Genomic DNA, 63022 nt, shown 5'->3' with positions numbered 1-63022 from the left:
TTGTTTTCAAAATCCAAAATCAAAACTAAGATTGAAACAAAATGTATTTTTTCTAATTAATCTTGTGAAAGTTTTTGACTTATTTCTCAATTTCAATAGCTTTTTTGGGTTTTAGATTTTGGATCTTAGACTAAGAGGTCTAGTTTTCTTGATCTTATATCTGAAAATGGGATATTTGCTAGGATATTTTGATGTTCCAGTCGGTATGTATAGATAATAATATAATCATAGAATAAGTAATAATATATGTCTTTAATAATAAGCACTTATCTATATGTCTTTAATAATAAGCAAAATAAATTAGAAGAGAATAAGATGAAAACAAAAGAAATAAAAGAGAAGGAGACGAGAGAAAAAGAAATAAAAGAGGAGTTGGCAAGAAGAGAATATAAAAAGGAGTAGATGAGAGTAAAAAATAAAGAGGAGGAGTTGAAAGAAAAAGAAATTCAAGAAATATATATAAAAAAAAAGGAGAAAAAAAAAGTAACCACCAAAATAGTGAAGAAAAATATAATAATAAAGATGATGTTTATTATGGATATATTATTGTTTTATCTATTGAGCAATATGAGAAAAAACTTTTAATGGGATAATCGATCAATAATGAGTGCATGATTCTACATCAACCAGAAAACTAATAAAAGAATAATATTTGATTATGTTTCTATTGGAAGGAATTTTACTCACACGACACGGGGTTGAAATTGTTCTGTATTTTTCTTTGTAATTTATATCTTTCAATTAAATATAATAATTAAATTATTCATATTATGATAATTAAATACAATATTAGTAGGTATTAAAGAGTATTTATTGGAAATTAATTTGAAATATGAAGAGTATCCTCTAATTCAGATGTATTTTCTTATATTATAAATATATATTTTTATAGAGGATGAATTAGATAAGACTCTCTAAATCTTAAATTAATTATTGATTAGTATTTTTTTAACACTTATTAATATCACATTTAATTCATATTATATAAATAATTTTTTTATTCAATCAAGCTAAAAATTACAAAAAGAAAAACTCAGAAAACCCCTCAAAATTATATCATCTCCCTAGTTCTTGTGGAGCATGGCTGTTACTCATTTTATTTGTTTTCTCTTCATTTCATATGACGTACATTTGACTTACCTTCCTTGGCGAGTGTCAACTATATGGTGGTAAATGTTCCGTTATCAATGCACTCGCGAATGCTCAATTAATTTAATTATTTGTGTTATCTCATAATTCATACTATGCTTTGCAACATGTTTGGTGACTTCGTTTTCTTTAAAAATTTTCCTAATAATGTGTTGGAAAAAATATTTAAAGAGTAATTACCTTTTATAAAAAAAAAATATAGTAAAATGTGTTTTTTAAAACAACAGGAAAGAAACTAACATTCTAAATTTTTGTAAAAATATTTAGAATAAAAATTAAACAAATAACGAACTGCCAAAAAAATAATCATCAATTAAGATAAGTTAAAAAATCGTTAATATTAATATGTTTTAATTATTAAAAATTTCATATTAAAATATTTTTTTTTTTGTATTTTGGTAGTGATTAATATACTTTTGTCTAAATAGGTAAATCAAAATTCAATAAATTGAAATTACTTTATAAAAAAAAGTATAAAAAAACAACAATTTAAAATAAAATAAATTTAAAAATATTAAATTCAAATATTTTTAAAATTAAATTGCCCCTCAAAACTTAAGAATCAAATGTTATTAATAAATACTTATTGGAAGTGTCTCGGTTTTGTATAATTTATACGGAAAGACATAAGTTATTACATAATTTAGCACTATAATTTCGGTTAACATCTCTATAAATAATGACATGGAATAATAATAAAAAAAAAAACTCTTATCTTTCGATACAATACAGTCATATGAAATTTATTTCATATCCTTAATTGATTAAAGACAAATTTAATTTAATCTCATACAAAAACGATATTTTTTTTAAAATAAATCTATTTTTTAAAACTTTAAAAATAACTAAACATATTCACATTTGATCGCCATAACTATCATCGCATTGAATATAAAAATAGTAATTTATCATTATCAACATGCCTTCACTACCACAATCAATATCACCATCAGGAGCCTCACACTCATACTCCATTATGATTTATGGATATCTACACAACATAAACACTTAAGGTGGTGTTATTTTGACACCACCAAATAAAATACATTCACATGACACAATTTTTAACTAAAATTCTAACATACATTATTATATTAATTAAAGTAGAAGTAAGAGAAAAAATGTGAGTATCAAACAATCTTTTTTCAAACACTTAATTAACACATATTGTTGTTTTTGTCGTATCATTAATAATATTAGTACTTTTTCGTCACAGTACGAAGAGAATGTTGGTGAAATATATATTCTTTATATTGCTTTGCCAGCCTAATACGCGAACAGACAACCTTCAAAAATTACAGTGCATGGCCAAAATGAAGTAAATGCATGGAGGGAACAGTACCTTACTAAAAATAGAAAAAGAAAATCCATTCTGAACAATAATTAAACACCAATGAAAATATATGAAAAGTTCCATCTTTTATTCCATTACATTTTGGAAGTGCTCCCTTCAGTTCATGGCTTCCTCTGCTCAGATCCTAGAAAAAGACGTGCAGGGCTGTATCAGTTCATGTCTAAAACAAAATCAAAACATCACAGAGACTAAAGAATGCTTGATATATATAACATGCAGAGGTATACAGAGAAGAGAAATATTTTACCATAATATTAATGGGGAATTATTTGTGTGGTGGAGGAGGGGAAGGGTATTTGTATGGCTTAGGAGGTGGCGGAGGAGAGTGGTAAACTGGGTGAGGGGAAGGTGGCTTATTGTGCGGTGGAGGTGGAGGAGATGGATATTTGTACGGCTTCTTGTGTGGTGGTGGCGGTGGCGGTGGAGAGTGGTAAACTGGGTAAGGCTTCTTCGGCACCGGAGGAGGGGGAGAAGGGTATTTGTAGGGTTTCTTTTTGGGTGGTGGTGGTGGTGGTGGAGGAGTGGACTTGTATGGTTTATTTGGCGGTGGAGGAGAGTGGTGGAGTGGATGAGGAGGTGGTGGGTGGTGGTGCACTATTTGAGATGGTGGTGGTGGATTGGGATGGTGATAGGGTTTCTTGTGAGGTGGTGGTGGAGACACATACTGGTTTCCTGAAATTTGAAATGGGAGACTGAAAAATATTATGGCCAATGCAAGAATGAGAGAAGCAGAAGCCATTAGAAACCCTATTTTCCTTTTGGTTTTGGTTATAGGGTTATGTTGAGAACCCCATTTTATAGCTCTAAGCATCTTCCTAAACTTTAATTGTTTTCCTTTAAACACAGTACATGCATGCATGAATTACCATTTTGTTATTGGTTTTTTAGGAGCAAGTGTCCCAAAGCGTTTTGGAACGGTTGCGACCCTAAGTGTTTTTGGAACGTTGGATTTTGATTTCATAGGCTGCGTGCTAATTAAGAATGAAACCACGTTTATTTTTCTCTACTTCCCAAAACTTATATAGCATCGTATGTTTAATTAACCTTGATTCCAAGTTTATAGCGTTGACAAATTTCATTCCCGAATTTATTTATTTTATATTTTCTTTTACTTTTTTTCATGCCTAATTTTAATTTTTTTACGTCTGGCCGTCTGGTTTAAACGAAACCAAACCATTTACATTGTATTCGGATGTAAAGATTTATTGTTAAGAGGAAATAAGGAGGCATGATTTGAGGGTCATTTGAAGGTCACAGACATGTTAGTTGGAGATGAGAGAAAGAAAGAAATCGTCAGATTGTTTGATTTTCTCATCTCTCATCTCATGAGCATATTTGAGGGTAATTAATAATAAAATATCTATCCTTAACTTATTTATACTTAATGGTAAAATACCATTTAATTATCATTAAGTGTTATAATCGCTACAATGTTTTTATTATCTTTGCAATTATATATAAATTAATAACCCCAATTATCACTAATAATCTTGCATAATTATTATTTTTTTATCAACAAGAACAAATATATTAATAAGAGTAATAGAGTTGTTTCAACTCAAATACAATAAACAAAGAAGGAAGAATAAGAAAAAAAATCAATAACAAATCTAAACAATACATATTTCTCTCCCATAATTGTTGCCCACCAAATTGTAAGAAAAAAACATAACCAAAAAAGATGACTTGGACATGAACTTGATCTATCACTCTTGTTGTTCAGTTTGAATCCTACAAAGAATCGTAAACAAAAAATCACATACTAGTATAGATTCCCTAATCAGAAAAAAAAAAAGTCATCTCAACAAAACTATTCCTGCATAACTATGATAATGATGTAAAAATAAGACTTTTAAAATTACACTAACAACAGTAATTAATGTCCAAAATTTTTATAATTTTTATAATTTTTTTAATAGGTAAATATACTATTTTTATTATTATTATTTTCAATTTAGTCATTTAAATCTTTTTAATATTGTAGATTATATTCAACATCAAGGACAATGTGACAATTTTGTTTTTATTTTAATTGAACTTAATTTTTAATTTATTTTATCAATCAAATCACTCACAAATTTTCATAAATTTTATTTTTAAATCTATTCATTTTTACCTCCAAATTCCTTAAAAATAACAACACAAATTTCATCCTCTAATTCATTCAAATTTATCACCTAAATATCTCATATCAGTTATGATAAGATAATTTTTTAGAATAAAATTGTTTCTCACATTCGATAGAGAAAAGTTGAGCATGTAAACAAGATTCATAAAATTATTTTAAAATTTTTAAGTTAAAAGTTACATTATTTTTTGTGAATTAATTAAACTCTTGTTTTATTATTGTAGAATATTTTGTGTGAATATTTTCGAAATAATCATAGTTTCTTTATGTTCTTAGCATTCTACATGTTATTGATTGCGTTGCAGTATACATTATTTATCAAGTGAGTTTGTAGTTCTGTTTTGTAGTTCTTACATTAAAAATGAATAGAATTTGTAAGATATCAAATAACTGTCTGGCATTGTTTCTTCCTAGGGAAAGTTTTAAGAGAACTTGTAAGCGTTTTCAAATCCGTTTTACACAACAAATGCGTTGACCAGTTAGATTTCAGACATTGCAAAATAAATGTTACATGTTTACATATAGGCCATTTATAGATAAGTTATTCAATTTTAATTTTTATAGTTGGTTGTGATTTTATTTTAATTTTAGAGTCCAATAAGTGTCCTCGCATTTGATATCAAACATTGAATAAATTTTCATTTGCAGATTTCAATTTTACTTTTAGACCTATGACACAAAAGTACATACATTACAACATTATTTCTAATTAAAAATGTTTAGGAAATTGAAATGTCTCAATCTGTGTAGAGATTGAACTCTATATAATTTAATACTGGGATAAGAAATATGATATCGTCGTAAGTGTAATTGTTTGCCATATATATAGATATTATACTTTCACAGTACATAAAATAATCATTTAATAGTTAATTATATTAATACTTATTATATATTTTATTTTTAAAATGAAATTATTAAAGTATTATAATATTATTAAAACAAAATTATGAAATTGATCTCTATTTAGTAAAAATATGAATATATATATATATATATATATATATATATATATATATATAATATTTATTTGGATGTAAAGAAACTGACCTTTACTCATCCGAGAAATTTGGGGATGAACTTTTGGAAGCTCTGAAGTGCCGAACCATTCTGATACCGGCAAGAAAGGTACCGAAAACATTCAAATTAAGTACAAATCGTCGAGAATAGTAATTGTAAGTCAAAAGTCTCATAATTGATAAAATAGACAAAATTAAACACTAAAGTTCATAATATTATTATTTTATTTTAAGATTTTAGAATTAAAGTGATGTATAGACTCAACACTAATATCATAGCTGATGATTCCGAGTAACTGAGGCATAACCACAACTAAAAGAAAAATATATCATAAAGAAAAGGGACTCATGCATGTGAAAAAAGATGGTTGTAAATAGTCCAAGTGTGAATTAAAAGTCTCATGTTTAATAAAATAAACAAAGTTAAATACTATATAAAAATAAAAATCCATAACATCATTGTTTCAATAACAGAATAAATTTGTAAATCTTTTATTTTTTACACGATGTAAGATCTCCTGAATTCAAAAGAAAAAGAAAACTCCATAATTACATTCACAACATAAAAGTTGTTGTTGGGTCACAAATTAAATGTGTTAGAACTTCATGATTTTATACAATTACTACTTTATAGATAGTAAAAGTTAAACTAAAGTGACTAGAAGTTAAACTATTATTATGCAGAGAATATATATGTGTTGAGTAAAAAAAGTTATAAGAAATTCGTTAAGAGTGTGCCAGAAAGAAAAAAAAAACACACTTTCACAAAGTGAGAATGCTAAACATATTTTAACAGTTATACAAGAAAGTGACAATGGAGCGGAGAAAAGTTTCACTATATTTGTTTTTACTTAAAAAAAAAAAAAACTAGTTTAATGGGTATAAAAATTGCCTTATTTTCATCTTATTATGTAAAAGATTTATTGGCATAAGTCTAAATATTTATTCAATGATTTTTTCTCAAATAGAAAATTTAAAACCAAAAAATAATATTATAAAAAAACTTAAACGTAAAAAGAACACGATATAGCGCTAATTGAGGATAAAAAATTAAATAAAATATCAAATAAAATAAGGACTTCTGAATAATTTAAAACTATGAAAATGATATCATCCATATCATTTCAATAAAAAAACAAATTCAAATAGTACCAATTGCATAAAAGATTTATTTGTCATCAAGTGATTTCACCAATCACATGGAATGCTTTATTTTTTTTTTTTACTGAAAAAATATCTCATTGACTTATAGAGATAATAATATTAACAATATTTCAAAAGATAGCAATAAACTTAACAATGATAAAGTTAATTAATTAAATATCGGAAATGGAATTGTCCTTATTATTCGTTTGTGTATGCTAGTAGCCTATACCTATGCTTAATTGTTATAATATGTGATTATTTATGTATTTTGGATTTATATCTATGTCCTCTTATACGAAGGCTAAACCTAGGTAGGCATCAACTTGAGTTCTTAGTTGTTAACGGTCGTATATTCTAATGCATGAATGAATAAAACTTGCCTCAATCCCACAATTACACAAAACAAATAAAATAATAACACAAATCATTTAAAAGCAACTTAATGGTTTAAATCCGGATCCATTTTTCTAATTTGAATAAAAAAAAGTAAGAAAATACCCTTTTTATTTAATTTACATGCGTCAAGGTGGAGCATAATTTCAGAGAAATCAAAATTTATCAGTCTTATTTGAATATATTAACTTATAATATTTGTTTATATTAATTTAATATTATATATTTGGTATAAATAGTTCATTTAATATAATAAATATTAACATATTTCATTTTTAGTATAATAAAAATAATTACAATTTTTGTATAATAATTTTAGTTCTGTTAATTTTATTTGAAATCCATTAATGATAAACTTAATTGAACTTATAATTAGTTTTTAGTATTTCTACATGTGTTTATTAAAGAAAAAAATTAACTTAGCCCTTTCATATTATAGTGTGAAGAATTAAAATTGGTTTGGGTAAAAGAAAGTTGGGAAATGCTGAAGATTTGTTCCCCTCTTTGAAAACGAGATTAATTAATATAAGTGAAAGTGGCATAGCAGATCCTGATGGATCTGAAGTGGAAAATGAGTTTATAAGAGAGAGATTGGTGTCTTGGAAGGCATCTCAAAAAAGCATGTCGGTTGATTTTAACAAGTTTCTCAAAGGATGTCGGTTTTGACATTAAAATAAGTATGATTTGTAGAATCAAATCTGCAATTGGTCATTTGCATGTGAGACAAATTGGGCACCCTTTCATCATCACCACCCGTTATCAATATTCTTCACAAAAAATATTGGAGTAGGTGGTCACCAATCTAATGCATTCTCTTTCTTTCCTTTGATTTTTTTTTTGTTTGACTCTTTTCGAAATAAAAAATAAATTATGAATTTGAGATCAGTCATTTCTTTAAAATATACCAGTTTTTTTAGTGAATATAAAGGTATAATTTTAAATATCAAAAAAAAAAAATTAGTGTAGGTACAAGATGAAATCAATATTTTCATAGTTCAGATGACCAGACACATCTCAACCAAGTTCAGAACCTTCAAATATAAGAGGATCGATACAACATTAATCGTTAAGCAACGTTGAAGGTATTACAAAAGTTACGATAATTTATGAAAAGAATCTAAATGTTATTAAAAAGAATAAAGAAGATAAAGAATATAATGAAGATTAGCGAATAGGTAAAAAGTATCTTAAAACTATTTACTATCATTTAATATTATCATATTTTCATGGAATTAATACATTTTCATTTTCAAACTTAAAAAATAAATGGTTAACTTTTTTTTTTTTAACTCAATGATAATAATCATTTAAGCTTCAACGTATCAAATTATATCAACAAGTCAAACATTAGTTGAAAATACTTGTATTTAGAACAATTTAAATAATAAAATTAAAATAATTATATCTACTATTTTTTAAATTTAAATATAAAAATTAATTATCTACTGAGCACTGTACTCTAGATCTGACCTACCCACCTTAAACGAAAAGCTAAAGAAGTTTTTGGAAGTGATGATTGGATTAATTAAGCCAAACTAAGTGATTGTTTGTATAAAATTATTGTCATAGTCCTTATATTTGGTGGTGCTGTGCCGACACAAGTTCTTGAAAACTTGAATTGTGGTGTCCCAAAGATGGGTCAAATTAAGACCGTGCATCTTAAAATAAACCTTTATTTGTAGAAAAAAAAATTAATCATTTCTAAACTATGTTTATAAAAAATTTTGATTACAACACTAATATATATGGGAGTGGAGATTATCATAGAGGACAATGGTTTTATTGAGAGAGAAGTCAAGATTTTGCATTGGAACAAGATCTAGAAAATACTATACAATGGGAATGGCTGTGAAGGGAAAATGAATAGCAAAAGTATAGTAACGTCTGGCTACAAGGAACTATACAATGTGACTATAGGATAAGATTTAAAGACATATGACATGTCATGAAAACTAAAACTACTTCCATACAATAATTTGTTTAGAAAGTGATGCAAAATATGATAGCTTCAAAGAATAATTTGTATCGTAGAGGAGTAGATATAAAAAGTAGAACATTGTACTCCATAAAATAAGTGAAGAAATAGTAGTTCATATATTCTTTGAGTGTAAAGTAGTACGAAAAGTGTGAAATGTGTAAGACCCTAGGTAATGGCGTTTTAAAAGTGATAGTGGTTTAAAAATAGTGAGACTCGATTATTTTAATATTAAAAAGGTTTTAGTATAAATAGAATTGTTATAAACGAGTTTCATTATTTTAAAACACACCATCTCTTTAGAAACCATTTTTCTAGAGTCCTCTGACTTCTCTCTAGAGGTTCTGTCTCTCTGGTCATCTGATTGAAGAACCGAGACCGTAGGATTGATCCTCTCGGCAAACTCTTCAAATTGGACCGATCAGTTTCTCCATTCGCGTAAGTTGAGTTTCCGCTATCTTTTTTAGTCTTTTTCTGTTTTCTGTTGCATGCAAGCCCTCTTCCGCTTGCATGCGACGTTTTAATCATCAGTATGAGTCTCTGTTGATCAATGATCATAACGGTATGTCCTGATCGTTCTTGTGATGTTTTTATATGTAGATAGAGCATCCTGTGGAGTTAGAGGTGTTGACGTTTTTAAGGCGTTGACGTTTATAAAGCTGTCTAAACATGATAACAGGTAAGGGAAGCTAACAACTCTTCTTAATTTGAATAGAAAATTCGTAGATAAGCTTGAATTATGTGTTTGATAGATGAATTAGTGTTTGAATTGCATGATTTGGTGAATAATTTTGTGCTTGCTGCATGTGGGAACAGGTTCGTGACCTGGTATTTTCGCCTAGGCGAGTGACGCTCGCCTGAGCGAAAACACCAGGAGACGCACTTCTGTTCCTGCGCGAAGTCTCGCCTAGGCGAGCTGGGGTCGCCTGAGCGAGAGACGATCTCGCCTAGGCGAACCAGCCTAGCCTGAGCGAGAGTTCGCCCAAGTTTTCTCTTTTTGCCACTGTTAGTGTCTCGTCTGAGCGAGATGACCTATCGCCTAGGCTAGACTTTTTAGCCTGAGCGAGAGCTACTGTAGTAGTAGTGCTCTAATTCTGTTTTCTTTGGTGGAAATGTATGTTTTTATGTATCCTTGTGCAACTTAGGCCCTGTATGGTTCAAATGCTACCATTGATGTATCGTATGATTAAATTGGATGAATACAAATTATGAGAAGATGTGGTTGAATTAGGATTTCAAGGGAAATTCTAAGAGGAATGTTTTAGCGTATGTAAGGACATAAGGACTCCGTATGGGTTGGTATCCTGAAACTCCAATAATCATTCAAGCTCATATAGAGCAGAATGGATTATGTCGTGAGGAGTAGCAGGAGGTCCTAGTCTTTGGACTTGATCAAGTCTTAGACGCGAAGGGGACTTACCCTGTGAGCGGTCGGGTGATAACTCCTTGTGTCCAACTCTGCAGAGTTTGGGAACCGTCACAGGTGCAAGCCACCCAGAGATCCAATGTCGCTTACATAATCCGGATATCGAGTCTAGAGTAATATATCTGCATTGTGGTTGTGGTGGTCTATGTGATTCTAGTGAAAATGACAAAGATTGCATGATTTCTGTTTATAATTGAACTGTATGATTCTTTTAATCAGATTAGCTTACCCTTGCTTGTTGTGTGTCTGTCTCGTGTTGTATGTTTTCCCTTTTGCGATGATCACCTATTCGATGGGAGTAGATGTGGTTGCAGTGTCAAAGGCACTTCTGGAGGATGAAGAGCCATCGTGTTAGTGTTGAAGAGGAGGTTTCCAGTGGGAGCTTTAGCAGTGGTCAGTAGTACAAAGTTTATTAGTTTAGTTTAAGTGTATAAGTGATATATTTTTATAGTCATACCTTTTGTAAGACTGTATTAATATATTGTGTACACTAGATTATCTATTTTGGAACTATAATGAAACTCCCTATTTTTATTAGTTTTAAGCTGCTAAAATTGGGATGTTACAAAATGTATTAAATGAGTTGAAATTAGTATTGTACAACACTTCATACCCATATAACATTTCCAACAGTTTGGATTACGACTTTTGGAAAATGAAGAAAATATGATTTGAAAAAATGTTTGGGTAGCCTTTTTGAAATATATGGAAACAGAGAAACAATTTCATTTTTAGGTCAAATAATGTAGATGTAGAGGAGAAATTTTATTTGGCTTGGTTAAATGCTTGAACTTGTATAATAAACAAATATATGCAAGTACATATTCTAAATAGTGTTTATGTCGAATCCAATAGTCATATGGTGATCTAGAGGGAAGAATTTTTATTTGTGATCAATATATGCAAATACAAATACAAACAAAAATAGAAAAAATAACCTTATAAGTCATACTAAATGGTCTAAACAATACATGACATCTCTTATAATGCATGTAGAAGACACAAACCAAATGTCATGTTTTGTAAAATATTGTTTTGTCACAACTGAAATGTGATAGTAGGAACAAAAAGTGTCAAAAGATATTGAATGGATATTTGTTTGTAAGACTATAAAGAAAACGTACTTATTCAATTTCTACCTTACATGTGTTAAACAATCTATATATTTAAATTTTTAATTTTATTTTTGTTTGTAAAAGGGCCGGGAGGACCAAACTGTTCCTTTTATTCGATCAATTCTTTATTATTGGTAAAAAAGTCTTATGATTATTTAATTTGTTATCATATTTTTATCTTATTATATTTTCACATCAAGTTATATCATATATTCTTCTATTAAATTATACTGTTTACAAAACAAATTTTTAAAATTTAAAGCAAATATAATTTACATGCATTATTTTCTCTAAACCCATTAGGACGTTTTCAAAAACAAATAAATTAACAAAAGTTGATATTACAAATGAAATAATTCTCGATCAAATTTTTCTAACATAGTCAATGTCTTTTAACCCTTGCTTTAGCCATTTCAATATTAAGTGATTTTTAAGAGAATTTAAATTTATATAACACGATGAAAACTACCAAAATTACTCTTTGCAAGTTCTCATCCAACTGTATGTTTGGGCATTTTTTTTCCTGCACCCCAATAATATCTAGCTGCACCCCTGTACCTTTTATGAAATGACCCTTTTAAGTTTCATAAAGTGACTTCCACAAAATATGAAATTCATTTCATAATGAATTTTTTGAACCACATATAAACCTTCGAGAACATGTTTTCAGGAATTGGAATTTCAAAACATGTTAAAAAAATTCTTTTCAAAAAGAACTTTCTTAAATTTTATTTTCGGAATACATTTCTTAAACATACGAGATACATTTTGAAACAAGTTTTCTATAATAGAATTTCTAAAACAATTTCTTCAAAATGATACTTATAATATATTAAAAAATAGAATTTAAGTTTAATTTAACTTTATTAAATTAATTTATATATAAGATTTATATATATTTATATAATATAAATTTATTTTATATATAATTAATATAAGATTTTTAACACACTTTATTTTACGGAGATATGTATATTTTAAAAGAGATTTTGTATGATTCAATAAAAGATAATAAATAACTTCGATAAATAATAAATCTTGTTATAATAAATTTTAAATTTATCTAATATATTTTAATAAATAAACTTAAAATATAACTTAAAATTTTTATAAAATCTATTTATAAAATAATATTTGTATTTAAAAAAAATAAGAGTCATAGTATAATATTTTTTTTTTCAAAATTAAGGTTTTGTTATTGGATTCGAATGCATTGCTTGTAATATTGTAAAATTGTAGGTATGTTATTATCAATTGCATTTGGATGGAGTTTGCTACAAATAAGGTGAACATGTACCCTTACAAATAAGTTCATGCTTGTATTTGCCCACATCCTCCTTTTATTATATTTTTCCAAAGTCTTGTTTTTTTCCTCACATTATTTCAGGCAATGTGACAACACAAGAAACACATTCATTCCCCAATAGGTAAAAAAATGGCCACAAAACATCTTTATCTGACTTTTTTTTAAAATAAAAGTGATGTCTCTGTACCTTAAGTGATGTGATAGATAATGATTATAGAAAAGAAAGAGATGGAGAAAGGTGCAAGGTGAATGTAAAATTAGAATATGAAAAACAGAGGGTTAAACTTGATAAGGAAAAGGGTGAATTATTTAGAGCATGGTTTTTCTGAATATTCACTCTCTTTGATTTTACTTGTGTTACACAGAAACAACTTTCATTTTGACAAACTTTTTTTTTTTTATGCAAGACTTTTGTAAGTAATTCACATCTTGATAACTTTTTATCGCTCTACCCGTTTTAACGCTATGTTTAATTTTGAGAAAAAAAAAATAGAAAGATGAAAATAAAGGACAGATAAATTGAGTAAAGAGAAATTAGTTGAAAATAAAATAGAATAATACTTTTTGGTTGAATAAAATACAATTCTTTTAAATGGTGTAATTGGATTGGTTTAATAAGAGATTCACCCCTTACAAATTGAAGTTGGAAAAATGAGTCTAATGGGTTTATCAGATTAAGAAAAACCAAAAGTGCAAACTCAAATCACCCATATCTAAACGGGCTAAAAAAATACCTAACGTAGCCTACAAGTCCCCAATAAGATATTTGGGTCCAATTTAATTGAAAACAAAAATTTTTAAAAATAATTACAAATTAGAAAAATTATATATTTACTTACTTTTTAGAATTTAAATAAAAAATAAATTACTTTCAATTTTTAATTTGACATACAAATTCTACGCTAGGTATTTGTTGTAATAAAGTAATGTTTTTTTATTTAAAAAAAATATAATTATTGATTTTAAAATGGACTGGTATGATATAAGTTCATTTAGAACACAAACTAAAGAAATGTACATGTCAAATTTGACTCACTTAAATTAATATTTTTTTAGTTAGATTCAAATTTTACGAATTATTTAAACGAATCTATTAGGTGACCTTTTTTTTTTCCAACTCTTATTTTGTCAACTTTAAATACAACCAAAAGTAGAGATAAAATAATATTCTTTCTGTTTTTTATAATTTTTTTCCTGTCTTACAAATTTTTTTTCCATTCACTTACTTTGTGCACATTAACACTTTTACGACTTTAACGACGGTTAATTAGGGATTGCGAGTAAAAAAAAAAAACTTCATAAGACTTTTGCGATAAATTTACATTTTTAACCATGATTACGAATGAATTTTTCATAGTTTAGTGTTTTTAACTATAATTGCATCAATAACCATCGTTGTATGTACTTAAAAGGATAATTATTAGTATAAATGTCATTCTTTAAATTTGTGCTTTAGTATTATTCTTCACTTTCTATCATGCATGTCACACATATCTCTTGCATTGCTTGCACCACCCCACTTTCACAGGTCGTGCCTACGTTGTCAAGGCCATTATCATTGCCATTAACAGTTGCTAAGTCAATTTTCTTGTCTCACCTCTCTTCATATCATTGTTATGATTTACTAATTTATATTGAGTTTTTATTGAAAAGTCTTTTTGATAAGGATCAATTGACATTGAAAATCAGTTATTTAAATCATCAAACACCTTCGAAATAAAATTATGTTAGAAATTACTATAATAAACTATACATACACTCTAAATTTCATTAATAATTTGTTATTATATGAAAATTTATAAAAAATAAAAAATAAAATAATGGAATACAAAACATGGGAACCACTTCAAAATCATGGTAAAAATTGTACTTCATGAAAGATAAGCAAACATTGAAGTAAAACATTAAACTACTTATATTGATCTCTATAAATCAAAGCTAAATTAGCTAATTTATTGACACAATGATTTCCTTCAGAACAAATATGAGAAACTTTGAGCTACATAGGCTTACAAAAATGCAAGCATTGATATCATCTCCCTCTAAGACTCTTCTAAAGAACTACTCGTTGATCAAATAAATCATGACACACTAAAGAATAATCACTCTCCAACCAAAGTCTTTAAAAGCCCTCACTCAAAACATACATGCTCTAATGCATAAATGACTCTCATAAATTCAGCATAAATAAAATAGTTTATAAAAATAGCTAAAAAACTATTCATATATTCACCGAACTTCCTCTAAAAGTACCGGTACATGAAGCCAAATCATGACAACTCCTAGTTGCACCATCAATATTCACCTTAAATCGATTGACAAATAGAACTTGCTATATTACTCCATAAATGAAACCACCGTATATTTCCTAGTTTGAATATTGAAAAATTTCAGCACAAAAAAATAAGAGTCAATATTACTCACATGTTTTAGATTTCTTTTGAGTCATACGTACTAACTCCATAATTTGAAAAATACGAAAGGAATTACATTTGGATCTTGAAATCTATTATGAGTTCTTATCCTCCAAATCATCCAAATAATTTCAATAGTGAAAGTCACTTTAATCTCTTTAAACAAAAGACTACAAGGAAACTTCATAAACTGAACAATAAAATTCAAAGAAGAAAATTGCAAATGTTGAAAAGTTTCCTTTGATCATGCCCACAACTGTATAGCAATAGAAGAAATGAGAGAAAAATATTTAACATTATTACCACACAAATAACATATAAAACATAAAATCACTATTTTTTTAACCTTCAGATCAATAGATAAACGATCATACAATAACTTTCAAATAAAAAAAATTTTAACTCGTGACATATCATCCAACTAAATCAAATTTTTTTAATCCACACATTTTATGCCAAAAGAGCACAACTTTCTTGCAACTTTTTTTGAGAAAACATCACTGATATAATGCAGAATCCAATAAGGTCCATTCTTATCCTCATTAACTATTAAAGAAGAAAAATCATATAAATTTAAAAGTGACTGACAAAATAAAAGAAAAGTTATAATGAATATTAATAAACATATTTATTTTCATTTAAAGAATTTGATGGATACAATAATGATACTTATAAGTGTTATTTAATATTTTTTATTTTGTATACATATTTTATTTAATACTGTATTATTTTAAACATAATGATATTATATATTTTAATAAATATTAGATTTATCCCTTTATAACAAAATTCATTTTATTTTCCCTCTTTCCTAACAAAATAATTAAGTATATTTCTTTTTTTTCTTTTCAGCAGTATTTTCTTAGAATACATTATGAATATTTTAAAAATATAACTTCTTAGTTTCCATTTGTTATAATATAACGACTTATCATGTTTTTTATTTTTTGTCATGTTTCCTTTATTATCATGATTAAAGCACTCTCGATAAATATATCATATATCTTCTGATTTTAATTCTATCAATAGAGATATCATATATTTTATTTTTCATTATTATTATCAAATATTATGTATTATGATGGTATATTAGATTTTATTATTCCCCTTATATAATAAGAGCTTGTAATTTATATATTGGAAAGTTTCTAATAAATTAATATGAAAACTCTTATTGAGTTATTTTTCATTAAACACCTCTTGGATATTTTCTTTCTTATGATTTATTCATATCTAACCACAGCAGAACTCAATATATCTTAACTCCTTTTTTAGGTGTTTTTAGATATAAAACCGAAGAAATAAAACATCTTTGCAAAAAATCGGCTTGCATATTTAATGAAAACATTAAAATTTACTTTTTAAGTTTAAAATTTGTAATCTATGGCACAATATTAACAATATCAACAAGACGGATATTTTCTATGACATGATTCTCCAAATTTTTTAATATTTATACAAATGAATGTATAATTAATATATTTTTTTATTAAATATTTTATTTTCATCCATTTGGATCAATTTGACAAGTGCAAATGTCTCTTCAATGTGGTGAACTTGGATTAGATAAAAAATGCATTAATTATAACTTTAGTGTCTTTTTTTGTAAGTAGGTTGACTTCTTTAAAGAGATAAGTCTGACTTCATTTTCACAAGACACAAATAAGATAATTCTTAATTGAAAATTATAAAAAATATGCTAAAATTTACATAAATTATGTTGTGATCGATATTTTTATATTTTATATATATTATTAAATAAGATTCCATTTTTTATATTTATATAAATTAATATATAATTTAATTTTTTTTAATTTTAATATATTTTATATATTTGACATTCTTAAATTTTTTTATATATATAAAATTTTAACACTTCTAAAATATTTGTTAAATATCTGTCGCTAACAAGATCAAAATAATTTCTAATTTAGATCGTTTCTCAAAAAAAAATTCTCCAATATATAACTAATATAATATTATATTGACAGGTATATTGGTGCATATATGTTATAAAATCCCACTGTCAAAATGTGATACCTGGGGCAACTCCAATGCATACCCTGTTACTTTTTGTTTTTGAAAAAGGGAAAAAATTCATGCTTACATCAATTCACGTGCAAATGGACAAGCAAATAGATAACTTTGATATGCAAGTCAGAGTCTTTTGTTCATGAATGATTGAGTTAATCACAATGGGGACAGAGAAAACTATTCCAATCTACTTTGTATGATTCACTGCATATGATAACATGAATATAGATTGCATGTTCTTTTTTCCTTCTCATTCAAAACCAATATTTTTATTATGTAAAATGTTAACAGAAGTAGTAATAATCTTTTGAACATCCAATGAACACATTTAACACCTGAGCTTGTACGAAAAAACAAAATCCTTATGAAAAATCTCATATTACACATACCAAACATATTTATGAGATTTTGAAAAGTTAGATCTGATAACAACGAGTTGAACAATAAGGAATTGGTTTGGTGTGAAAGAAATATCCGAAAAAAGAAAAATGGTAGAGAGTATATATATAAAGACGAAATGAGATGAGTGGGTTTGATAGTCACGGACGAGTGATTCCCATATGAGAAGGCAAATGACATGAGGTGCGACAAAAGTGTCACAATATCTTTACTAATAATTACGATAACGAACATTTGCAGAGACTATACTGTCTCTGTTGGATGCTCAGCACTGTGTATATGCACACCCACCACACATTCATTCATTCATTTACTTAACGCCATTAAAATCTTTCACCAAATCAACAATGACGTGAGACCTAACCCTAATTCTCAGCAACCACGGCATTGCCCTACAGTGCATGCTAACATGCAAACACATCACAGAGAGAGTTTCAAAAGTGGTCAACATGGTCAGGAATATTTCAAAATGATAAGCTAAAAAGGCTCATCTTTAAGCAGAGGAATGTCAACAAAAGCACATAAAAAATGTGAACGCCGTTTATCAAGTTCTATATAGTAATAACCATTTTTCTAATTTATAGTTTATGTTATAATTAAATGATTGATTAATGTTAAATCAATATTTTCAATTAGAGAAAGTAGTTTGGCGTCTGATAAATAATATTTTATGTGTAAAAATTCATGATTATATTTTTTATTTGTGTGCTGCCATGCACGTTTATACTACTCTTGGTATCTTGGTCTTATAATAACACTTTCTTGAAAAGTAAGGAATTAATTAGGTATATGTGATCCCAAATTCCTACTGCTTTATTTTAAGTTTTCTGTAGCTTTAGTGGGTATTAATTATATATGTTAATTATAGCTAGAAAACAATGATGAAATTGAAAGGAAACCAGGCTTTGTCGTTTCCATTGGAATATATCGAATACGTGAAGATTCTCAGCATCCTCGTCTGTTGAGCTTTGTGCACAACCTGGCTGGCTTTACCGTATTTTCTTTTCTGTCTCAAATTCAACTTTTCATGAAATTCAATGAAACAGTGAATTTATTCAGATGTCTATCACTGTCAAAGAGAGAGTACTGAAGAAAAACATAAGAGTTACAATTTATAGAATCGAAATCATAGTTAATATACCAATTAGACTTCTTTTTGATAACAAAATAATCTCAAAGCAGTTTTAAATAAGTCCATACATACATAACAGGCATTTTCTTTAATGTTTTTTTTTTTTTTTTTCATTCTGCCTAATATTTTCCTTATTACAACGTTGACTTTCCAAAATGATGATTTGGCTGTGCTGACTTGAGGTCAAGGTCCAAAGAACTCGGTACCCATGACACGTTGTTGTTGTTGTAGTTGTTCTCTCTGTGAAAATCCACCATTCATATTTCTCACCATTCCTCCAACACCCAAAAAGTCTAAGGTCAACTTATCAGAACCTCCAAAGTTTACACTAAGATTCTGGGGCAACTTATTGTTGGACTCGTCCACGTTGTGGAACCCACAAAGGTTGTTTTCGTTCCCTTGCATGTTCCTAAACAAGGGCGTGTTTCCATTGGCAATAGAGTTCATCAACCCTTGAAGATTATTGTGGTGGTGGTGACCATTTTCAGCTTTGGAACTACACATTCCTCTAAGTAAAGAAGAAGCGCTGGTGGTTGTGGTTGAACCCATTTGAGACGCTTTTTGAAGCAACACAGTGGCAGACATATGAGGGGACGATACGTTTTCCAATGAATCACCGAAGAGCGAGGAAAAACCTGAACCAACATGGTCACTTACTGCAGGGTTGTTACTAACATAGAGTGGTGGTGGTGGTGGTGTTGTTCCGTGGTCACTGCCACTTATGTTGTTGAATTGATCAGAGATAATGGTGGTAGTGCTGTTGCTACTAGGGAAGAAGCTGAGGTTGAAGAGATTGGAATCAGGAGCAGCAACTGATGAAGAATCGGAGTTGTTGGTGTTGCCATGAAGATCAGTGAGCTGCATTAGGCCATGGAGTTGTTTGTTTGAGAATATTGGTCCTTGCTGCGATTGGTGTTCTTCAAACAATGTTTGATTGGTGCTGTCATTCATGAAGAAAGCTGAAGAAGGCATTGATTGTGGTGAGTGTCCAAATGAAGACTGGTTTAGAGGTGGAATCAAGTGCTCAAACTTCACAGCTGCACCAACACTTCCAAGGCGCAAGATGTTGTTAGTGGTTGTTTGGTTCTGATTTTGAACTTGGGAAAGTTGAGTACCCACTTGGGATAGGGTTAAACTAGTGTGATTTGTGCCAAACAAATGAGTCCCGAAAGGGTTTAAGCTACTGGGGAATCTTGCACTCTCTTGTGCTAGAGCATCGCAGAACGCCCTATGAGTGATGAAACTGTCACGCCTGCATCAAAAACATACTGCAACAAATCAAATTATACGTAAATTAACTACATCTTTATTACGTCGAGTTGGATTCAAATTATATATGTTATATGTGTGTTCCTGTGAGTGAGTATAGAATATAATAATCAAAATGTTCCTAATCAGCTCAATAAAAAGCGAGTATGCCACCACATCAACACATAAAATTCTTAAACAGAAAACCATATATTTACTTTAAGAACGTATATGGGTAACCTAACACCGTCCAACCTAAAGAATTTTGGAACTGCTGGAGTTCAAGATATATATCCATTATTTAACAAACCAAATCCAAAGGTAGTCAAATATAAAAATAAATAAAGTAAAAGCATAATAGGAATCATATATTTTCTTGTTATTGGAACTGCAAATTTTGAAAAGAAAACTACAATGGAAACAGAGGGCCCAGGGGAGCATTATACCAAAGAAATCCAAATCGAAGTGCCACTTTAAGGTCTCTCTCCTTGAACAATAAAAGAGAATTATTTTCAGGTTTTGATGAAAGTCAATTATCATAAGACCGAACATGGGGCCAGATCAATAAATGCAAACAACCTCAATGCTTGTCTATTTTCTACGATGAGAATTCGTTTGAAAACAGTCGTACAATACAAAAATTGCCGATAGAAGTGGCGAATTAATGCGGAGAATATGTTTAGCAATTGCATAAATAAATAATGGGGTGGCAGTGGTGACAATTATTCAGCTCGGACCCATTGCAAGAAGATAAGTGTATTTATATTTGAACCGAGCCAAGCCGAAAGAGAACAAAAGGCAGCATCTCCAACTCATGTGAGAACAAACCCAGTATCACTGTGCCTGTTGCCTTTGCAAAGTTGTTTAACTACACGTGAATGGGAATAAGGGTGAGGGCACTGTTCCCGAGGAACAAAGTTGAACTTGCTTGTTTTTTCTTCTCAAAGCATGTCAATTTTGGTACCCCATTTCAACAGGGTACTCACGTGCGACCACTCTTCTGCCATGCCTCCACTAACACCCAGACACAACCTAACAGGGAAATCAATGGAGAAACCTCTTCTTCACATTTAACTTCTCTTTGGACCCTTTACTCAAGCTACATATCCTTACAATTTTTCTTGACGGTGTAACTTTCTCATTATTATCAAATAAGCTAAATTATTTAGTTTGCATTTAGACATGCTTATGATAAAAATGCATCAAGCTTCAAAGCTTTTACTAGTGCGAAAAATTCAAAATTAGCTAACATGTCTGAGAAACCCTAATTTTTGATGGTGTGTGTATGGTATACACACATTAGATGAAGAATGTATAAAGTGGAGGAGAAAGTGAGATGAAAATGGGTTGTTACCTAGAGAAGAGAGTGCCACAGTCACATCTGTACTCTCTAGTGCCACAAGTCTTAGAATGTGCTTTCCAATCAGATTGAACAGCATATTTCTTTGAGCACTTTTCACACTTCCACTTCTTCTCACCATGCTTGCGAGAGTAGTGCTTCTTGATCCCAGTGAGGTCTCCCAAAGCCCTTGAAGGATCATGATGGACACAGGTGGGCTCGGGACAAAGATAAACCTTTCTTTTTTGCTCTTTTGTACTCTTCTGCTTTAGCTTCCAAGGAAGGTTGTGTCCTCTTCTGTGAAGCTGTAGGTTTTGCTCCCTTTGGAATCCTTTATTGCACACCTCACATATAAACCTGTTTGTTGCCATTAGGGTCTTGGGAGATAGTTCTATCACCTCTGCGTCTGGATCTTTTACCCCCCATGAAAATGACAAACAACAAATTATTAAAAAACCCTTTTGCTTCAATCACTTGCTCAAATTCAATACGCACAACAAACAGAAGAATAATATTTCTTTTTTGACCCATGTTTTAGAACCACGTTGGCACTTTAACAGTAGTGATAAAAGAAACACAAATTTTAAAAAAATCATTAAAAAATTTAAACTAGAACTTTCATGCTTCTGAGACTCGTGGAGGAGAGCAAATCCAACCGTGAATTGAATGTCTTCACAGTAAATTAAAGAAGTCAATAGCCCTTACTCATATTCATGATTTAGGGTTTCGATGTGTTTGTTATTTAGAAAATGAAAAAAAAGGGAAATAAACTGCAAAGGATGTGTATATATATGTGTGTGTGTGTGGTTTAAGTAATGAAATTCAACTAAGCTACTTGCTTGGTGTTCCAGGTTGATTCCTCCGTTTCTTTTGAGGCACTGTGATTGGAGCCACAGTGGAAGGTTGATGCTGTGCTGTAATCTGAGGGCTTTCTTCTCTGATTCCCAAGAATGGAGTGGATGAGGAAGCTGCCGCCATAACTTTTTTGCAAATCTGGAACTAATATCTGAACCAAAAGTAAAACCTATCAGATATCCGAATATCCTTCTGCTGCTGAAAGAAAAAAAAAAAAAAAACCTCAATTGCATGTTTCCTTGTTCCTTGGAAAGAATAAACAAAAAGAAAGGGAAAAAGAAACTACAACAGAATGAAAAAAAAAAAAGACCTGAAGTATGTTTGATATTTTCCCTGCTTTCTTTGTCTGTCAGAAAGAAAAAAACGAAAAAAAAAACAATAGAAACTGAGAGATTAAATCACAAAAGATACCAAGAGGAAAGTATCTTAGGAGACAGAAGCAAACAGGAGACGAAGAGAAGAAAACAATTCACTCTGAATACCTAGTTATGTTCTGGCTATTGTTTTCTTATCATCATAAAATTTAGCTACTATACTACTCCCTCTTGTTATTTCTCAATCATTTGGTGTCATCTAGACAGAAGAATAAAAATAATAGTTAATAACATGCTAGGTTGTCCTCCAAAAGGCATATATAAATCAAGTGTTTTGATCCATGTGTCTCTTGTTTTCCCTCTTCTCCTCATGGTTGTGCATTTTGTAAGGGGAAATAATTAAGGGTGGTAAAGTTGCCAGCGAAGTGAGGAAGGTAATTTATGTCACTGTTATACTGCTCCTGCACGGGCTACTGTGTCCTTAGCAGATGATGGTCTGGGGCCACCGACCCTCTTAGCCTTCAACCTCACCTTATCTCTCCTTCTCTTATTTCCTATCTTTTTACCAACAACCAGACAACTTTCGTCATTTTTTAGCCAACAACTCATTCGTTTATGCATTATTATATAACTATTCTTATTATAATCTCTTCCGGTACTTTCACCACTATATAACTTTTCCTGTTATAATTCAATCTATTATGAAGTAAGATTTTTGAATTGACTTTGTGAAATTTTCAACAAACATTTCTCTCGAAATTATATATCTCAATTGTGAAACTAGACATCGATGTATTTCAATTGTACAATTGACATGAAAGTTCTTGGATTATTGGTTGGTAAAAAATATGCGAATCAAATCGTGTGGTGGTTCAGGGATAAAAAGGACTTGGAACTCTTAAAAACCTAAACGTGTTAACTAAGTAGAGACGGCGCTTGCTTGTAGATGCTGACAATATTTGTGTTGCTCTCCGATTCTATAATAATGGTAATGGTATTTTGAACTGTTTTGGTTGAAGAGATATTTTGTTAGTGATGATTAGTTTGTTGTTCCTTTTGTGAGGAAGATATATATTTGGTTGGAAAAATGTTATCGGTTTGTGACCATCTTGGTTTACTGAATGTGTCATAAATAGGGATTTGTGAAATGATGTTTGCATTGACAATGCAAGCTTGAAACATTCTTTTCCTTGGTTGTACCAAGTCTCTGTTAAAAAGGGAGTTTGGCTTGATAAGATCTGGTTCCGGAGATCAATACAAGAAACTCGCTGTTTGTCGGTCAAAAACTAATGCTATGTCACAAAAGCCAATGCAAAATTGTATGTAACACCGAAGTGAAAGCCAAAAAGTCAAAGCACAATATTTTTTGCTTTATAAAGTTGCTTCAACAAAAAATCTACAAATTCATTTTAAATTTTGTAAAGTTTCACAAAATATAAATTAAATTAATAGATACTTTATAGAAAATAACATTTAAGTTTTTTATTTTTACATATAAATATCAAATAAAAATAACTATTTATGATGTATATTGGTTAATTAGAAAAAAGTAAGCGCCCATAATAACATATACATCTATTTCTTTCCATTATCACGACACCTTCTTATAACCTGGCGTTTTGAAAAAAGATCGTACGTATATTTGAAAAATATTAAGAAAGTGAATAAGTCGTCAACTTTATTTGGAAGAAATCGTCATTTAAATGACCATTTTATTTTTAAAATGACCGTCACCACTAGTGTTATATTTTTAATGGTCTCAAGTCGGCATTTGTAAGACGATTTCAATTTTTCTTCAAGTGAAGGTACGTGACGACTTCAATTTCTTTTTAGTAAATTTCTATGCAAGTGGATACTTCCATTTTTTCGTATGTTTTTGTATTAAGTGAGTTTTTCTTTTAATTTATCTAGTAATTTAGGTTTTTTAATTTAAATTTTTTAAATATAAATTGTGTTTTCTATGTTTTAAAAGAAAATTAATTAAATCTTAAGTAACTTAACTTTGTAATTTGTATTCGATGTAAGATTCTCTACACATATGTATTGGTAATCTATTATATTGGGAAGAAATGACAGATGATGATGATGGGTATAGGTGAATTGACATTGGAATGAAAATGAAAGATGAAGGGTGAAGTGTGGACCATGTTGTGTGTGGCTTAGGTTTGGATAGAAGCTTAAAATTGAGACACATGATCGATGTGGGGGTACCTTGATAAGGACCCTCTTTTTAAGACACAAAATAGATCAACAATTATAACTCTTCAGGGATTTTGGCTTTACCTACATTTCAAGTTCTCAACTCAACAGGATTTTGGCTTCAACTCAAACCTATTCTTTCACCTTCTTCTCCATTTCAAATTGGAAAAGGATATTCAATTTCAACACTCTATATATTCTCCCTTCTCACATTCTACAACAACCAATAATCACACTCGTCTTCGCCATGGGTTGCAAATATCAAATTAATCATAAATAAGACAAATTCATAATTCATAATACATAAATAAGTAAATATTATTTTATCATATAATTTTGTGAAATTAAATTAATTTAAAATTCACTCTATAATATAATATCAAAGTTATAAATTTGTCCACCTCTTAACATTATGCAAAACTAATCTATCTAGCCAATTACACTAATTTGTATCCCTTAATTTGATCACATGGATCAATGGATTTTCAGATATACCCCCTTCAAAAGTAGACAAATTTTAGTTTTGTTTTTGGCCAAGATGAATTTGGATTCTTTGTAGAGTTTTTTTTTTTTTGTTTCTCTATTGTGTCTCCATAATACATTGATTGTCACTAATTTTGACATTTTAAAATATATTAAAAAGATATTTAAAATATTAACACAGTGTATTTTTAATGCTTAACAGATAATAACACAAAAAAATTAATAGAGAATCTGAACACGATCAAAATAGTTTCCTAACCTCTTAATTTTTTTAAACTCTTGCGCATGCATTGGACTAAATCAATCATAGCCATTTTCTTCCTCCACCTCCATAATTTTTAATTGCACACATGTAACTTTTAAAATAATTTTATTCTTCGTAAAATAACCTTATAATAAACTTTCCGGAATATATATGATACTTCTCAGAATGAGCTTTTGGAACAAATTTCTCATACACATGAAATTCATTTCAGAATAAACTTTCTAAAACAAGCTTTTCAAAACATATATGATACCTTTTGGAACTAACTTTTATCCGAAACGAGTTATTTCTCTTCTTCATCTTTTTCCCCTACAAATGAAAACGAGGGTGCAGCGGTTATGACAAAGCAGTGATGATGACAAAAGTGACAACAATGACATAGTGCAAAGGGTATTTTAGTCTTTTTATCGTTAGTAATAATGAACATGCAAAAAGGAAAAACTTCAGATATATATTACCCTTGTCTAAGCCCATAAAAATTAAGCAGTGACATAAACAAAAATTTTGTCCACTTCTTGTGACCACCCGATTTTGTTACTAAAACTTCCCCACAAAGCAAAGTGTATGCCAACAAGATTTTGTCGAAGCACTCACCACATAATAAGTCTATTATGTTCAAAGTTGTCTCGATCTTCAAATAATTTTTCGGTAAAATATCTAAAATGGTTGGGGCTTATTAACAATTTTTGGGTTGTCAATAGTAATTTTTATTGCAATTGATTAACTGAAATTTCTTCGTGCACTCCCATATTTAAATATTTGTTGAAATTATAGTTCTAAATTATGTCATCATAGATATTTCGAATTCTATAATTCAAAATGCAGAAATATTTATTTAAAAATTTTTGAATTCTTCAATTTAAAACGTAGATTTACATTCTGAGTGTACAATCCCTACTCTAAATCTTATTCTAAATTGTATGATCAAATTTCATTTCAAATTATATAATTTATAATATAAATTTTTACATTCTAAAATGTATAATTCAAAATATATTTTTTATTTTGCAATTATATAATTCAAAGTATAAAAAATATATATATATTTTACATTATACAATCGGAATGTAAAATTAAAAATTCATTCAGAATTACAATCCGGAATATATTTAATAAAAAAGCACCCAGTTTCACTAGGCGCAACACCCTTTATTTTTTTTTCCTGTTCCCTCGTTTCTTGCGTATGAACAAGAGCTTGGCGGTGGTTGTGAGTGATTTCATCGTTAGAATCGTGTAAAGTTCAAGTTCTGGAGATGGGGTCCTTATTTTGACTTTGCTAATTTGTTTGAGTGTTTACTCTGTGGAATGTGATGATGGTGAGTTTTGTTTACAATTTCAAGTTTCTATTTTGTGTGTTTGGATTCTTTGGCATGGCTATTGCTACCAGGTTCAAAACGGAAATTGTTTCTGTTGTAAAGGAGCGAGCGAGCAAATGGATTTTCTCCATCAATTGCTTTGGAAAACTAGAAAATTGGGCAATCTGAAGTCATGAAGTCTGCAGAGATTCTCCATGCTCATATTTTCAATATAGTAATGAGGAATGAATGACATTGAAAGGTTTTGATGCTTTTTCCCAGGTTGGGTAGTGGAAGAAGAACAGGGATGCGCGTGGAGAAGAAAGAAGATGAAGAGCCAAAAAGGTCATTTCGTTTGGTCTATGAACATGCAAGAAGAAAATATTGAGGTGCAGAAAGAAGAAGTCTTGATTAACCATGCAACAAGCCCATTACAGAAGGAAAGGTGGGCTAGGCCCACGTCTACATAGGCCCATGTTGAGTAAGAATTTTAAAACTTTACTTTATTTTTTACTTTTACAAACCTAGTATCTTTGAAATTATGATGAGAACGAAATGATTTATGTTTAAAATGTCTCTTCTAAAAATGATTTCATGATAAAACATATAATCCTCATTATAACATAAATCTTCCATTTGTTTTCATTTTTTTTTAACAAAAGCAATTTTAAAAACAAATTTAAGTTTGACACAAAGGAATCGAAGTGCGTGAAATTTATTACAAGGCTACAGTATAAAGACTCAGGAATTACACCACCTTGGTGGTTCTTTATAGGGTCATGATATTGACACTTTAACTTTTCTCTTACATTCAGATTAAAACTTCATAAATTATTATTTTAATATAACATTCTTATTTATATTATTATAATATAATACTTTATTATGAAAAACATTTAACAAATGAATGTAGATAAAAAAAGTAGTACCAAAAGAAACTCTTTCCTTCTTTTTACACAACAGTAACACTTGGTAGTTTCAAAACTTTCATAGAATAACCCAAAATTGCAATGTAGTGCTGGAAGCATAATTCTCCCTTGTAACACACAACTTATACATCTTCCAAAAAAAATCACACTGGTCGTACCAAAAGTTACGTAACCACGAAAACTCTATCAACTTTCGTTGTTATATTTATCCTCGACCATTTCATTCAGGTTCGATTTTTTTTTTTTTTCCTGAAGGAGAATATTCAGTGACAATACTTAAGAGATTTTAGAACTGTTCATGCTTCAAAATTAGAATTTCTAATCAGTACCAACATTTAAATTCAGCCTTTATTGCAGATGATACTAAAATGAAATTCTAATTTTGATTAAAGAACAATATCAAAAGCACTTAAAGTAATGTACCTAAATTTTGTCCACTTTTAAAACGAAGAAAAGCCCATATCCATGTCCATATCTTGTTCTTGCGAAAAGTAGGTGTCGTGCTTCCAATTCTCGTACCAGGCTTCGTCAACCATGGAATCATCAAGCCTCCATGTCTGATCTTCAAAAATATGTTGGGGTATTTCAACACAAGCATAGCCATTGAAACGACAATCATCCTCGTACGACATTAACAAATCACTGATGTCAAAGTCTTGAAGAACACCGGTAAAACAGTGGTTATGTTCATCTTGTGGCATGGATGCAGAAGCGTTATGGTCCCAGGTCGTTCTGATGAAATTCATCGCGTTCACCGAATCATTGCCCGGCATCATAACCTTGGTACACCTCATCGATTTCGGTTTAATCATCATCGGGTGAGGGGATTTTGAAGGATCAAGAACATCACCCAAGGAATTTTTGGTGTCGTGGCCAACAACATCGTTTTGAATATTGTGCTTCTGCTGTACCTTCTTTCTCAAATAAGTATTCCAGTAGTTCTTAATTTCATTGTCTGTTCTCCCTGGTAATCGTCCCGCAATTAGAGACCATCTATTCACCATAAGAATATGAAAAAATATTAGTTAATATATTCTCTACGTGACCAAAAACAAATGAAGCAAAGGCATGTATAGTATAAGTAGAAGTACCTATTCCCTAAGAGTTTGTGTAATCTGATAATGAGATCTTCTTCATCAGAAGAAATGTTTCCTCTCTTAATATCTGGTTTTAGATAATTCAGCCATCGAAGTCTACAACTCTTGCCACATCTTTTCAATCCTATTACATATAAAGAAACCATCAAGTTTTGAAAGTAGAATACTTTTCAAACTTACATGGCCGAAAAAAGTTCAGCATTTATATACCTGCTCTTTTGGAAAGCTCTCTCCATTTACCTTCTCCGTGGACTTGAACGTAGTTCATAAGAATTTTGTCTTCTTCAGCAGACCAAGGACCTCTGTTCATAGCATATTGATTCTCACAATTGGCCTTTTTTCCCATCTTCTCTACTTCTCTCACTCACTCACTCTCTTTCTCTTTATCCTTGGATTCTGAAAGGTGTTGTAAATGCTCCTTAAATACTCGCTCACTTCTCTTTTATTTATTTAAATATATTTCAGATATCTGTGCCGTGTGGTAGATGAATCAACTAAATCAGGATCACGATTATAATAGTTCTATTACCTTATTTTTTCCATTCAAATGGGGCCAGTAGTGGACTAGCAGTGATAGTGCTGTTTTTCTTAAAGAGAACAGTAATTTAAAAGGTGATGTAGTATAGTTTTGCAACATATAGAACTTTCAAATATTGTCAAATTAGGGTTTTGCTTTGTGACATTTATAGAAGTATGAAAAGAATTTAAAGCATTGTGAGGTAATATAATAAGTGTTGGAGAGGTAGCATGATATAAAAGATTGTGATTAAAGAAAACAAGTGGGACAAAATTATGAGAATCAGATATGGAGAAAAGGATTGGGCATCAAGCCTCGAAGATGGCTAACTAAGTGGCTCAAAAATCAGAACATGGTGCTCAGTTATGATTACGCAGGGTCCCTCCAATCTCATTTTTACTTGCAACACTCAAAAATCAATAATAGAACAAAGATCATTTCACTTCTACCCAGTATTTATTTTATCTTTTATCTCGTTAGTTTATTTTAGTCACAGAGTTGAATCATAATACATTTTTTTAATTACTTTTTTATCTTTATTTTTATTTAAAATTGTCAAATTATCACGCAATTCTTTTAAGTTTCAGTTTGATTTTGATTTTTGAAAAAAATTGATTTAATCAGATCTATTTTGTTAAATTTTGTGAAACAAATCAAGATTTTTTAATAAAAAATTAAAATTGTTAATAATTATGATTTGTTTTTTTCATCAAAAATTGAAGTTATTAGTAATAATGATTTGTTTTATTGATGTAATTAATAAAATTTTAGTGTCAATTTTAATAAAAGATTATTGATTCGTTTTAAAAAATTTAATAAAAAAAATTAAATGATATTAACTTTTAAAAAATCTGGACAAAATTAAATCTTAAAAAATCTGGAAGACTAATTTGATAATTTAAAAAAAAAACAGAAAAGAAAAGTAATTAAAATTTTTTTTAACTTTTTAAACCAATTTGATATTATGATCTAATGCAAAAGTTATTCCCTGAAGCTCGTCCACCGTATCTTTTAACTTTTACCATCACTTCTCACTGATACCGCAAAGAATCAACGTAGCATCTGAATTGTGAAACTATCACCATTATGGCAAAACCATTTGGGTCTGTGTTGTTTGTTAAAAGAAAGCAACGGAGTCCAGAAAAAAGAACAGAGAACAAGATCGTTGCTGTAGAATGATAAGGAAGAGAAAAAAGAAATGATAAAGAGCCTTGTAAAGAATAAAGATTCCCTCTTTTTATGAGAAAAAAGTAAAAAGGAAACTTTGTTTTTTCAAATATTTTTTTAGTTATCATTTATCTGCTTATATAAATGCAAATTTCTCAACCTTTCTTTTAATGAATAATAAAAGTAAGTATTTTGTTTCTTTTATTTTTCTTCCTTCATCCAAACAGTATAAAAGATTTTATTAGGTCTTGTATATGTAAAATTGGTTTGAAGAATAATTATTCTTATGAATGTTATATAATATAACAATTAATATGTAAGATTTCGAACCCAGTACTGAATTTTTAAAACTGAATTTTTGTGGTACTGCTTTTTATTAAACATTAAAAACATATTATTTTAATATTTTTAAAATATTTTTAATATATTTAAAACTTCAAAATTAGTAGTTTAGTCGGTGTAAATCTCCTTCCAGAAAGGCCAACTTATGTGCACTACGAAAACTGGAGGAATATCTAAGTAAACAGATTTTTTCTTTTTGGAAAATTCTTAATTTTTTCTTGTAAATCTATATGTCGCCTTATCTAAAGAAAGGTTTATCACTAAAACTACCAAACACCACTGTGTAGATTATGTTAGGTCCAACTTTTGATTGGCTTAAAAATTAATTTAAAGTAAAACTGTTAAAAATAAAGTACAAATTGCTAGTTCATTTTAAGTTAAAAGTTTATTTAAAACTAAAAGTTTTCATTCTTTTTCGATTTACATTGGTTAGTTAAATGTGTAAAATATTTTTAAAAGCTGTGTAGTTAGCTTTTGTGAAAAAAAAAGAAATACTTTTCCCTTTTTTTACGAAAAATAAGCTCCGTATAACTCTCTTTATTTTTTAAGAAAAAAAGTATATGAGTCAAACACTGTGTGATGCAAGAATTTGTTGAGAAGTAACATAGTGACCCACATGATATTTAAAAGAACAATCTATTACCCAAATATTAGAAAGGTTATTCTGTCAAACACATGCAATTTCAGATAATCAAATTAAAAAAAAAAAAGAAAAAAAATCTCCCACACCTCAATATTCTAATTATAACTTCAGGTTGGCTACACATGATATTTAAAAGTATTTTATACAAAGCAAACTCTTAAAGAATAGTCGTTGAGTAAGGTCACAACTTCAGTTAAATTCCTGATGGAACATTTATAATTCTTTAAAAAATTTTAGTTTGGCTTAATTTGCTGAACACTTTATAAGTTTCTCATTAAATATTCTTAATTTCAATGCTTTACTTCTATAATGCTTTACATTTTTAAATTTTAAATTTAAATTTAAATTACATTTATTCTATTTTGTGCTTCATTTCAAGTTATATTTTGATTCTCAGTGTTTAGAACTTGTTGAGAATAGGGTTTGTTACGCGGAGCAAAAATTTGAGTTGACATGCAAGTTAATTTATATTTCAATTCAATGGTCGCAAAGTTTTAATTTAACATATGATAAATTAAAACAAATAATTAAAGTTGTGAATAATATGATGATAGAAAAATAAATTACGAGTACATTACTTAACAATGAATTATATGATTTATATGTGATAATAACATCTTTTGTTTGCAACTTAGAATGAATGACAGATTCATTCCATATGCAATAATTTCAAAGCTAAATGGTATGTCACCAATTGCACCTTTGCACATCTATTGGTATCTTGAATGTAAATGGACACATGATGCTATCGTGATCAAACATCATTTTATGAACCAACTTCAATTAATTTCATACCACATAAGTACTCATAATTTTCATATTTTTAATTAAGTGTATGTAGTTTAATTTTTCTATTAACTGGGTGGTGTTATCTTACACTTTCACGTTATATAAAACGATGTGATTAATATAAAACGATGTTATGATTACTATTTTATTTTTGTCATTCAAATTGTGTTAGATAACGAAGTTGTCATTCTTCTGAATGACTTTAACATCATCACCTACAATTACCAAATGACCGTCTCACCATCACTATTGATTAGATCATTTTTATTATTATTCTTGTTATGAATAATAAAAATCAATCGTCATTTTATATTAATCACAAAAACTTGCATTTCCTAACATATAGAGAGAAATAAGTAAGATGATAAAATAAAATAATAGTCACGTCAATTTTAAATATTCAAAATATCAAGAAAATTTAATAAAAATTTTAATTCAAAATACACAAAGTAGTGAGAAGTTATTTAAACCTTATATATTTTACATGATTTTTTTTAGTAAAAGCTGAAAAAATAAAATAAAGAGATCCATATAAAATAAAATCACATAAGTGACTCTTTAAGTTGGAGATATAGGAAACAATGACATCAATGTTTTCTCTTATTTAATAAATGAAATCAATGTTTTGAGCACGATGATCTCATTTATTGTTTAAAAGAGATAGTTTATTTGAACAACAGAGAATCGGATAAAATCTTTGTTACGTACATCCTAAACTCTTATCAAATGATTGAACTAACATGTTTCACCCTTACACATGTCATATTCAACTAAAAGTTAAACGTTGATTCTTTAATGGGACGAAAAAGTTAAATTGCTACTTTACCAGAACCCAGGGTAAACTTTGATTTGAAAATCATCAATACAATAATTTAGAATCAAATGATGAAGGATTAAATAATGCAAATAGTACATAAAAAATTAATTAAAACCTTAAAATGTTTACCCTTCTTCTCAAAATCTCACTCTGAATTCCATGTTTAGTCTCTTACCAAACCTTATTTTACGCTACCGTTTTACTGTTTTTGTCTTATTACTACAAATGAAAAAACCATCGCACGCACATCGATAGTACTCTGGTCGGTAATTTTCGAATTCTCCCCTGTAGACATTTTCTGCTTTGCTTTTTTTATCATTCAGTTTGCTCCTTCCTCCAAATATGAAGACTTTTTACTTCTTTCTTTCTCTCTTTATATATTTCTTCTTTTATTCCTTTACTCCTTTATCAGGGTAGTGTAAAAATTAAGGCTTTAAATGTAATTGACGATGGTCATGGTCAAAAGCAACTCTTTTGCACGAATTCCTTGTGTTTGCGCGTGATCGATTTTACCGATGATGTTCTAAAATGCCAACTAATTCATACCATCATTCTTTCTATCATTCCACGTTAAATTGAACGTGTAGCATCTTCCTTTTCTACCATTCTCTCGGATTTTTAATGTTTTTTACTTACTAACCAAATATATATTGGAAAAAGTAAAGACCCAATTTAAATTTAATTAATTAGTTGCAATAAGAATCTTTCCTTATCGGGAAGTTAAGAAAAGAACGTTACAAAGGAAAAAAAAAATACAAAAAGACTGAAATAAAACTATGGAGTGAGCATAGAGGATGAAAGTAAACAAATATACGAAACATATTTCTATCAAGTGAAAACAATTCTCTATTCTTTTTGTAACAAAAAAAAGTATTATTTTCAATTTTTTATACTATAAAAATGATTTAATTTTAAGCAACGTCTTGTATTCTTTCCATCACACCACATAAATGACTGCTACCTATTCAATTCCTTACTAATCGAATAGAACATGTGATAACTGTTACTACTTTCTTGAAAAAACTCTTATATAGAAATGATATAATACAACCTATAATATTTTATAACATTCACTGTCATAAATTAAGGGATATATTAGACATAAATTCTTCTTCTTCTTTTTTGTTTTTTGGAATTTATTTCGGTCCTAGAAAATTCCAGCTTTCTACGTGGTTCCTGATTTATACCATATAAAACACTACTCTACTTTTGTCCATGGTTTGACCAATGTAGAACAACAAATGTAACACTATATAGATGGCAAGGATCGAATTGTACACATATAGTGCCTACTTGCAATTCGATCCGCAACAAAAAAATTTAACTACAGATATCCATAAATATCTACAAATATTTATAAATTTTTAAAATTAAATTTAAATAAAATTACAAAAAAATGTAAAATAAAATATAAATTAAATTAAATTGATCTAATAAAATAAAATTTTAATTTTAATTAAATTTAACTTAATAAAACATAATTTTAATTTTAATTTTTTGTGAGTAACGGATATCACGGGTACGGATAATATGATATTCACACCCGACCCATTTACAAATAAGTATTAAAATACCTGTTACCCGCAGGGAACAAATACCTATGAGTACCACCTATCTATTGTGGATTTTATCCAGAGATATTCATGGACACAAATATTTTTGTCATTCCTACTATGAACCTTTTCGATGAGCTTGCTTGAACTTTATTAGGAGAGTTGTCCAATTTCTAAAACATGGTTTCAAGAATGAAGAATCCAACCATGACATCAACCAAACTAATACGAAACAAGTCATGCTTGTTTTCTCTCGGTAGATATTCTCATCGATTAAGAATAATGTTAATTTATAATATCACAAATCAATTTGTTGAAAATAAATAAAACTTAAGCTCATTCATTTTTTTAATATTGCATATGAGATCTTATCATAATGAAGATTATTGTTGGGTCTATCAAGTCATTTCTTATTTAATAAACTTAATAATTTTTTTTTATAAAAATAAGATGAATAGTTGGTTCAATATTAATATATTTCATTTTTAATATGATAAAAAAAATTATAATATAAAAACTTTAATTGTGTTAATTCTGTCCAAATTCTGTTAATGATTGATGTATCTAATGACATATTTAACCTTTAATGACTTTTACATGTGTTTATCAAAGAAAAAAAAGTAATTTTAGTAAATTAATTCTTAAGAGAACTTGTACATTAGAATGTTGTGTTTTTCTCTTTCTTTTTTTTTCTTATTATGTTAATATTACAAAAGAACCTTGTATTGAACTAATTATTTAATTGTAATATATATATATATATATGAACTATTTATTTTTAAAGAACTATCACGAGTAATACTTTTGTAACTTTTGTAAACAATTTGGAAGAGTCTCCATTGAGTTCGGATCTCGCACATAGTGAGATAAATTTCGTGACTAAGCATAAATCATGCACCTGAGTCAGGGGAACTCAAATGAGATTTTGGCTTACAGGAAAAAATATTTATCTTTTCAATCTTTTGAAAATAGAAGACAAAAATGCTGGATATAAAATCCTGATATTTATCTTATAATAAGTCATGATTCTTAATAAGTGAGATAATTTTTTTCAGAGGGAAATCAAATTTACTTTATATTATTGACTTTAACGTCAAACTACTTTTTTATGTGTTCCCACCATATCGTGATAAGAGGAGAAACTCATCCCCTGTGACTATAAAGTATCTACCAATTCCTAGTAAGTACGACAACAAAAATAAATATATTCACAAATAAAAAGAAAGAAATTGTATATGTTTATTATTGAGATTCTTGATTTCAGAGAATTAATTATTAGTCACCAATTCATATAGGTATTACCAACAATATATTATAAGTTGATCATTATCTTCTAGATATATAATATATCATAACCATATCTCTCTCGATAAAACGAAGCATAATCTTTATTAATTTTATTTCATCTTTCACATTAATTTCGAGCTAAATGCTTCTAATTTATATAAGAGTGACAGCAAACTTATGTTTGCTTTTGTTCTTACCTTCTAGAAGATCATTCAGCTATCTTTCACCTTTCGCTAAAAACAAAACACAGTCATGTAAAATCAAACTTAAATATTTTCTTTGGTTTAAACCTTACTCACGTCACATTCCAAAGTCTTTCCGATTTAAAGTCCTAGCATGTATTAGTCGAGTATAATAATTAAAAGTTACACATATAACATAGCGCAGACTATCTTTGACGCATGTCACATCAGTTTGAAAACTCTTGGCAGCTATATATTTGGACCCTCTATATCCTTGCTCACTGACGCACGCACACTGAAAGGAACCTTTACCTGGTTTTTCACGTTTTTTGTTTTCAATTCTGAGCTGTATATATAGGATATATCAGACACTAATTAGATAAAAGTGTGTTTATATGCCACGTTTTGTTTAAATTCGTATATGAAACACTACTTAAGACAAACATAAAGAACACGACAAGGTTTTACACGTTAGTTTTCTGTTTGAAGTCAATTTTTGTGGCTACTAGTCAAATAAATTTAGTTTTACAAAAGAGATTAGACAATGTACATTATTTGTAAATACTTAATGACACGTTTTAATGACACATTTGAACGCATTGTGAAAACAAACAAATATGGAAAATTTGTTCAGTGACATAAATCACGAGTATTTGTTTGGTAATGTGAAATGAAGAAGACAGAAAAGGGACAAGATCTTGGTAGCCAGCCTCGTGGTGCCTCCGCGGAGGGAGGGTCCTAGATTCAAACTCCGAGGTATCATCATTTCCATTTCGGTCCCACTTATGTTTTATAGTGTAAATGTAACTTTCTTCAGCGACCTCACTTTAGTGATATTCACTTTAGTAACTTTATCTCGCTTCCACTGTTTGCTTCTGTGTAATAACTAATAATACGTCTAAAAATTCATAATCTGTTTTCTGTTTTCATCATCTGTGTATACTATGAATGTTTGGAAATGTGTTAGTGTATAAGTACGGAAAATAGATAAAAACGTGGATGAATAATGTAGTGTGGACTATCAAACTTTCTCTCCCAGTTCAGAAGTCGTCAACACTATGCATGGCTGCATTCACATCTTGTCCCCAAGAAATGTAGCAAAGCTTCAAAAGCAAATTCCAATCAGCTTCATCAAAGCTCATCTTTTAACGCCTTTCTTGTTCCACCTTCAATCAATATCACCACAACATTCTTTTCGACAAAAACAAAAACAGATTCTCATTTTGGTTAGGTCATCCTTATTCCCATTCAAAAGCGATTAGTTGGCCCTAAAACGTGATTCTGTGCCAGAAAAAGCTCATAACTGAATCATTCACAACCATAAAAGAAAGTATTAAACAATTAATAGCCTTGTACGTAACACCTACGCTTCAAAGCCCTTGCAGATAAACCAACCACCATGGTGGGGGATTTCTTTAGAATATAATTATATAGAGTACACGTATATATATAAATATGTATCGATAACTAATACATTTTATTTTACTACCGGATTTAGGTTTTAGTTTTCAAATCATGTTAATGAATTTTGTTCTGAAAATTTACGTGTAATGGTAAAAAAAAGAATGGAAAAAACTTAGGTGCGGTAAGCGATGATTACAGTTCTGCACCTATGTATGCGTGTACAGTTCATAATTCAGGGTAATGGAAATGTGATTTTACGTGCTTTGCTGTGAAAGCTGGTATCTTTGTCGTGGGAGTGCAAAATGACTGAAACCAAAAGAGAATAAGCCATGATATCTTTATGAAACTTGAACTGGGTACGATTATCAGATCGTAACAAAAAATTATTGTTTGTTCTCTTGATATTTGGCCTGAGATAATAATTCCACCATTGGAGTCTGAGTCTGCAACTCTTTTCACGTAGTTTCAAATCCCCTCATAAGGATCACCAATTAATATAGAGTGAAAAACGAGAAAATATTATATAGAAATCATTAAGGCTGTGTCATAAATGCAGAAAACACTCATTATAATTCCCTTTCCCCATGAACTCAGAACGTAAAAAGATCATGTGGAATTTTTTCTTTTCAGCAGATTAAATTGCGCTCTTCATCATTTGTTTTTGTCACTTTTGTTCTCATCTTCTCATCTTCCCGTGAATTGTAAACCTTTTATTTTAATAAAAAAGCAAGGGGTTGTTTACATTTCAAACAAAATAAGGGTACATGATCATTCAAATAAACAAATTCAATCTTTTGATCCAGTTTATATATCTTATATTTCAGTTTACATTTGAAAGAAACTAAGGGTACATAATAATTCTTTAAATTTTATTGTTTTTACAATTTAATTTTCATACTAGTTGATTGAAGTTCCTGTCCGGATATTTTAAATCTTTTGTCTTATTTAATGGTACTGTAATGGGCTGCCTATAATTGATAATGGATGGAATGCAAACTTGATTGAGATCGCAGTCTTTGCATGCCTTATGCCTTTCTATTTTTTTAAGAAAATGACTAGTTGATATAGATGGTAAAATTTTGTAGTTGTTTTTTCTATAATTTTTTTTTCTTTGTAAAAACAGTGCTGAATAATGATCTTTTAGTAGCTTTTTTTTTTCAGATGTTATTTTACTTATACTAGTATTTTCAAAATGTTAGATTCTAACTTTTAAGATATATTACATGAAAATATTTAAATAATAATTAAGTGTTGAGAAAAAAAATTATCAAAATGATCAATAAAGATGATTAATATAGAAAACAGTTTTTATTATAAAAAAAATTATAATTAAGTCGTCAATTAGTCTTTAAAATACTTACTAGCATGAGTTATTAAAGTTTTCGCAATCAAAACAATAATGTCTAAATTATTATGAATTAATGATTGTATATTATTATTACTTATTAGCATGAGTTGCTTTTTATTCTTTCATCTCTGATTTCTACTTTTTTCTTCTCTTTTCTATTATATGTTATTTTCTCTATTATTCGCTTTATTTCATAACATAAATTAGTTTTTAAATAATTATATCATACTCATCTCAAAATTGATCTCTAAATTAGTTACTAATATATTTTTTTCTTTCTAAAATTGGTTACTATTTAAGTTTTTAATTGTAGTGATATAAATAAACTACATGAGTTTAAATTAAATATAAATACTATATATGTAATAACTAAATTAAATTTCATACAAAATATTATATAAGTATACTTATTTTTATCATTATATATTTAAAATCTATTTTAACAAATATTTATAATTTAATAAAAGATTTAAACTACCTAACTAGTTTTGAACTTTTCAACGAATTTTATTAAATATTACAATGTACTGTTTTATTTGTGCATATTATGTATTGACTATATTAATAAATAATTTCTATTAAATAACTCACTAATAATCTTTGACTAAACCGCATATTTGGTGAAGGTTTTTTAATCAGAAAAATATTAAATATGTTATTAGATCTTACAAGAGGTATGTAATTTCAATATACAATTAAATACATTTTTAAGTATAACTCATTTGAAACACGATTAATTGAAGAAATGTAAAAAAAAATGTGAATTTAAGTAGAGTTAAAATTATAAATAGTAATTTAAAAATCCTTATAAGAAATACTTATTAAAAATTCTCCTATATAATTTAATTTAGGCTAATTATGTTTTGAGTTTTTGATAAATTTAAAAATTTCAATTAAATCTTTATTAAATTTAGATTTCACAATTAGCTGTATGATATAACATTTACAATAAACATTTGCTTAAGTCCATATTCATTTAAGTTCGTATCCCGCCTAATTTCGCATTTAGAAAGAGAAAATTCTCGGATCTATAATTTTGTGATTTTATTTTCTGAAAGGATCATGTAAAGTCATGTGACAATTATTTTCAATTCATGACAATCATGGTTGTCAATTGACCATCATGTAAGATGCGACGAAGGGTGAAGAACACATCTTTAACTTAATTTAATTGATCTGATGATAACTAAGGAGAAAGGAGAATCTTTTAATTCATTCATATAAATAACATAAAATAAAAAATTTCTCATGTAACATATCTCTTATATTTATCTCATATATCTTATATTTTCACAATCCCTACAAATTTTTAACACTCATAATATTTGATATTATAATTATTTGACTACTAATATTCCATATTGTAATATGACTCATAAAACTTTATAAGTCCGCATCCCAATAAAATTCGCATCAAACTTTCAATATCAAAATACGAACTTAAACGAATGTTTACTGTACCTTACATTGTTATTGTCACACAATACTTTATTACAAGATATTTTAATGTCGAGGATCTCCATTGTTATTGTCACACAATACTTTATTACAAGATATTTTAATGTCGAGGATCTCCTGGACTATATCTAAGGAAATTAATCTTAAAACAAATTAAAATTTAAAAATTTTAAAAATAATATTTTATAATTTTAATTTCAGAATTTTTTAATTATCTAATTTTATAGATAATATTTTTATATTCTATAATTAAATCATTACAAATTTATGAAATTATACTTTTTATTTTATATTTAATAATTTAATAATTTTACTATTATGTAATTTTATTTTATTTTTATCTTTTAATTTCATGAAATATGAATTGTAAGATTGGATAATTAAAAAAATTATGAAATTATATTTTTTATTTTATATTTAATAATTTTACTATTATTTAATTTAATTTTTTTTATCTTTTAGTTTTATCTTTTAATTTTTTTAATTTTAATTATTTTTAAAAGTAATTTTTGTTAGATACAATAAATCTTTGAGGAAGGTTCTCATCATGAAAGTCTTTTAGTATTATGTGACAACATTTAAGTAGGATGACAATATAAAATAACTGTTATATAAATAATAATGAAATCTAACCACATAAACTCAATTGAAATTTTTAATATTTTGATGACTCAATAGACCCCAAAATTTAATAAGAATTAAATTGAAAGTTTCAAATTTATTGGCACTCAAAACATAATTAAATCTTTAATTTATTACCTAACAATTTTGATCTAACATGTAATTAAATTAACATAATTAATCTTACGTCTAAGAAAATAATGTCATCTAGAAATTTAAACACGAGTGATAAGATAAGGTGGTTTAGTAGTTAGATGAGAGGAGAGAGAAGAAAAGATTATTGGTCTCATTTTTTTCTTAACAATTTGGAAGGGGTGGGAGAATTCAACTTTCCCGATTATCAAAAGCTAATATCTAACATTTGTGGATCAATAAAAGAATCTAAAAATATATAATGATATAAAATGTTATTTGATTTTATCATGGTCAATAATATATTATATAAGAAAAATATCATATAAATATGAAAATTATGTAAACATTCTTTTTAACTTAATTGACTTTACTAATGCGAAAATTTTGAAATATCTTCTCTATTTTATATTTAAATTTGTATAATTTGAGATATAATTTTTTATATTCTAAAATATATAATATTATCAAATTATATATTCCAAAATATAAATTTATTGCATTCGAAATTTGAATTATATAAATGTTTTATATAATTTAAAATACAATAAATTGTATTTTAAACTATAAATTCTCAGTAAAAAAAAATATGGGAGAGCATGTCGAAATTATGATTATGGGGTTCAGAAAGAAGCTTCCTAAAAATATCTAAGCTCAAAGTGAATAAATTAGAAACCTAAAAGAAAACAAACAAAGCCTAGCCTAGCAGTACAAAATCTAATCACGGAATTATAAATTAGAAAAATTAAGTTTGGCCGAGAAATTGAAAATCTTATTTTCAGAAAAAGTTTTATAATTTGTTTTAAAAATAATTTATGTTTAAAACTCAGTGAAATAGAATAAAAATGTATCCATCATTATTGATAATTTTCAATACAAAATAAATTTAGATCGCAAAATTAAAACCAAACACACTTATTTGTAATACATAATGTGAAACTAATGTCTGCAAAACATGAATAAAAAAAAATATTTCTGCAGAACTTTTTACTGACATTTTTTAAATTATATTTTTGTTGTATTTTATAAATATATTGATTTTAATATATTAAAATAATTTTTAGTATATATTTTAATATATTAAAATTAGAATATTTTGAAATTACCTTAACAAAGCAAAATTTATAGAGGATCTAAATTCTGAAGTTAACTCCCTCCACAAATAAAAATGATCACACTGTGACTGAGGGCAGAGGTGAATGGTTGAATGATATTTGAAATTGAAAGGACCATAGGAGCAACTTTTTGATGGAGAACCTGTGAGACTAAACACTATCATCCTCCTGTTTGTATAAAAAATCATCATATATATCTATTTGAAATACTCGTATCTAACAACATTGTTTCCGGTAACATCATTCATTGTTGTTTTCATAACTCATACATCAATTCTCCAAAACTGCAATATAACTCTCATACCATGATTCTCTCCCTGCCTACTCACACACAACACCAAAAGTCACCGTCGTCAAATTCCATTTTCCTATGGAATAATTTATAAATAAAAAAAAAACATAGATATAACTCTAGGTAATTTTTGAATCAAAGTGAAAAAGCTACCTCAATAACCATTGTATGAAATATTGAGATAAAATTTAAACTTTGACTAAATAACAATACTAAAAAACCTCCCGAAAACACTATATGTAAGGTTTGTGATGAAGTATTAAAATAAAGGAAAATCCATATCATATTCCAGCGGAAAATAGTCTTCATTCTTCCAATCATCGTACCATGTTTCACATATGGCATCATTAACCCTGCAGGAGTGTTCTCCAAAATGTGGGGATATTCCAACACAACCATATCCACTCAAATCACAATTCTCCTGGGGCATTAACAGTTCAGTTAAATCAAACTGTTTCCCCAAACCTTCTGCATGATGATCCCCTGGGACAGATGCAAATGGGTTTTCAATATAATTTGTTGAAATCAAACTCTTTGGGTTCACTGAATCATTCACTGCTTCAGTTGCCATCATAATCTCTGTACACATTACTGGTTCAGAAGATTTCGCAGGATGAATCGCCATACCAAAGGAGTTTGGAGATTCCATTCTCAATTCCACAGGAATGTTGATGTTGTTATCATTGTGTTTCTCCTCTACTTTCTTTCTCAAATAAGTATTCCAATAGTTCTTGATTTCATTGTCTGTTCGCCCAGGCAATCTTCCCGCAATAAGAGACCATCTGTAACAAATGTATAATGAATCAAAAAGGTTGTCTTGTCACTGTCTCTAATAATTACCAATTTTAACAATATTTTCTCGTGTCTCAAAAATGGGACAATTCTCTGCAAGTGTTATAAACCAATGTACCTGTTCCCTAATAGGCTATGTAGTCTGATAATGAGATCTTCTTCATCCGAAGAAATGTTTCCTCTCTTGATATCTGGCTTCAGATAATTCAACCATCGAAGTCTGCAACTCTTCCCCCCTCGTTTTAAACCTACACATACACGCTATATAAATATGTATACATATTCACAAGTAACGAATTCATGCAAATGAAAACTGAAAAAAACTTAGAAAGAAATTTGAATTATACCAGTTCTTCTGGAAATCTGCCCCCATTTTCCTTCTCCATGGAGATGAACGTAGTTGATAAGAATTTGGTCTTCCTCAGCAGACCAAGGACCTCTGTTCACAGCTTCTTGGTTCTCATAAGCTCCCTTTCTTTTCATCTTAACTAGCTCTCTCTACTCTTTGGTTCTGCAGATAGTTTTTGTTTTGTTCCTGTCCTTTGCATTGGTTTCTCACGTGTTTGTGGCTAAAGACTATATATAGTTGTTTCCTTAAATAAATGTTTTTTTTTTTAAATTAATTAACTAAATGAGTTTGACTTTGTAGTTGGCGACCGCGACAACAGTATGGCTTCTGAAATGAGACTGGTAGACGGTAGTGCGCGCCTTCTGTTCTTCTCCAGAAAGAGAACAGTAATTTGAAATTATGGAGTTCATATTTTGATGCATGCAAAAGTACCGTTAAAGAATTTTATTATTTTAACTAATCAGAAGGTATAATTATTATAAACTTTTACATTCAAATTTTGTCGTAATATATCGAAGGTAACAATAAAAATAATTGACTGAAGCAGAAATACAGATGTGTATTCACATGGATTGTGTTTCAACAAGTTTATTATCACAGACAACAATTTTTTATTATCCTTTTTATACAAATATATTTCACGAGAAAATATTTGCTCGGAAAAATGTAATCATGTAAACTATAAAATTTGTAATTCATGTATTTAATACACTTATATGTTTAAAACTTGAATGCAAAATTATTAAATTAAAATAATTTTAAACAATTTATTCATTCGTTTGATATTTTTATATTAGAAAATGTATAAAATGTAGTTAATAGTTTTCACTTCTATTCTATATGATCGAAACTGATGACAACACTCACAAGTTGGTCTGATTGTCAAATTAAACTTTATTTTTCATAACTTATAAAAGATATGATTAAACATGTTGGAGAATTTGGTTAATATAGATCGTAGTAGTAAGATATTATTCGCTTTAAATACTATTTAAAATTATTATTAGAAAATTGATAAATTTACAACACATGTCAATGATACATCAAAACGTGTTCATACTTGTAAATACCATGTGTCATCTTTTTACACCATCTATTTTTGTACTTGTCATGCGATGTATGGACTTAAGGAAAATATACAAAAATATATGTAGAAAAGATTAATATATATTATTTTGTAGAAGGGAAAGAGAGATGAAACATAATTTTAAAGGTGATGAATAAACTACATTATTTTTTATTTATTTCCTCATCATTTATCTATTTTTATCGATTATATATTTTTAACTTTTACTTTAATTTGTAGTCATTTATTTTATTGTATTTTCTAACTTATTTTTCTCGTATCTCGCAGGAGTATAAATAGACATGTAACAAAAATCCATTTAACAATTTAAAATAATGATATTTTAGACGTATTTATTTTATTTTTTAGCTAAAAATATGAATATATATTATTATATTATTAAAGTGGATTGTATGGGTAATGTTTTGAAAGTATGAAAACATGATTCTTCGGAAAATAAGGATAAGACAGTTGGGTACCGAAAACATCACAGACATCAACGAAGCATTCATGTTTTCTGTCAGAAGCACAAATTTTATTATGTTTCTCCATTTTAAATAACAATTTGATAACATGGAAACCTTGAAGTGTGTTTTGTAAGAACAGCAGTGCTCTGAAAACAATGAGGAACAGAAATGAGTAAAGAAATTTGGGATCAAATGGAACCTCAAATCATGCCAATTTGATGGCTCAAAACCTGCATATCCTGCTATCATTACCAGTACAATTATTATAACTAAAGGGTCCCTCCAATCGGATTTTACAGAGTCTCATCTCAAGAAAAACTCATAATCTTTATCATTACAGTATTATGAGATAACTTTGAGGAAATATAATAAGAAGAAATCTTAAAAAGAGAATTTCCCTGTGCACCATAATTTCTCGGTCAGTCATAGAAAATAGTAAGAGAGAAAAACGAAGGTGAAAGAGAGAAGGGAAGATGATGATGATGATGGTGTTTGTTGTTTGTTCGTAGCGTGGTGTCTCCCGAGCAAAAGGGATTTCTGACCCAAACTTTGAGAAGAAGTATCATCATTCCGATTCGATTCAATTGGAGACCGGGGACCAGTTCTGTAGGATAGTATTTCTAGGACCTATCCTTCAAACTCTTCTAAACTGTTACATCTGTAAAAAAAGGTAAACAAATAAATTATTAATTTAATGTTTATTTTTATTCCCATTTTTTTCACTGTTCATCTTTCAATTCAAATTGTAAAATCACTAACTTTTTACGATATCTTCAAAGGAATTCCAAACTTGTTAAATTTTGAAGTATATTGATTTCTTATCCATAATTTAGATTAAGCTATACTTTTCTAACTTTGCATCCTATACGATCATATTTGTTTTCGTATAATAAAGAATTATAATAAATTAATATTTTTAATATATAACGGCATTATAATTAAAATTCATAATTATTGATAAATAATATGTTTTAATATATAAACTATATTTTATGAATTAATGATTATATTTTATTGTCACGTATTTAAGTATCTCAAAAGTTTTTTAAAGAATTTTTATTTACAGTTTTTTTTTTAATTTATAAATAGTTGGTAATTGACGAACAAATTTATTCCATAATAAGTGTTTAGTAAAATAAACTAATAAATAATGGTTAAATATAACGTATATAATTTAATTCTATAAATGATATTTACGATTTTAAACAAAAATATATTGTTATGTAATCATAATTCTAGATTTCCTTAAAATAATTACTTTTTTATTATTTCCCTTTATTTTTAAAAGTGGTGTATATTTATTTTCTTGGACAAATCATTTTATTTAAATAAGCTTATCATATGAATATTAATCAAAATTAACCATTATTTATCTTCAGAAATTTATTTATTTATTTTTTTGTCTTTTTATATTAAACTACTCTTAAATTGATTTTTCCTTGTATTTTCAATGCATGTAAGTTTCTGGTAAACTCACTCGTACAATGAAACATTGGTCGGTAATGTAAAATATTTGTTTATTTGAATTACATAAAAGATTAAAAACTAACTTAAAAGAAATGTTAAAAGTACATTACAACAAAAAACTTTAACAACCCATTTTGGTAACCATAATATTGTTAGTACACAATACAAATTTATTGGTTACTACTATTATGAGTAAAAATTTATAATTGATTTCTAAATTTTAGCTAATAAAATTTTAGTTACCAAAAGAAATTGGTCACTAAACATTAGCTACTAAGGTTTTTGTTATTGAATAAATTAGTTTTTAAATTATTCTCTAATTAATTAGTAACCAATTTAGCACCAATTATATTTTTTTAGTAACCAATAATTTTTTTTATAAATTAGTAGTTAAATTGGTCAGTATAGTGACTAATAACATTTAATCTCAAAAATTGATTGTTAATGAGACATTTTCTTATCGTGGTAATGTAATAATTAATTATTTCTATCAAATTGAAATAGATAATAATAGATAAAAACTAAAAAGAAATAAAAAGAAATCTTAAAATGTAAGGGGTGATGAAACAAAAATTAAATAAACTACAAATTATTAGTAGTTTGTAACTTGTAAGAAAAAACTCTTAAAATAATCTATTTTAAAATACCTTACCAAACATTTTTTATATTACTAAACAAACTTTTAATTTAATATTATAAATTAGTTATAAAACTATTGAACAAATTCTCATAATATAAATGAAACAATTATGCATATATAACATATATATTTTCTCTAATTTTCATTAAAAATATTCATATTAAGAGGTTAAGGTGTTTATTTTTTTTATCCTCACTGATATCCTTGTGAATGAGGAGTTAAGTTGTAACTACTAACACGAATTTCTTTAATAATTTTTCGAACCTTTCTGGATTCATCATAACAAGGAGTTGATGTGATAATGTAAATTAACAGTAAATAAATAAATAAGTATATATATATATATATATATATATATATATATATATATATATATATATATATATATATATATATATATATATAAAAGAAATGAGATTATAGTTAAAGAAATAAAGAAATAGATAATAATCTTTCTTACAGGTTGAGAAGACAAACCTCGAATCTAGTAAAGTAAGGTGTATGATGAGCCAAGTTAAGTTAGACATATATCAGATTTAATTGAAAAAGACACACATTAGGCTAAGTCGAGCTAATGTCTAGGCGAGTCAAGTCAAGTTCATGTGTTACGGAGTCAAGTTAGGTTCACGTAAGGAGAAGTAGAGTCAAGTTCATATTGGGCCCATATCAAGTCAGGTCAAGTCAAGTCCAACTCGAATTAAGTCAAGTCAAGTACACTTAGAGTAAGTTCATTTGTGCTTACCTCATACTCAATAAAATTAAGCCAACCTTGGGAAAAATGAGTAAAGTTCACCTAGGACCAAGTTGAGTTGAGTCCACTTCAAGTCGGGTCCATATGAAGTTGAGTAGAGTTAAGTCTTGGTCAGGCCGAGTCGAGTTGGTCCCACTTTGGGTTTAGTAAAGTTCGAAACACATAACACCAAGTAGAATAGTGTCCATGTTAGGCAAAGTAGAGTAAGACCCACTTTAGATGGAGTCAAACCAGACTAACATTGTGTCGAGTTTAATTGGAAACACATTAGATCAAGTCAAGTTGAACCCACCTCTAACTGAGTTGAGCCAAAGTCGAGTCAAGTCCACATTGTGAAGTCAAGTCATATCTTAGTTAAAATAAGTCTAGCCATGTCCATGTTAGGCTGATTCAAGTCAAATCGAGTTATAATCACGTTGGCTAATTCGTGTCCAATATATATTTAGTTGAGTATAATCAATTTCATGTTGAATCAAGTTGAGTTAACATCAAGAAAAAATATTGAGTCAATTCTAATCATGTTTATTTTAGACTTAGTTCAGATCAAATCATGCTAATTCAATCTACACATGGTCAAGATTGAATCCATGTTTAACAATCTCAAGTTAGACCAAAATCAAGTTGTCTTATACTGGTTGAGTATACAATCTGATTGAGTCATAAACTTTGATTAAGTTGTAGATAAGAGAAAAAAAAAGTAAAGACTACTTTTAATATAATGTAAAATATTTAAAAATTTATCAGTAATTTAAAATATTTTAAAGTCTAGTGTAAGTTAAAAAGATATTTAAAAATTAATTAAAATCTTCTTATAGGTCAAATTCACTTTAATTTTGACCTGAATCCATTTTATATGAAAATTTTGCAAGTTGAGACTTTTTTAACTCATTTATTTAGTGAATCAATAAAAAAAAAAACTTATTTTATAAATAACTTGAAAGTCATCTGAGTCATTAATTAAATTGAGGGCTCTACATGTAAGTCGCAGTGTTAGTTAATTAATTCGATATAAATTTTTGTTATAACCTAGTCAACTATTTTTTCTTATAAAATTGTTTTCTCTATTTCATTGCTGTTTTTTTTATTAATATTTAAAATTGAATATAACATTCATCATTCACTGAATCACTGTCCCTGACGCAAACTTCGGTATTCCAAGTCAGGTATATACCAGTTTCATAGTATAGCATTTCAAGGTCTTATCCAAACTGTTCGAAACAGTTAAATTATATCAAAAGAAGTTATGCAAGTTGTTATAGGAAATGTTTAAAAATGCAGTTTTTTTCAGTTGGGTTTAGTTTTTATATTTGGAAGACCTGATATATATTCTTAGCTGAATACGATAACTTGTTCCTAATAATGTTGTTGATAACTTTTGGCACATGGTCTGGGAATGTAGTCTAACTTGGGAAGAAACGGTGATATATATTACATAAAGTGCAATTATTTGTCTCATATTTAAAAGAAGAAATAATGCTTGAAAATGAAAAAAGTTGAGAATGATGATGAACTGACACAGCAGATTAATTAGTTGGGTTGGTTCTGGAATGAGAATAAAAATGATTTTGAATATCAATAAAGGAAAATGTTGAGTCATGTAATGCAAGAATGTTGTGGAGTTCTTGAAGATGATGAAGAATGGTAGATGATAGGTAGACATGAGAATGAGAAAGAGAAAGAAGAACCAAAATTATGAACAGTTGAAAGTTAAGTTAGTGGGATGTACGGATCATTGAGATAGGATCTTTAGTGTCTGTTTGTGAACTGTGTAAGTGCTACATTCCATCAATGTCATGCCTTTCTCATCTGCTTTTTAGTACTCATTTTTGGGGAAAGGTTTTTTTTTTTTTTTTTCTTCTCTCCATGTCTGTTTCAACTGCGACGCAATTAGTTAGGAACGAACATGTACTTGACTACATTTGACCAAAAAATAAAAGATATGTTTTTCTTGGTCTTCTCGTCATCAAATGTTTTTTCGATTACCATTTTTATTCTGTATGTGTTTATCATTTTATTGAAGTTGTTTATGAAAATCTATTAAACTTATTTTCTAATCAAAAATTAAGTCTTTATAAAGTTAAAAACGTGTCATTTCTTGTGTGTGTTTAATATTTTATTGAAGTTGTTTGTGAAAAAATGTTAATATTTTCTCTTTCTATTTGTTATGAATATTTTATCTTTCTTCACTTTTAAACTAAACAGATAAAAAGAGAGATAAACTAATAATAGGCCCAAGAAAGTGAGTCAATCAATAACCCAAAAGGAACTTAAAAAATTAAAAGTCACACCAATAAAATCAGTCCAGTTAAACGTGATCTACCAAACATTTCAACGGAGTGGACAAACATAAATAAAAATTCGGCAATTACTTCCTGCACCCCATCGATTTTTGAAAATGATATTTTATCTCTATAAATTTGACTTCGGGATTATGAATGCCAAAACAGACTTTCCGGAACAGGACTTTCGAAATTTTCAAAATTTTCAAAATAATCTTCACAGAATATTCTTTTTCAAAATGATATTTTTAGAATAGAATTTTTACATGAAATGGGTTTCGGAAAGAACTTTTCGAAATATAATGATTCTTTTAGCAATGTCTCTCTGATGCGGTCCGGTTATGGAGTTTGTGACGATGGGATGTTAGTGATGGTGACAATGGAAGTAAGAATTGATATTATGATATATTAATATATCAATTTGGATCATGTATTTTTATTCGATATGTATTCACAAATTTTAAAATATTTTATTGATATTTATTAATAAAATATATAATTTATAAATTCGTAGTAAAAGAAAATTTTTCAAATAATACTAACTTTAGTGATAAAAAATAATTAGTTACTATTTATAAATTAAATATTATTGACAACTAAAATAATTCAAACAATTATAATTGGTCTCTAAATTGATAACTAAAATACTTTCTATCATAAATTTTCTAAATTGATAATTAACATTAGTTACAAAAATAATTTGTTTATAAATTGGTCTCTAATTAGGAAATTGGTCTCTAACATATTATTCGTTACTATTGGTCATTATTTAAAAATTTCCTTATAGTAGTACTTGTTTAATGATAATAATTTATATTTTTTATGTTAAAGACTATAGTACATATCGTTTATCAAATATTTGATTTTAATATTTAAATGCAAATGGTTGGAGCTAGAGATGTCAAAATGGGTTTCAACCCGTGAGCCAACGGGTTTGAGCCGGATTGGGTTGAGAAAAATTCAACTTTTTTAAAAGTGGGTTGAACTCAACCCGACTCACTTAACCCACGGGTTAAACGGGTTGAAGGTGGGTTGGCCCACTCAACCCACCAACATTTTTTTACAATTTTTTTTTAATTTTTTTTAATTTCATTTTAATTTTTTTTAATAATTATTTACTACTCCTATTATATTTGTTCATAATTTCATATTTTTAAATGCTAAAATGTTGCTTAATTATATTTTAATAATTTGAATGTTTAATTAATTTGATTGTCAAGTTATATATATGTTGATACTTTAATCTTTAACTATAATCTTTATAGTAAATTACTCAAATAACCGTCTTATAAACAATTTTTTCTAAATTAGCATGAAAAAAAATGTATAGTTTTTTTATTTATATTTTGTTGAATAGCATGACAGAAAATTTTTAATATTAGTCATGCTTTCTTAGACTATATGGATACTTTCTTGGAAATAATTCCTCATATATTGGTGGTGAGCATGATCAAAATATTGGTTCTTGATTTTAATATGATTGTCATCTCATCTCATGGGTTACTTAAAAATTTATTTAAATATTTGAATACTAAAAAATAAATAAATATTTTTTTAGGTGGGTTTGTGAGCCAACCCACTAATCCACCAACCCGTGATAGGTTGAGGGGTTACAAAATTTCTGGCTCACCATAAAATGAGCCAGGTTGGGTTCATTCATTTTCAACCCGGCTTGTTGTGAGCCAACCCGTGTATCGGATTGATTCATTTGACATGTCTAGTTGGAGCTCATTATGATTTTCATTTCATAATAAATCATTATGATCATTATCATCAAATGGTAAGTTCTTATATTTTTTTAATCATATCATGTCTTTAGTAAGTTTTTATAAGTAATCTTTTGCTCAATAAATTTGTACAAATTCTTTTATATAAAGAAACTTGTTTATTTTTTATTTTTTTTAAACACGTCAATTCTCTTTTCTCTTTTAAAACACACGTCAATTATATTTAACAAATCTCGATTACTAGAACTAATTTTTATTATATTTTTTAAAAATTATCATACATTTTTTAATATTTATATATCACTTATATATTATATATATTATATATTATATTTTTAAAATAAATATATTAATATATCACATATGTATCGTATTTGATGAACGTATTAGTACATTAATTAATTAATCAATGATGAAAGATATTTAACCATTTTCCTTATATTGATGGGTGCAGAGAGCAATTGCCTAGAATTTCAAATTAAAAGTAAGCCCACAATTGAGATTCAACTAGCTTACAATGTCCTATGATTTTGATTGGGCTGTTTTTTCGTACACCTAAATCAATCTCCTGCACTCTCATAATAAAATTCCACTTTTATCCCTTTCGGATTACATAATTTAGATATTATTTTCTAATTTAGATTATACAATCCAAAAGTAATTTTTTTCTTAAAAAATTAATTTTCAATTTGTATAATCCGAAAGAAAATAGACTTTCAAATCGGGCGATGCAAAAATAAAAATGACTTCCAAAAATTGAAGAGGGTTAGGAGAAAAATAGCTTCTATATTATACGATCTAAAAGTCATTTAACTCCTAAAATATATAATCTAGAAATAATTTTTTTCTTCAAACTTTTTTCATTGAGAAGTCTTTTCTTAAAAGAAAATGACTTCGAGATTGCATAATCTCGAAACTAAATTTTAAATTTTTATAAATAACTTTCGAGTTTTTTACAATCCAAAAAGTGCAAGAATTATTTTTTTATATGGGATTGCAAGTGAAATCTATGAAGGTGCTGGAACAAACTACCTTTTATTATTAGATCCTTTACAACTCTGGAATATGACCAATAATGATATAATAATGCAAAGATGATAACTTCTTCCAACACTCCATATACAATTAAAAAATTAAAAAAATAGATTATACAATCTGGTAATTGAAAATAATTTCCGAATTGAATAATTCGTAAATCATTTTTCCTTAAAGAAAGACTTTCAAATTGCCTCATCTAGAATCTAAAAATAATTTCATTATACAATTTGAAAGTCAATTTGTGAATAAAGAATTTATTTTTTTCTTATCTCCCTAACTTTTGGAAGTCATTTTTCGCTTCCAGTATTTTTATACAAGGCGCAAGAAGAAACATGAGTGTACGGAAAACAATGACCTACCTACAAATATTTTTAGGAAGATAACATATCATAATAAATTAGAAAACATAAAACAGAGGACGAGATAAAAGAACTATTAGAATACAACAATGTTATTTATGAAATAAAGAGGGATGTAACATTTAAAAATAGAAAGAAGATTCCAATTTGAATTTGAAGAAGAGAAAAATGCAATTTAGCCAAATGATCTATAAAATGAGTAATAAAAGTATGAAAACCTTTGATCGTAATTATAGTTTGAACGAATATGTATGAGTGGTGAAATTGTCCTTTATGTACGTGCAGGAGGTGTATCTGTGTCTTGCTTCTCATTATATGAAATGGGACTGAATTAGTGGCAGTGCACCACCAACCGTTGCCATTTGCAATTTATGCTCATCTCTCTTTTGACCACTTTTCCTACCACAATCTTTTTTTCTTTCTTCTCTTTAGTCACCAATATTCAAATTATATGAACAAATTCATCATCTTTACTTCTAGAACCGCTTCTGAGACGTTGAAGGATCCTAAACCGATCAACGTGTGAATGGAGATAACAGTAATGGACGGAGGAGATCGTACCCACCATTTTCAACTAACTTGTTTCATTTGTAGATAATTTTGATTTTTTTTTAGTGGCAATCATTCATTATTATGTGCTCAATAATATTCTTCAAAAAGTCCATTCTACGTGTCGATCTATTAATGAAATAAACTCTTAATTCATATACAGTAATGAAAAATTATTAGGTTAAGAAACATATTCCATTGATATAGCTGTGAGTTTCTAAGCTGCTCAGCAAAGCATTTCGACCACACTTGTAAGGTCATACAAAGACATGTGTATAACATCAAAACATGTTGAAAGATTTAAGGTTAAAGTATTCTCATCACAATGTGGATTTTTTTTTATTAATATATTATTTGTTTGACCCATTTTTACTTAGTGCATCACTTTCCACTCACATATTTAGTGTGTCAAAGTTACAGTACTTAAGTATATCATTATGAGTGTAATTGACTTGGTTTGATGTGGATAAAATTTTTCTGTTTAAATCATATGAATGGAACCATCCTGGTAGGAACACTAAAATGAACTCAGATTCACAGTATGGAAAGCAACATAATTTTTTTTTAAATCAAGTTAATCATTCTCATTGTGTGCACTTTTGTTTTTCTAGTTACACTCTTGCATTTTCTCTCGTGCTGTTAATGAGGTGTGGTGTCTTTTTCTTAAGGTCAGTACAGGAGCAAAAACATATAAAAAAATCAGAAATAATGTCATGGAACTAAAAAAAAAAAAATAATACAAAACAAAAATCTAAGAAAAACTGGATATCTTCCACTGAATAAATTATGAACACTACTAAATTTATATTTGACTGGTCTTATATATCATATATCCTCCCGAAAAATATGAAAATAATTTATCAATAAAGAATTTTAATTAAATAAAATATTTTGAATGATCCGATATATATATATATATATATATATATATATATATATATATATATTGTCAAACACCAAGACATCGTGTTATTTTTTTAGACATGATAAATTATGATTTTTGATGACAAATTTAACATACAAACAAGTTAGTGACGTGATTAGTATGGAGGATTTTTTTTAATTAAAATTAATTTTATTTATTAAGAATGTAAGATCAATTCCAAACTTGAATATAAGGAAATAAAATTTTGGGAAACCCGTCATTGATAAAATAAAAAATAGACTTACAAAGTGGGAAGGAAACATGCTTAATTAAGGTTGTAATTACAATATTACCTATATATTACATGTTGTTTAAGATCTCAACTTGTGTGAGTCTAGAGATCATCAAAATACAAAGATAGTTTAGCTTTGATGGAAAAAGTTGTGTCAACCCAAAAGTGAATTAGGGATTAAAGATATTAAACTATTCAACACAATCCTACTAGGTAAATGAAAGTGGAGACTAGGAACATAAAATAAGGAGTTGTGGAAGGATATAATAGAATCTAAGTATAAGTCATGGAGATCTTAATAATTTAAAATGTGTTAAACCTCCAGAGGAAGTTTCTTTGAGTTTTGGGAAGATAAATGGATCGGGGAAGAATCACTTTGTTGTAAGTTTCCTAGATTGTACTTAATATCAGATTGTAAAGAAAGAGTTATAGAGGAGGTAGGACATTGGGAAGAGAATGTTTGGGTTTGGGACCTAACTTGGAGGAGGCTTAGACTTGTTTGGGAGGTAGCTATGGAGGAACAACTTATCCTATTATTAAACGGACATAGTCTTAAAATAGGGATCTCTGATACTTGGAAGTGGAAGGATAATGACAATGGTGTTTTTTCGGTTAAGTCTGCTTATAATAAGTTACAAGGTTCCTTTAATGAGGAAGAGAATAAAGAGTTTAAAACATTGTGGAGTATTAGGGTGGCTCCAAAGGCACAACTATTAGGGTGGAGGTTGTTCCTAGATAAGTTACCTACAAAGGTTAAACTAGTAGCAAGGGGAATCCAATTACAAAATAACCTATGTGAGATGTGCTTAGCAAGTGAAGAGAATGCATAACACCTATTCTTCTCATGTAGAGCATCCCAAAAGGTGTGGAATATGTGTGATAGATGGATTGGGGTGAGCTCAGTGCATCATGTTAATGCAAGAGATAATTTTCAACACTTCCATCTAGTGAACCTTAATAGAAGACAAAATAAGATTTGGCAAGGAATGTGGTTAGCAATAATAGGGGAAATATGGAAACATAGGAATGGGGTAATTTTTAAACATAGGAAAGTTGATCCTGAAGAGATATTTGCCCTTGCTCAGGTAACAGCTTGGGTTTGGATGAAACATAAAAGTCCATCTGTTATGTTCTCTTATAGTGATTGGATTCTTTCTCCTTATGTATGCTTAAAATCTTTGTGATATGATTAATTGCTGTGCGTTTAAGTGTGTCAGGCAAGCTTATACATGTCACTATTGACAAAGGGACCAAGACAAATCATAAATACAATAGTACATGTTGATCAATCTCCTTCGTGTCAGAAGTGAAATTGCCCAGTTTGACAAATGCAATGACAATGAAATGTATTAAGCGTACTTTAATCTTTCTTGTTATCTTGGTGGGCCATTTGGATGCATTTATCCTCCTTTCGTGAGGAGGAGGACGTGTTCAAACGCTTAAAGTATTGATATTAGGAAGAATGCGGTCTGATTAATGTACACTATCATTAAACTATTTGGAAATTTGGTAGGGGTCTGTGCTTTAGGTAGGCATACTCTTTGCCCCATTTGTTTTGTGGATCACAAAGTTGTTCCAAATTGTGATCATCTAGTTTTGAATGGTCTTTTGTTTTGATGGAACCATGATGCCAAGCTAATGTATCTATTTGTCCAGGTCCTGCTTTTTTGTATAAGGGTTAGAGTACCCCTCAAGTGCTTTACTTAATTTATTTTATTCTTTGCTGATAAAAAAAAATGGGTTTATGAGCCTTGATCCTTATATGGTGCTCAACTTTCTCATATTTACTCAATGTGGGACTTAGACTCACACTTCGATTCCAATAGTAATGTACACCTTAACCAAGTAAGAATAAATTTTAATCCCTTTCACTTAATGGAATTAAATAAAAAAGGAAACAACATTTGGAAGGGGATGTTGATAGCTATCATATGGAGTATATGCAAGTAGAGAAATAACATTATGTTTCGAAAAGTAAAGGTAGATGAGGAAGAAATCATATATATGGCCTAAATAAGGATATGGTCTTGGATAAGGAGCAAATATAAAACATCATCTTTCTCACACTCTGATCAGTATTTATGCCCTCTGCATTGTCTTAAAACATTGTTTTAAAATGCCTATACAAGTTACTTTGCACAAATTATAAGTAGGCATTTGGATAATAGGATAATAAATTGGAGGACTACATAAAAGATATAATTAACCACTAACAGATCTCAAACAATCTAGTATAGAGGATTGCTTTTGTAGGAAAATGAATTGAGAATGAAGGCTTACTGAGGAGAAAAAAATCCGGTCAAAACCTTTTAGATCTAAAACCAATCAAATACATAGTGAAAGAAAAACATCGCTTAAAGGAGATTTGAAGTGCAAAAGTTCCATGCAAGAAATTCAAATTTTCAAGACCATGTTCAATTAGATGGTATTGATAAAACCTTGTTGAACATAAGTACTGCATGGACATAGCACAAGACAATGGTCATTGAAGTAAGCACATTATACATGAAGATAACTTGTGTAATTAATCTGTTATGAATTATGAATATCATTGTCAGAATTGAAATATATAGGAAATGAGTATTTAGATTGCAAATATAAGGTTATCTTATATCATGGGGACAATTTATTTAAGTAACATTGTACATAATTTTATATATGGGTTGAAGTACACCAAATGTTCTCATATATATATTACCACCAAGGAGGTAGGAGGTAGTAGGAGAGATGTAGGTGTAAGAAATGTAAAGACCAAACTAAAAAAAAAATATCGTATTTTTCTTTAATTTTTAATAGCAAACCGTCTATTAAATATTAAATTACTATTTAATTACACATTTAAATATTATTCAATTAATTCCTTAATCCTTATTTTAATCATGTAAACTTTTTATTTATCTTTTATAAATAATTTTATATTTAAAATCTTATTTAACCTTCAATTTTTTTAATCAATAAAGAGTAAAAAATTTATATATATTCGAGCACTTGGGTGAACCAACCCATATGCAGAAATATTTACAAAGTTATCTTTCATTCGATCCTCCTACAACGTAAATAAATACATTTACATTGATAACAATCCAATGATAAAAACACCATCAAAGATTGATGCAACCTTTAAATGAAAACATAAATAAAGAAAAAAAAAGTAAATGTCAGAGAATAATAGTTAAGACAGTTAAACTTAATATATAGAAAGTTGAATAAATGATATTTTACCATATAAAAGCTAATAAAGTATTACCAATGTCAAAACTCATAACTTTTGGTATACTATCTAAATTCTTCACTGGGTCTACTTGGATCTAATAATATATGATCGTTAAAAATCTCAATTTTAATCATATAAAATGTCATTATATGAGTTTATAAATATTGACATTGAATCATTAAAATATTTCTTCTGTATTTTTTTATAAGAATCAAATTAAATGTTTCCTTTAGTCTTTTTCATAAAATTTGGTGTATTTCTTGTATTATTATTTTTTTATCAAAATATTCTTATTAGAAACTATGTTTTTAGTTCAATAAATTAAAATCTAAACATTTTAAGAATTTGTTTGGTGTTTTATGGTAATATATAAGTTAATGTAGCATTTGTGATACTCTATCCCCTGCACAAAGTACTTAAATTCTTTACAAGAAATGCTTATTTATAGACAATATTATTTAAAGTCTTATTCTCGCGTAATCATATAAAAAACTTAATACATCCACCTAGTTTTGCTCATAAAACAAAAATAAATACTTCTCTTCAAAGCTATTTCTAAAGCATCTACCATCCAAAACTGATAAAAATTACATATACACAAGTCTACAATTATATATTAATCGATTCGGTTACATGTCATCAATATAGTATTTGTGTTGTTCAAACAACATGATATCTATAACTTTTGTTTTAGTTCCACATAAGTAATCAATCATTCCCAATCATGTAGTTCCTTATGATGTTGTTGTTAACTTATAACAACCCACTTCACATACATATATTTTATCATCTTAACCAAAATCTGATTTAACACCTTTCATTGATATATCCTAAATCATATCGTATCGCTTATAAGTTTATTTGATATTTCAAAAGCGTCATTCAACTAACATCGAAGCAGAACTCACACATAATTAATTGACACCACCTCTAATCCAAAATCTTAAGACAATGAATTTATGGATCTTCATCCGTATAAAGTGCTTAACTTTCTCATTTATACTCAATGTGAGACTTAAACTCACGTTCCGATTCCAAACAAGTCAAAGTTTCAAAATAGACTAATACTTTTCATTGAAAATTAAAGAAATAAAATCATATTTAACCTTTTTAACATTCATAACTAAGCCTTTATTGTAAAGAATTTACACTTATTATATTGTAAAAGAATGACTCATGATTAATAGTAGTTTAATGAAAAAAATTAATGCATACAATATATTAAATTAGTTAATTCTTATAAAATAAATAAACAAAATTTATGATTTAGCTCTTATAGAGATCATGAGAGGGAGTAAACAATTTATAGTTCAAAAATAGCATTTTTCTGTAGATTTCATATTGAACTTATACGAATTCTATTAACGACATACGCAACCTACATTAAATTATATATTTGTAATTATTTAACAGTAGGTTTAATTAGTGAGTTTAAAAGCTTAGTGCCATTATCCATTTTAATTCATGTTTTTACAAATTTAAAGAGGTTAACTAAACTAATTTAATTTTTTTATGACTAAACACACATTGGATATATAAATATTATAAGTATAACTAATTCACCTAAACTAGAAGTGACGAGAAATAATAACGATATATTTTTTAGCATGCTTGTTTGGGTTAATCATATGTGACTCCCATTAAAACTTACGTGGAGTTTATTGATCCAACAGGAAAGTTTATCCTATATATAATGAAGACTTCGTTAAAGCAAATGTGATAAGGTTTATTAGTATTTTTCATATAACATATAAAAGAATGTCACTAACGTGCCTTAGTTTTCAACATATGCCATTCACCAATAACACTTTTCCCCCTTGTTATCTTGTGAACAAAATATCTCTACATCCAAAACTATAAGATTAATATTTGAAAAAGTAAAATATCAACCAATAAAGGATCAAAACATGTTTGTGTCAACTTGAAAATAACTTTCTTTTATATACGAAATTATGTAAAGTTAGCACTTACTACATAAACCGTATTTTAGTACCACATAAACCTTATAACATAAAACAAAGTCTTTTAACAAATAAAATATGTTAATGTCAGAATTATTTATCGTCAATTTATTTTTTTTCATTCAAGAATCAAATTGCTGATGTATATAATATGCATATCTTTTGAAGATTATCCAAAATCTGTTTAATCATATAACTCATGCATTACAACAATAAAGAAAAAAAAAAGAGTTACGTTTAACCATATATATACTTTATTCACTGGACCTTATAATTTATGATTTTCCAAACGTACGTACTAGATTCATATACTATGTCTTATATATGACACATTTTTCACCTATACAAACATCCTCTGTATGCTGGTGTCCAGTAATCTGGTCCACTGCTCTCTCTGTAAACTAGAGGAGTACATGAAGTAGGAACTAAACAAAGACCTCTGCTCCGAAGATCTACCTTTGTATCGTCCTTATCTTTTCTATCCAAGCTTCCCCATGGATCCTTCAAATCCATGAAAACCAATGACAATAGGGTTAATTATTGTTGCCACCGAAAGTTTGGAAGACTTAAGAGAAATGGTGAACTTTCTTACCTTGTGACAGTTAGCCTTCAAGTAAGGGTTGCTCAGTAGCTGCAAGTTATGCATGAACGAAACAGTAAATTAAGCTAAAGAAATTGAAAAACAAGAAATTTAAACATTGCATATATTAAGGATAAATGTAAAATTCGTTAAAGTTATTGTCTTATAACTCACTGAAATCGGCATAATATTATTTTGGATGGTTTGCATGTTGGTTTAAAATCATACTATATATTGTTGTTATTGTAACTAAAAAGAAAATGGTGTTTAAAATTGCATCTTTGTTCCACGTTATATGTTGGGGATGGGCAGTCATAAAGAAATAATTTCTTTTTTGGGTGATCTTTAATTTACTTCAAGTCTGTTCACAGTGCATGATTGATGTGGGATCGACAAAATGTGCAATCTTTCAACGTAACATTCCTTTATTCATTTTATTAAGGGATTAGTTCAAGAAGTCTAGTTTCGTTGGCATTAAAAATGATAAGAAGAAGAAGAAGAAAGAAAGCAACAACAACAATTATAGTGTATTATATAGCCGCATAATGCAATGGAAAGAAAGTTTTGCATAATGATCCCCACCTGGACTTGTTCTTGAAGAAACTTTATGTAGCCTATTGCTTCAAACAGCACAGATGCAGTATCTGTCTGAAATTCAACAAAAAAAATGATCATTATTATGAAGTAGGTAGTGAGAAAAGTAGAGCACTGTTGATTATATATATTCATAAAGAAGAGGAAACGAAAAAAGGAGAGTGTTAGTGCAAAATGTGTAGTAACCTTTCCAAATGGAGACACAATTTGCTGAAGGGCTGTGATTTTGTCCCCTAGCTTGACTTTGGGTGCCTGCACCTTTTAAACAATGAATAGAAGTTTCTTAACAGTGCACAAAAGGAGGTTCTCCACTTTCTGCTTTTCTTTACAGTCATAAGTTCATCTTGGGCATTTTATATGTTACCTTTGAAGAAGAAGCTGTTGATGTATCTTGCTTAGGCTTTTTTAACATTGCATCTGAAGATTCTTCCGATCTTTTCTTCTTTACTTCACGTGTTGTACCCTCCCCTTTTCCATTAATATTACTTCTTATCTGCATCGCATCATAATATTATTATACATATTTCATAAACAAAATTGTGCTAAATATCAGTACGAGAAACCATATATAATAATTGGTTTATAATAACCTCACCGGTGATGGTGCTTGAAGACCCTGCTTCTTTGGTTCAGATACGTTCAGGTACTTCATGCCAGGCTTCTGAGCATGGATTCCAATAACTGGCCTTCCAAATCGACTATTAAAGGATATAACATCTGAGAAATTTCTTGTGCATGGAGGAAGATTGGGCATCCCATGGTAGAGTTTGCAACTATCACCCACTGAAAAGCCATTAAATCCATTTTGATACCCATTTGCATTTAACGATCCTTGCACTTCACTTGCATGAAACTCTTGCTTGATCTTCATGTCATGATCATAAGATGGGAACACTCCAGGATTTCTATTTGCTACTCCTCCAAGAGATTCTCCAAAAGGTTGCTTGAAGTGATCGGATTGTGGGAAATGATCCATGGAAGAATTATTCAAGGACATGTTGTTTGTTTGTGGATCAAAGTGGCTATTTACTTCCGGGTCTGGCGGGGCAATAGAGCAAGTGCTTACAAGATTAGATAACTTGGTCAACCTTTCATTATTCTCCATCATCGCCTCACTGAACCCATTTAAATGCTTCTCCAAGCTGTTTAATGAAGTTGAACCACTATATTCCCAACTGCTATGATCAAGTTTCTTCAAGTAGTCACACACTGGTTGAAACATAGTGCTTGTCATGCTTTTTGATGACAGTGCACCCAGAAAGTTCTCTCCAATTTCTTGGCCGTTAGATCCAACACCTCTATATTTATGTGACAAAAAAGTTAGTTGTAGGTAAACTAAATGAAAAATACA

At 28.5% G+C, this 63022-nt stretch overlaps 4 protein-coding genes and 1 long non-coding RNA gene across 11 annotated transcripts in view; all 5 read right to left on the bottom strand.

Annotated features, from left to right (window-relative positions):
* Positions 1-2376: 2376 nt before the first annotated feature.
* Positions 2377-3262, bottom strand: LOC114192215. The gene is made up of 2 exons (XR_003606072.1): positions 2751-3262; positions 2377-2627 (listed from the first exon to the last, which is right to left on the bottom strand). It is a non-coding gene; the product is annotated as an uncharacterized LOC114192215 (long non-coding RNA).
* A 15728-nt stretch (positions 3263-18990) lies between these two features.
* On the bottom strand, positions 18991-23181 carry LOC114191373 (protein indeterminate-domain 5, chloroplastic-like). Of its 4 annotated transcripts, none has more exons than XM_028080542.1 (5): positions 22915-23181; positions 22743-22778; positions 22417-22627; positions 21593-21989; positions 18991-20242 (listed from the first exon to the last, which is right to left on the bottom strand). In XM_028080542.1, exons 3-5 carry the CDS (start codon positions 22553-22555, stop codon positions 19174-19176), a joined length of 1605 nt encoding a protein of 534 aa, XP_027936343.1. In that variant the 5' UTR covers positions 22556-22627; positions 22743-22778; positions 22915-23181; the 3' UTR covers positions 18991-19173. The 4 variants fall into 4 exon arrangements, with proteins under 4 accessions (XP_027936343.1, XP_027936341.1, XP_027936342.1 ...); XM_028080540.1 differs by having other exon boundaries at positions 22417-22630; positions 22915-23180; XM_028080541.1 differs by having other exon boundaries at positions 22417-22583; positions 22915-23180.
* Positions 23182-28247: 5066 nt separating this feature from the next.
* On the bottom strand, positions 28248-29399 carry LOC114191374 (transcription factor MYB8-like). Its single transcript, XM_028080544.1, has 3 exons — positions 29225-29399; positions 29009-29138; positions 28248-28910 (listed from the first exon to the last, which is right to left on the bottom strand). The coding sequence occupies exons 1-3, from the start codon at positions 29358-29360 to the stop codon at positions 28358-28360; spliced, it is 819 nt and encodes a 272-aa protein (XP_027936345.1). The 5' UTR covers positions 29361-29399; the 3' UTR covers positions 28248-28357.
* Positions 29400-42617: 13218 nt separating this feature from the next.
* On the bottom strand, positions 42618-44008 carry LOC114192447 (transcription factor MYB82-like). The gene is made up of 3 exons (XM_028082171.1): positions 43821-44008; positions 43592-43721; positions 42618-43463 (listed from the first exon to the last, which is right to left on the bottom strand). The coding sequence occupies exons 1-3, from the start codon at positions 43954-43956 to the stop codon at positions 42941-42943; spliced, it is 789 nt and encodes a 262-aa protein (XP_027937972.1). The 5' UTR covers positions 43957-44008; the 3' UTR covers positions 42618-42940.
* Positions 44009-60666: 16658 nt separating this feature from the next.
* LOC114190097 (transcription factor bHLH111) overlaps positions 60667-63022 on the bottom strand; it is a 3231-nt gene continuing 875 nt past the window's right edge. Inside the window, exons 2-7 of one of the 4 annotated variants that reach the window (XR_003605767.1) lie at positions 62267-62969; positions 62036-62164; positions 61858-61923; positions 61660-61721; positions 61090-61128; positions 60667-60998 (exon numbers count right to left, since the gene is read on the bottom strand). Coding sequence is in view for 2 of the 4 variants with exons in the window: in XM_028078864.1 (XP_027934665.1) it covers positions 60834-60998; positions 61090-61128; positions 61660-61725; positions 61858-61929; positions 62036-62164; positions 62267-62969 (1174 nt within the window). In the remaining 2 variants the exon portion in view is untranslated. Of the gene's footprint in view, positions 60999-61089; positions 61129-61659; positions 61726-61857; positions 61930-62035; positions 62165-62266; positions 62970-63022 lie in introns of all 4 variants that reach the window. The other 3 variants (XR_003605766.1, XM_028078865.1, XM_028078864.1) reach the window with 3 other exon arrangements.

Source organism: Vigna unguiculata, chromosome 7 (assembly GCF_004118075.2).
Source record: "Vigna unguiculata cultivar IT97K-499-35 chromosome 7, ASM411807v1, whole genome shotgun sequence".
Taxonomy (NCBI): Eukaryota; Viridiplantae; Streptophyta; class Magnoliopsida; order Fabales; family Fabaceae; genus Vigna; species Vigna unguiculata.
This window is presented reverse-complemented; position numbering and strand designations above follow the sequence as displayed.

Bases quoted from the DNA above. Each gene is read 5' to 3' on its own strand.
- LOC114191373 (XM_028080542.1), bottom strand. From the start codon at position 22,555: ATGGCGGCAGCTTCCTCATCCACTCCATTCTTGGGAATCAGAGAAGAA. The intron at 21,990-22,416 runs GCAAGTAGCTTA...GGGGGGTAAAAG, and splicing joins GAATCAACCTGGAACACCAA to ATCCAGACGCAGAGGTGATA. The intron at 20,243-21,592 runs GTAACAACCCAT...TTTTTGATGCAG, and splicing joins TGTGGCACTCTCTTCTCTAG to GCGTGACAGTTTCATCACTC.
- LOC114191374 (XM_028080544.1), bottom strand. From the start codon at position 29,360: ATGGGAAAAAAGGCCAATTGTGAGAATCAATATGCTATGAACAGAGGT. The intron at 29,139-29,224 runs GTATATAAATGC...TATATGTAATAG, and splicing joins AGAGCTTTCCAAAAGAGCAG to GATTGAAAAGATGTGGCAAG. The intron at 28,911-29,008 runs GTACTTCTACTT...TATGGTGAATAG, and splicing joins CACAAACTCTTAGGGAATAG to ATGGTCTCTAATTGCGGGAC.
- LOC114192447 (XM_028082171.1), bottom strand. From the start codon at position 43,956: ATGAAAAGAAAGGGAGCTTATGAGAACCAAGAAGCTGTGAACAGAGGT. The intron at 43,722-43,820 runs GTATAATTCAAA...GTGTATGTGTAG, and splicing joins GCAGATTTCCAGAAGAACTG to GTTTAAAACGAGGGGGGAAG. The intron at 43,464-43,591 runs GTACATTGGTTT...CATTTGTTACAG, and splicing joins CATAGCCTATTAGGGAACAG to ATGGTCTCTTATTGCGGGAA.